We start from the raw sequence: 72089 nt of genomic DNA, 5'->3' as shown, positions 1-72089 counted from the left end.
CCCCCATCAATAATTATGGGACAAAGTTCACAGCTGGGAATGAAATAAAAAATCATTAAAGCAAATGAAGTGAGGATGGGCAGGTGAGAATAACTCTAAGGAAGGGAAGCTTCACCAAAGATCAGCTTCTTCAAACACCCCTCCCTCCCTCAATTACACATGAATTGTACAAGAGAATTCACTCTCTTTTGATTATGTCCATCTTTTATGTATTTGAACATGAAAAGTCCTTAATGTTGAAATACTCTAATGTCCTTTCCTCAAGTCTGGATAATTTATTCTCATGCAAAAATTGTATATTAATAAAGTATTATTCCTCATTCTACCTTATTAGAACAATAATATGTTTGAAATCGCAAGAATGGCAGATAATGAAACTCCCTCCACTAATACAGAGTAGGAACTGATCTATAATTCATAGCCATAGAAAGTTGCTTGGGAACTCTGTGAGGCTAAATGATCTGCTCTTTCTCCCAAAGTTGAGATGGATCTGAAATAGAACTAGAACACAAATCTTCTTGACTCCAATATTGGTTTGCTGTCCATTACACCACATTGCCTCCTCCTTCTCATTTTTATCATCATCTTCAATCATCAAAAATAAATAAAAATAGCTTACATTGACAAAGTTGTACATAAAGTATAGAATGTAAAGTACTTGAGGGAATAGTGATTTTTGTTTTGTCTTTATATGCTAAGTATGTAGCACAGTACCTTGCACACAGTAGAGGCTTAATAAATGCATCTAATTTGGGTTAGATAAGACTGAAAGAATTCCTTGTGATTCAGTTCATGGTCAGATAGTGTTTCTAGCACTATTTCTAGAAAATCATGATTATCTTTCTTTAAAAAAAAATTGTGGCTCACATTTCTAGTCAATATGAAAAAAATGCTCTAAATCATTATTAATTAAAGAAATGCAAATTAAAACAACTCTGTGGTACTACCTCACATCTCTCAGATTGGCTTAGATGACAAGAAAAGATAATGATAAGTGTTGGAGAGTTCGTGGGAAAACTGGGATACTAATGCATTGTTGGTGGAGTTGTGAACTGATACAACCATTTTGGATAGCAATTAAGAACCATGCCCAAAGGACTATAAAACTGTGCAAACCCTTTGCCCCAGCAGTGTCTTTACTGAGTCTCTATCCCAAAGGAATCAGAAAAGAGGGGAAATGACCCACATGTGCAAAAATATTTGTAACAGCTCTTTTTGTGGTGGCAAAGAATTGGAAAATGAGTGGATATCCATCAATTGAGGAATTGCTGAATAAATTATATGAAAAATGGAATATTATTGTTCTATAAAAAATGATGAACTGGCTGATTTTAGAAAAAGCCCAGACAGATTTACATGAACCGATGCTGAATGAAGCAAGCAGAACCAGGAAAACATCGTACACAGGAACAAGATTCCTGATGACCAATGATCATATACTTGGTTCTTCTCAGCAATTCATATGATTCAAGGAATTCCAACACACTTTGAATGAAAAACACCAACCACATACAGAAAGAGAACGATGGAGATTGAATGTCCATCAATGCATGGTATTTTCACCTTTTTCTTTTCTTTTTTTTCTCTTGTTTTTCCTTTTTGTTCTGATTTTAATATGTAAGAAATGAATGTACAGACATAACCTAAATAAATAAACTTTAATTTTAAAAAAATGACTCTTTCTTGAGGGTCAGTAAAAATTATTAACATATCTTCATGCCCCTGAAAGACAAGACACATAAAGAAGTCAAGAAGACCTAGAAACAGGTCCTGCCTATAGCAGAAGCTATTGCATCATCTCTCTTTACTTCTAGAAATTCCCTGCTGGACTAAGAGTCAGAAAAATTCAGGCTTAATAGTCAAGGCTCACTTCTCTCCTAGCTCCATCCTCAAGCTGAAGGAAATTCTAAGAAGCCTGTGTATTTGGCTTCCATATTCCAAGTACCAAATGAAAACTCTTGGTTTTCTTTGTAAAATTGGCGGAATAAGGCTAGAAAATCTCTACAATCCCTCTTAGTTTTTTATCTATGATTCTGAATTTCCTATATGTATCTGTGGAAGAACTTTTCCACACTGGGAGTTGCCTACACCAATGAAATTACAAATCCAAACTTAGATAGATAAGTGGATAAATAAATGAACCAAGTACAGCCTACTGGCATACTGAGAGAATCATCATGATGCCATTATCTAAAAATGTCCAAGAATCACACTGCATAAAACAATTAATTCATAGAATCTCAAAGTTGGAAGGAACCATCACACCCCGAATAAGAGTTCTTTTCCCCATATAAGCAACAAGTAAGACTAAACTAGCTTTTCATTGTTATAAATCATCTCCAAAAGTTAAAATTAAGATAAAAGTAAATATAGCTCATTAAAAAATAAAAGAAAATTTCAAGATACAGTAGTGCCAAAAATAAATTTGCATTGCAGTATACTTTAAAACCCATTAAAGTCCCTTCCCTTTTCCCCTAGGTACAAATGTCTACTGTAATGTGTTATTAGCACAAATTGTATTTAAATTTGCTCTCTTAAAAAACCCCATGCTTTATGTTAGAAGGGGACAGTCTTTAAATGATTAACTATACATTAGTCCCATACCGATTTCAGACACTATTAAGCAATGCAAACAACATCTTGGTGGTTGAGAAATCACCCCAACCACAAGTTACCCCACAGAATCCACTCTTTACAATCACTAGAATTGAAAATCACAACTGCTTTGTGGCATGTATAAAATAAAATGAGGAAAATCAGTTGAGTTGCTAAGATAGTAAGTATGCCTTTGAAATCAATGAAAAACAAAATGGGCTTCCTCCATGAAATTTATTTCTCTTTCTCCTTCAACTTAAAAAGGTATAAATGTGACCTCAGGGATTGATTTGGGAGAAGACAGATTTTTATTATCTGTAATAAATAAGTTCTTAGAAGCAACTGGACATCCTGTTTCCTTGTATCCATAAGCTATAGAGTCTAAGGAAGGTTATATGGTGGAGTAGACAAAAAAGCTGGCCCAAGCAGATCTTGAGTTCAAATCCTCTCTCTAGCCCATTCTAGCTGTGTGACTCTAGGCAAGTCTCTTAAATTTTCAGGAAAATTTATAAGTTTCAAAATTTCATATCTACATTTCCTCACTCAAGCCCAGTTCCAAGAGAGTTCCTTGAGCTGCTTGAGTTTCAGTAGTTAGTACTTAAAAGCTTAATAGTCAGAACTCACTTCTCTCCTCAAGCTGAAGGGAATTCTAGGAAGCTTATGTATTTGACTTCCATATTCCAAGTACCAACTGAAAACTCTTGGTTGTAAACAGCACAGTTGTAAAGAGATTTCCCCTAATTCAAGTCACTAATGCTTTATGTAGCTTCTCTATTCAAGGAACAATAATAAGTAAACATGGTCATCTAATTCTAGGGGAAGAAAATCAGTAAAAGATATTTTGTTTTTCTTAGCATTGTTGAAAAATATTGAAGTCAGGACTGAAACTGAATTTGGGAGCCTTTGTTAAATCATTTTATAATAAAATGCCATATAGTCTTTCCTTTCATCTTCCATGCTCAAGACAGACATCCACACACATCTTAAGAAATATGTGAGAAATGTGTGACTACAAAATCAAATCAAATCAATACTCAAAACAAATCAAAATATTATCGTAATTTTAGAGCTGGAGAGAAGCCAATGTTCATTTTGTAGATGAAATAGGTGAAGGTTCAGTCCAAAGTCACAAAGGTAATAAATAACAGAAAAAGGATTTGAAACTTACATTCAAAATATAGAAAAGTAGCAAAGTACAGTGAGACCATAACCTCCTCATCCTTCCTCTTCTCAATGTGGCCTAAAACAGCAGCCTTTCTGGCTCAATACATTATATGTTGACTCAAATGGAGTTTAGAGTCCACTAAAATCTCCAGGTGATTGCTTTTACAGGGTCATTTTACTGTTGTTGTTTTCAGATAAAGTACAAACTAGCCATAGCCTATCCATTAATCTTTTATGTGATTTTATGTCTACCATATTTAATTTCTTCCCAATAGGTTTAGCCCAACACTCTAGCCTATCAAGATGTTTTGGGATCCTATTTCTGTCATTCATTGAGTTAGCTTTGGGCCATTTGCCATTGACATTACGCTACATAAACAGAAAAAATAAAAGTTATAATTTATAAGGTAGCTCAATTACAACCAAAAATCTAGGATCTAATTTCATTTCTGTAATTAACTGGTCAAGCTTAGATGAAACACTTCTCTCTTCTTCATCTGGAAAGTAAAAATGTAAAAGAGTTAAGCTAAATTATGTCAAGATCTAATTCTGATATTTTGTGGAACTCTTCAGGATGGGGTAGTAGAAATAACATGATATTTGGAATTAAAGGAAAGGGGAATAAAGTCTGGCTAAGCTATTTAAAACCTTTGTCATCTTGGATCAAGTATTTAAGTTGTGTGCCTTGGTTTCCTTTTGTGTTAAATGGATAGGATAATCTCTAAAATCTTTCCAGCTCTCCAGTCTCTGATAATGACCAAGTTCTAAACTTTAAAAAAAAGGCAAGTAGTTAATTACATTCTACTTTTGTCAAGTAATTTTCTTTTCTAAATCCCCTATCATTTTTATGTACAAAAAAATCTCATTTGGTCAATCATAACATCTGGCTTCAGTTAATTGAGGAACATTAATTAAATGCAGTGATACCTTGATTAGTTAATTCTCTGGGGATGGAGCACCTTATATTCCAAAATTGGCCACATTAAGTTAACAAACAAACAAACAAAAATCTTCATAAATCACAGGACAGAGTGTGGGCATACTGCAGTGAAATTAAAAGTAATGCTTCTGCTTTGATGGTACTATGCGACAGGTGACAAAAATACCTTGGTCCATAGCTTTCCTTTGCCAGGGCGCAGTTGAAGATAAACAGAGGCTGATCCCAGGGGAGAGTGGGAAGTCAACAAAGTCGGGCTTCAACCCTGCTAGCTGTCCCTTTCTTCATCCTTCCTCTCATTTCTCCCTCCAATCTCTCCTCCACCTTCAGGACCCTCCTGTTTGCTAATCCTCTCTTCAATGTCAAGATACAAAAGAAAAATACCTTGAAATGGGAGGTAGGATGAACTAAGCTGGGTGACCTTAGAAAAAGACTCTTTCCTCTTATTTTCAGTTTCCAAAAACAAGAGGATTGGTCCCTAATGTCCCTTCTGGCTCTGACCTTGCAGTAAATATGGTGACATTGAGACATAAGGAAGATAAAAATTGGAGACATGAAAATCCATGATCTTTGATTTTGATGTGGAATGGACATCATACACCATCTAATCTAATTCCCTCTGTTTGCAGATTAAGAAACTGAGGCTCAAGAATTAGGTGGTTTGCCCTGGATCACATGGTAGATTTTAGAGGCAGGTTTGGAATCAAGGTGGAGTTAAGTGACTTGAACAAAGCAACACAGCAAGTAAATATCTGGGTGTGTATATATATATATTGCTGAAGCAATTGGGGTTAAGTGACTTGCCTAGGATCACATAGCTAGGAAGTGTTAAGTATCTGAGGTCCTCCTGATTTCAGGGCCGGTCTAACCACTGTACCACCTAACTTCCCTTCTAGGGGCATATTTGAACTCAGATCTTCATGACTCTAGGCTAAGTGCTCTATCCACTACCACCTAGCTGCCCTGGCTATCTTTAGGTCAATTAACAATTTATTTGAGAGAATGCAAACAAAGAGAGCTGTTTAGTAAGACTGTGCATAATGCTCCTAGAAAACCAAGCAAAGGAAACTGTACTTTTCCATTGTGCTTCATTAATGAACCTATTTTAATAATTTCCCCACTTTTTTATTCATAGGAATACTAATGAGTATGAAAAAGCTTGTATAGTTGTTAATGCTTTACTTTTTACTAGCTACCTCTGATTTAGCATATTTAGTCCATTTAAAGTAATTTTAAATGAAAAGTTAATTTCCCTTTTCTTGGAATCATTTATGAATATTATCCTCACCATAAGATGTTTACTTTTATGAATAATATGTTTACAAGAGATTCTATTTAAGTCAGAAGCACTGAAGAAAATAGAGAATGATGAATGGACTTCAAAGAGAGTCAAGGAAATAATTATTATAATAATCATTCCAATCTCCTAGATGTGCCAAAGGGGAGATCCAGGAAATTATCAGTCAGTTAGCTTAACATCAATACTGGAAAAACAGGGGAAGAAATAATGATGGAATTGATCTGAACAAGAACAATTTAATGAGCAACAGGCAACAAGGTTTCAGTGAGACAAATCTGGGAGTTTGCAAAAATAAGTCCAAACAGAATGAAAAAATGGTTCTTAGCAATTGTATTCTAACTTAAAATATTGGAATAATAGTCACACAAGAGGCTATATAAATATATAGTTCATCAATCTTAGAATCAGGCAGACTAAGGCTTACATTCTACCTTTGACAGAATATTTCTGAGAAGATGGACAAGGTTTTTAATGTTAACAGCCAGTGCCCCGGGCAACTCTATGTAATGAGAAGTTTCATTGGAGTTGCCAATCTGCATTTATAAAGGGAGTTTCCTCCCTGAAAGTTCCCTTTATTAATGAAATCAGAGGCATATTATAATTTCATCTTGTTTTGGTCTCCTGACCAAAACACACACACACACACACACACACACACACACACACACACACACACACTTTCTTATCAAATAGTAACTTTATAAGTAGCCAGTATAAAGAGGCAATATCAGGAAATAAGATTGTAAAGAAGAAGCTGGAAGTCACATACAAATTATCTCAAAGATCAAAGGAGCATAATTTACAGATTGTTATCATACATTGTCAAAATTTACATACCAGTAATATGTACTGAAACAAGTGAAGTCATCTCAGCCACTGCCATCAAGGTTTCTGGTCCTGTGATATGTAAATTCCAGACAAATTCTAGATTTTCACCTTAAAAACCAACAGAACATCAAAAGGTGCAGATAACTTTGAGATATAACTTTGAAGTTTTACCAACAGCTTTAGGTGATTTCATTCGATAATGAACTAACACCAAAGTGCCATTGCTAGGAATTGGTCTGTTTCCCCCCAAAAAAAAAAAAACTGTAGAAAAAAGGATACCTCAAACTCTTGTCTCTTGCCACCACCACCAGAGTATTTTTCCATCTCCATAGGGTCCATGTCGCTGGTGCTCCCAACTTTAACTCATGCTTACATGAATGATATTCCCTCACATTGTCTTCCTTCACTGTCTCATTCTCCCATACCTAAACCACTTCATCTGTACATCTGTATTTCTTTTACTGCTCATCTCTGCCTTTATGGCCTCTCCCTGCCCCAATATTTCTATATTTAATTAAAGTGCGATTGTCATCCCATTTCCTACTGCCAATTGTCTTTCCCTGTGAGTATCTCAATAGCCAGGTATGCTTGCCCCCATTTTATAATTTCATAAGTGAATTATCAATTGAGAGATTTTAACCAAAAAAATAAAACTAAGATGATCCCATACATGAGCATTTTGGATCATTAATTATGGTCTTATTTAGGAAAGTGTATTGTTGAGAGACAGGATAGAAGGGACATACTTAAAAGGAAAAATATGCTGATTATATTTGGACACCAAGCAAATTCCATTTTATGAAAAACTGAATTTGCAACAGAAATCCCCTCCACCTTCTCCTCTCCCCCAAATATCCATATGGGCATCTGAGTGAGTTTTTCATGGAACTATATTCCCCAACAAAATATTTTATGAAACCATACTATAAAATATATTATGTTCTGTAATAAAGATAAACATTTTACTTGACTCAACTAATTAATATTAAGCTAGTCATTTATCAATACCTCTCGATGGTGAAAAATTATACAGATTTATGCCCTCATGGCAGCTACTGATAATACAGTAAAATGCATTCTGAAGTATTCTAGCTTTAGCAAACCAGGGTATAGCCACTGAAAATGCTATCGTTTTTGGAGCCATGAGTGGGAGTAAATAGCAGAAAAACTAAATCAAGTTGAGGGTAAGTGAACTGGAGCGTGTCTACCCCAAACATGTGAAGACTTCCCCTGGCATAATGGGTGGATGAAAACAATTTGTTCCAACAGCTGAAGCAGATGGTATGAGAGTTCTTAGAGCTTAGTTATAAACATTAAAGATGCCAAGATCATCCACTACATCCCAGGCCATCATCAGCCATCTTGATTTTGCTGACTCTGAAAGAGATACTGAAGCTGATGACTTTATGCAACTATGTGTCACTTAAATCTGATTTATGCGAGAGTCAGGATCACCCCAAGATGTTATTGGTCCTCTTCAGAAACAAGGGATAAACTAACTAAATATCGGAGCCTTTGAAAATACATGGAACAAATCAGATTCCCTCCAACTACATTCATAGACCTCTGGGTTTCAATTACTGAGAATTATCTCTACTTCTAGAATCATAGAACTTGGCATTGGATATCATATGCTATCTTAAAGACCTTCCTCCTCAATAAATATTCATCCATACTTTTCTTGAAGATGCTGAACAAGGGAGAAGCTATCACATTCTGAAACATCCCCATTGTGCTTTTTTTCTTATCTGATTCTTAAGATTATCTATCTGGGAAGCCTACTTCTTCTCCTTTTTACCTTACAATCATTTTTCCTAGTTCAGGGGCTAAAACAAGCCAGTCTAATAATGCCTCCTGCATATGACATCCCCATGATTTTATTTTCACATTATAAAATACAGTGGATTATATCTATGCCATAGCTTCATAAAATATTAATCCTCATATTCAATGACAGAATTATAATGATGTCTAGGATAATCATTGCCTTCTAATATCTCCCATCAGTTGGGGATACTTCTATACTGATTGGGGGACTTCTTCTCTTTTGGGGGGATGATGATAGGAGACAAGTAATAAATGGAGACAATTAGGGAGGCCAGAAGTATAGCATATATATATATATACTCCCTTTTGAGTGGAGATACAGAGTCCAGAATGTTGTCTGAATAAACCATTTTGAAAATAGAGAAGCGGTTACCTCCTCCCCTTCCTCCCAAGCACAGCTACATTGCCATATTTTTTTCCTGGTGCATACTTTTCATATTTATCCTCAAAACTAATTCTTCCTATTCTCCCCATGCACGTTTAACCTTTTTTTGTGAAGTTTCCCTTTTGAAAATCCAAAATGTAAGAAATTAAGCTTGTCTTACACAGTAACAGTAAGTAAATCCCAAAATATGGTGCATTAAGACATTACTATCACTGCTCATGCAGATATTCATTACCCTATGAAAAATTATCAATTAAGGATTCTATTTGTCTTTAAATAAATTTTCAGCACTTTCTCAAAAATTATCTAGAGCTTTAGCTTTTGTTGGAAGGGTGAATAATTCCATTATTGTATATGTCATTTTTAAAGCTAACTATGAGGGATTTTATTTTCTCTTAAAAAAAATCCCTTCCTTTCCCAAGTCTTTCCTATATCTTTATTTTAAATCTAATTCCTTAGTTTTTGTTAGAAAAGGAAGTTATATCTTTATCATATAGAATAGTTAACTTCAACTATTTTATTTAGGGTAATGGATAAAGTGCTACATTTCAAATCAGGAAGACCTAGGCTCAAAACTTGCCTCAGAAACTTGCTTACTATTGGACACTGGACTAGCAATATAATCATTTTCACATCAGTTTCTTCACCTGTAAAATGGGAAAATAACAATACCTATATCAAAATATTGTTATAAAGATCAAATGAGATAATATATTTGTAAAGGAATTTGCAAACCTTAAAGCAAAATATAAATACTAGTCGATACTAAATTTAAGACTAAGTCTATTAACTCTGAACCTCTTTCTTCAGGTGTTCTCCTATTTAAGATTTTCAGCATTTACCCATTAGGAATTGCTTTCTTTAATATTTTTTCATTACTTTCTCAAGATTTCTTTCAAATCAAATTATCTTTAGCTTTTGGTAGTAAGGGAAATCAGTTCATTATTTTATTTATTTATTGTGCCTTCAGTTCCTCAATCTAATTGCCTTTTTAGATTTAATAGAGAAAATAAAGAAAATATCTAAAGAAGGTAATAATGGATATAGTCATATAACTATCCATTATTACCTTCTTTAGATATTTTCTCTGTTTTCCTATGAGATCTCTCTTTCTTGTAATCCTGCCTTATGAAAATCTTGACTTGTGCCTCTCCTTTTCATTTGCCATGGCAATGGCAATTTCCCTTGAAAGAGAGAGATCTTAGAGGGCAGGAGCTACCCAATCATCTTTATACCTCTTTCACTGAATTTAGTAAATACTAAATCAAAGCATATTGAAATTTAATTGCTTTTAACATTTGATTTCTGTTTAATTAAATTGAATTACTTTTTTATAATTTTATCTTCTTTTCACTTCTACAATTAATATTTAAACAATCCTCAATTTAATTTCTTCTTTAATGAGAAACTAGTGTCTATCTCACTATTTCAACTTTTTGGAAAATACTTTATGGTTCTTTTCATCTTCAGCACTTTTCAGAATATCTTCAAGGATTCCAGGGTTCTGCTAGTCTATATGTACTGATATGATCACCCTGCATCTCTGGGAATTAAGATGATGGGAAGTAGTACAAACTGTCCAATTTGCAGTTAAACAATGATTGTAAATTTTACAAAAATGTTATCATTAACAAATGGGAAAATATGGGGTTGGGAGGAAGCAGGAAGACAGCTGCTTATTTTACTGGATTACCTTCTAATAATATTCTGTGAGTTCAAAAAAGTATGATATACTCATTAAATATTATTTTAAATGCCACTCTGATGCTGCAGTCCATGTAATTAATCATGCTCAGCTCTTCACTTTCACTCATCCCCACATGATCAGTTGTCAGATCTTGCTATTTCTATCTCCACAGATCTCTCACATACATCTCTCTTCTCACATAAACACCATCCTAGTTCGTGCTGCTATTGTCTCTGTCTTCCCTGGTATTGCAATATCTTCCTAGCTTCCACACACCCACCAAAGTGATCTTCCTAAAGAATGGATCTCCTCCCCTATTCAAATAATTTCTAATGCTGTTCTATTATCTTTGGGGGTTTTTTAAGACATGTAATTTCATTGGTAGGGGAATTCTTTCCTCAATCAGTATAAATCAATTTCCACTGCCCTGCATGGCTAAATGGATTTGCCCAAAGTCACATAGCTGCTGAGTGTTTGTTAGGATTTCAACTCAAATCTTGCTGACTTGCTCTCCATTTATTATTTCATACCATTTTTTATATGGATCAAATACAAACTCCTCTGTTCAACACTGGTGAAATTGGTAAAATTCCCCTACATCATTGAATGATAATGCTCATTTTAGCTGCATAGTTTATTCTTGACTGTCATCCCAGTTCCTTTGCTTTTCGGAATATCAGATTCCAGGACTTTCAATCCTTAAAGTGGAAGCTGCTAGGTCCTGGGTAATCCTAATTGTGGCTCCTGGGTATTTAAATTGTTTCTTTCTGGCTGTCCAATATCTTTTCAGAAGCTGATCCCTCCGTACTTCTCTAGTCTTTGGATGGATTGATTCCTTCCAAGTACATTGTTGTCTGAACTTCCTGGTCCAGTTATTCTTCTTCACACATGACATGACATTCATCTCCTATCCCTGTGCCTCTGCACTGGCTAAATCCCAGTCCTAGAACATTTTCCTCTTCTCATCTTCACCTTTAATTACTGGCTTCTTTCAACTCAATTCAAACATTATTTTCTGGTCCCCTCAGTCACTTATACTTTCCCATCCATGGCTGTGTCCCCTTTGTATAGCACTTGTATGTACTTAGGAATGTTCTTGTTGGCTCTCCCAAGAGATGTCTAGAAAGAAATCTTGCATAAGGTCCTTTTTCACCTATATGTCAATCAAGGTTTTAAAGTTATTGTCTAGCAAAATGTAAATTCCCAGAGGGCAAAAAAACCATCTGACCTTTAGGTTGGATATCTCTAGAATCTTGGACAGTACCTAGGGACATAGTAAGCCCTTCCTAAATAAATGTTTATTGATTGATTATCCCTTGGATAATATATAATATACCTAATTTTAAAAAAGCATTTTCTTAAAATAATTGGTGCATTTGAATACTTGTAAAATGCTAGATACAATTTGACATTCAAATTTTATAGCAAGTGAACTGTCCAAGGTGGAACTGCCCCAGGTCAGACTATTGGAAATTAGCCCAGGGTCAAACTACATACTAGATGCCTAGAGCCTAGCCTGAGAGATGTTTTTAATTGGATTCATATTCAATTCTGATCATAGGATTGCAAACAAAGTTAGGCACTGGGATCAGGCTAAATGAAGATCCAGGGGTGAAGTAAGAGAGTAATACCAGAAATAAATAAAGCAAAACTAAAGGACTGAGTTTGCTAAGTTGAGCCTATGATGCTTCACTCCAGACTGCAAAAGTCAGTGTTTTGAGCTGCCAAGCAGGGTGCCAGCCTCCCCCCACCCTGTCTACCACTCAGGCTTATGAACGGCAGCTGCTCTTGCAGGCAGTAACAAGCAGTGGAATAAGGGATAATGGAGGAGGCAGCTGCCTGGAACAAACTCTATTGCAGAACATCTCTAGGGACCCTCAATAATATTCTTTATAAAATAGGCAATTAGGTACCATAATGGACAGAGCACTTGCCTTGGAGTTGGAAAGACCTAAATTCAAATCTAGCCTGAGACACTAACCATATGAACCTGGTCAAGTCACTTAACCTATGTTTCCTTTAGTTTTCTCATCTGTAAGATAGGGATAATAATATCTATAAACAAACAATTAGGTCATTTTGACTTTTAGCCATTAGATTGTGAGCTCCTTAAGAGCAGGGACTGTCCTTTGCTTTTCTCTGTATCCCAATGTTTAGCACAGTGCCTGACATGTTATAGGTGCTTAATAAATATTTATTGACTAACTTGAATGGAGATTACATGGAGGAAGAAATATAAAATAAAACCAGAAATTTCTGTGGAAGCGAGATAGCAATAAACTTTAAAAATCAGGGGAAGGATTTTATCCTAGAGGTAAAGAGGAGAAGGAAGGAGAAAAGAGAGGTACTAAAATTTTTAAAGGATAGGGGAACACCGGTCAGCGCTATGTGGTAGGAATCAATCAAGAAGCACATACTAAGGACCTTCAGTGGACCAATGGTAGAAGAAAGAAGACCAATTAGGAGGCTTAAACAACAACAACAACAAAAACTGTTATAGAGGTTGTATGCATAATACATAACACATAATAAAAGATATGACAGAAATAAGAGTTAACAAGATTTAGCAACTAATAGAATTTGGTGGAGATACTGAAAAAGATAGAAGAGTCAAGGAGATCTTTAGGTGACTGGAAAAACGGTAGTATATTTGACAGAGCTATTTTTAAGAGGTTTAAGAGGAAACAGAATAATTTCTGTTTGTATGTGTTGATTTTGAGTCTTATAGTCACTCCAGAAATTGGTAATGCAGAACTGAGGCTCTACAGAAAGACTCAGCCTCAACATAGAGATTTGGAAGTTATCTGAATAGAAATGATAATTGAACTTATGAGAGCTAATGAGATTATCAGGGAAGAGATTATAACAAGAGACAAGAGATTGACTGTACCATTTCTCAGAGTAAAGAGATCCATAAACCAATGTAGAATAAATGTCACAAACTAGAATATTTTCTCCCTTTTATGATGCACTATTACTGAATTTACCTTTTAAAATAAGAAAGCATTATCCTTGTAAAATGATCCAACCATTCTAGAGAGCGACTGGGAATTAAATCCAAAGAATAAATCAAACTTTGATCTAGAAATACCAACACCAGGTCTATATTCTAAAGAGACCATACAAGGGGAAAGGGGAAAAGGACTTACACATATAAACAAATTTAGAGCAGCCCTTTTTGTGGTTCCAAAGAAGTGGAAATTGAGGAGATGTCTACCAACTGGGAAATGGCTAAACAAGTTGTGATATATGAATGTAATGGAATACTATTGTGCTAAAAGCAGGATGCTCTCAGAAAAACTTAGAAGGATTACAGGAACTGTCTCAAAGTAAAGTGAGATGAACCAGAAGAACATTATACACAATAACTACAATATTGTATGATGAACAAATGTGAATGACTTAGCTATTCTCAGCCGTACAGTGATCCAAGATAATTCCAAAGAACTCATGATGGAAAATACTATCCAAATCCAGAGAAAGAACTGATGGAATCTTAATGCAGTTTGAAGCATAATATTTTCTTTATTTATATGTGTGTGTATGTGTTTCCTTTTGGCCTGTTGCTTCTTATACAACATGACTAATATGGATATATGTTTCATATGATTGCACATATATAACCTATATTATATTGCTTACCATTGTAGGGAGGGATAAGGAAAGAGATAGGGAAAGAAAATTTAGAAGTCAAAAAAAAAATTAATGAATGCTAAAAAATTTTTACATCCAATTAGGAAAAAAATTAAATATATAATATATGTATATGTATATGGACATAAAATTAATGGATAAAAATAAGGAACATTAAATATAAATATTTCAGAGGAAAAAAAAGTTCATTATCATCCAGTTGTACAGAATAATGACTACTCTTATTCTTCTCACATTCTAATTTCCATTATAGCTATGTGTTTATTATTTTGAATTACCTTGACAACAAGACTATAAATACTTAAAGTAGGAACCATATGTTATTATTCTTTGTATTTCTTTGCACCAAAGTAGAAATTCAATATATAAGGGAAGGAAAGAAGTTAACTTGAAAAGAACTCTTTTGCACATGTATGAATTTCAAATAAGAATTGCTGAGATACAATTAGATGATCCTAAAGTTTTGTGTTGTTGTTTTTTTTTAATGGGACTTATTTGGAAAACTCACAGAAGTTGTTGGCCAGCCCTGAAAAACAGGAAGAAATCACTATATTTCATCTTACTAATATGTTGTAATGCATTGATGCAATAGAAAAAAATCAACTATTTAAAAAGTCCTATTTAGTTGGCTAATGTTTCTATCAATTTCTTGGAATTTCCCTCTCATCTGCATATTTTTGACAGCATAATATCATTTACTATGAGACCCCACCCTTTTGGGAGAGTACGCCCATCATAACTCAGCTTTCTGCAATAATAGTATCATTGGAACAGAGATGGACTGGAGGTCCAGGGTTGCCTATAAAGAAAAGCTGATAGCACCAGTGTCAGATTAGTAAACGAGTTTGACTGTTTATTTTGGTAGTCACATTGCTGCTATATGGCTTTTCCCCAGTCACACTGCTGCTAAATGGCTTTACCCCATTAAGAATATACTCTTAACTAAACTGTTTTCAGGAAGATGTTGGGTGATACTGGACCAAACCCTATGACCCCTTGAAACAATCTGATGAGTTTAACTGGGAAAAAAAAAAACTGAAAAATAATTAAATAAAATGTCGGCATCCAATGTTGCATTCCTGATGGAGAAAACCAAATATTTAGCTAGGAAATTATTTTATGGGGAGGAGGAAAAATCCTTTCAAATTACTTACTTTCCCATCATGCTTCAATTTTCTTGGTTGCTGGGAAGAGTGGGAAGGCAAGACCTGGAGAATAAGATTATTTGTTTAAAATTTACAATAATATTTAGAGATGGCATATTTAGTACCAGGAAAGTAGCATGATTTTCTAGAAAAAGTCTTGTAGGAAGAAAATCAAAGATCTAGCATTATATAATTTTAGATCTGGAACTTGGAAATAATCCATTCCAAATTCCCTCTTTTTCCAGATTAGGAAAACAAAGACACAGAGAAAAGAAAGATATGCCCAGTCACAAATTTATGACTTTATATTTACTTATGTTCATTTTGTCTCCTTCAATAAATCCTAAGTTGCTGGAGAACAGAAACCTTTTTTTTTAATGCCTGGCATACAGCAACCATTTATTAAGTGCTGATCGGTTGAATGAAAAGTAGAATCTTGTCTTTTAGACTTCTATCCACACCACTCCTTCTTAGGATCTAATACTTGGAGAGACAGAGAAATCTCTTAACAGGACCCCTCAAAAAGAGAAATGTTTCCTTGCCTTGAAGCCCAACACACCATATCTCTCAGTCCTTCATAGCTATGGAGACATATCATACAGAAGACAGTGGGGTGGGAAATATTGTGAAGTATCTTATAACCATGTTTAAAGTAAGTTGAATTTCCTTATTGAAAAGGGCTCTTGAATGCTACATATAAATAATGCTAAAACGCCAATCCAAGAATCTGCCATTTTCAATTTTTCTAAGAATACAGGAAAATATAAGCCTTCATACCACAGTCTTTTACCTCAGTTTCTTGCAGTTACTGATTTTTTAAACTTCCTACTCAAGGATCATTTGATAGCTTAGCCTCGTTTCTAAATGTTTCAAGTCTCTAGGGATGCCCAATTTCTATTCTTGGGGAATTAGAAAATTAATTTGGTCTTACTTTATAATAACTTAGGAGGAGGTAATGTCTCTTCTTTCCCCTCCCCCCCCCACATCAATTAGCACTTTGCCTGGGTTTAGCTTTTATTAATTTCTATTATCAAGGAGAATGAATGGACTTTTTTGTCAAAGAAACTCGCTCAATTCAAGTGGGCATCTTATCTACAACTTAGTGTCATAATTGATCTCTCCTAGAGCACTAAAAGTTGAGGGACATCCCTATGGACACTCGGCCAGTGTGAAATAGATGCTAGATTTGGAACTAGGCGTTGCTGGGTTCTAATTATTAATAATTACTTCGGTGTCCACGCTGATGATGTCCAAAGGGAATAAAGGTAACTGCCTACTCCAGTCTCGAACTTTGAAAAGAAATTTATCAATGTGACTTCAGGCTTAAGAAGAGGAAGGGAACAGAAGGTCCCCGCTCTAGCCCGGAAAGTTTCTGCTAGTCCTTAGGCGGGAACAGAGACACGGTGTACCATAGACATCCCCATCAGTCCCCGTTAAATGACCCCCGCTAGGTTAGCGGATGTGATTAGATGAAGTGGCTGATTAACGAGGCGTCTCGGGGCTGAAATCGCCTTCTGGGACAGTCCTGGAGGGGCTCTCGGAGGAGGGGAAGAGGGGGAGGGGGAGGAGGCAATAATCCTAAAGCAAAGCCGAGCCGCGCCCCTCGGAAGCCGGCAGCGCTCTGCAGCTACGCCCCTCTATAAAGCAATGCAACCGTGGCCGCTTGGACAGCCCCTGCCCAGAAGTCCTTCTGGATCAGGCTAGGCAGGGCTGGACTGGACTGGGCAGCGCGGAGCAGAAGGGAGCGGAGCCATCCATCACTACCCGGGCTCGGTCTATGGAGGGGAGCAACCTCCTCTGTCCGGCGCCCGCGTGAGGGGGTGAGTCCCTGCTGCTCATTGCACAACCCCTGCTGCCAGCTCGGCAGCCGGAGCCGCCGCTGTCACCGCCGCGCGGGACGCTTGGAGCTCTGGAGTTTGTCCCTTCGCTCCCCAAGAGTTACTTTGCGAGGCTCGATCTGCTCCGGCGCGGGTACCCGGCAAGCCGCGGGCGCCCCGCGCAACGAGCGCAGCCCAGCCCCCCGGCCGGGGCATTGCCAAGGCTCCGACTTGGTCTCCTGCCTCAGAGCCAGGTAAGGAAGGTGTGGGGTGAGACCGTTTGTCTCTTTTGACCATTTGCCCTCAAGGAGAGGAAAACCCAAATGTATTCTAGATTGTAGAAACAAAGTTGCTTAAAAAAAAAAAAAAGTATATCTTATAAGACTTTGAAAGGAAAAAAACAAAAAGTGTGGCAGAAATTGAGCATGGGGGAGTTGAAGCTATTTATCCCACCACCCCCACCACACCTCTCTGCTAATACCTGTTGCCTAACTTTACCTCTGAGCCCTTCATTTTGGGCTTTAGAATAACGGTTTGGGTGTGTTTTGGTACTTCAGAGAAGGGGTTCTTAACCTGGACAGATCTGTGGATTTCAGGGGGAACCATGAACTTGGATAAGGGGAAAAATAATATATTTTCACTAACCCTCAATCTGAAATCTAGCATTTCCTTTATTAAAACAAGCAAAAAACTAACTCTATTCTGAGAAGTCCATACATAGCCTTCACTGGAAGACCAAAGAGATCTGAGACAAAAATGGTTAAGAATCTCTGCTCTGAGGGAAGCTGTAGTTCAAAGTCCCACTTCACCCCCACAAGATTCTAGTTTTTAACATTTCACAAAGTTGGATATGAAAGCGATGTATTCTATTTCTCCCTGAGAGCTAGGGTACCATCAGTCAACATGTAGTTACTCAAAATCTTCCATATACCAATTTACACTATGCAATAAAACTTAATTTGTATAATTCTTACCTGGACTATACTTTGCCATCCTTGGATTGGTTTTTTATTCTCTCAATTTACAGCCAGGCCATTAGCATAATTAAGCATTTATTTATTTGATGGGGGAGGGGGAATTCTGTTCTGTTTTGTTTTTTTTAAGATTGGGTCATCCCCGTCTCTCTTAGGCTATTCTTGTAGGTCATATCTCAGCACTGATAAGCCTGGAAGCTTTAACATGCTCTGTTTCTGACCTAAACAAGACTGGTGGAGCTCAGGGGTCTTATGTATTGATGTGAAATTTATCCCTAAGGAATTATTACCTGATTGACAATTGCCCAATTCAGCTCAACTTCCAAGCTCAAGAGATGTGCTTGCCTCAGTTGCTCCAATAGCTTAGATCGCTTCCACCATGGCTAGCCCAAGGCTGATAATTATCAAATAAGTAGTCAATTTTCCAGTTTTAATATGGTGGCCCTTGTCTCTGCTCAACCTAACTCTCCTGACAGTTATTCGACTTATACTTATTGGACAGATTTTAATGCCCACCAGAGCTGTAGTCTATTCCTTAATTTCCTCCACTTGTTTAATGAAAGAATATGATGCAGCATAAAAACAATGGATGCGGAGACAGAAAACCCAGCTCTTCCTGTGTGATCTTGGACAAGTCTTGTCACCTCATTTGGCTGTATTTTCCAAAAACAAAATGGAGCAGGATTAGAGGGTCTCCAAATGGTCCTCATAAGAAAAGGGGGCTCAAATTTATTTCCTTTCCCCCACATTTGTGGGGCTTATCCAATTTACTTGACCTACATTACTCACCTATCTAGATTTGTTCATCAGTGGAGTCACCCACATATTCTTCCATTGTTTTCCTTCAGAAACATTTTCTGCAGGGTGGTATGGTACAGCTCTGGGTCTACAGTTGGGACCATCGGAGTTTAAATCCGGGCTCAGACACTTCATAACTTGGTGACCTCTATCTACCTCAGTTTCTTCATCTGTAAAGTGGAAATAGTAATGTATTTACCTGCCAATGTTGTCATGAGTCTTAAGTGAGATATGCTTAAAAATATATATATATTACTTAGCCTAGGAACTGGCCACATTAGGTGATATATAAATGTTTATTGCCTTCTTTTGTCCTTTCTCCAACTTCCTGGCAACAACAAGCTTTATCTCTTCCTGAAAGAGATCAACAGCCTCTGTGAGTTTGCCCTCGAAATTACTCTCAGCCACAGCGCTAACAAAGTTTCAAGGTCTACAAAGTCAGTTGGCTCTTCCTGGGAATCTTTAGACCCACATTTCTCTGAACCTATCAGGATAAATCAGTTCTTTAGATGCCCTTGCTACACAGAGATCATATGTACCTTGATGGTATTTCCCAGTTTCATTTAAATCCATTCTTGTCATATCTGACAAGTAGATTTTTCCCACTTACAACTTGCAAATTTACCTTAAATGTAATGATTATAAATTGTCACGGTTTCAGTGTTAAATAGATCTGTTTTTCCTATATAGGAAGGGCTGGTTATGGATTTTATGGAGTTTCTTTGTGATGAAATTTTATCTTCTAGATGACCTCTTTGGTTGTTTATATCCCTAGGTCTTAAATCAGAACTTCCTCCTACGTCATTTATAAGATAGAAGAAATTCATTTCTTATGTGCATATATATATATATATATATATATATATATACATATATATATATAAACACACACACACACACACACACACATATATATATATTATATATATATATATATATATATAAATGTATTGGTTTTATGTGTAATATACACATATGTAATATATATACATATTACATATAAAAACAGTACATTTCCTTTCATATTGACTCTCCTAAAATGTATTTTATTCCATGCCAAATGGAGGTTTGCCAAAAGCCAAAGGGCCCAGGAATCCTTGGCCTTCACTACTCTACTTTTCAGGCCATCTATATCTGTCTATCCCATGTAAGTGCAGTCTATATTGTTCCATAAATTCAATGGTAGGTGGTTTTCCTTGAGTTCTCCATGCCCATTGAGATATCTCTTGATTTGACTATCTAGCTAAGGTGTTCTTAACTTGGAGTCCTACGGATATTTCAGAAGGCCAGTAACTTGGATAACAGAACTTACTTTTCATAACATCTAACTAAAATCTAGCATTTCTTCAAGTTATTTTAAAAAGTATTATTCTGCTTTAGGCTTTACCATGTTCCAAGGATTTATGACACAAAAAAGGAGGAAGAAGTACTGATCTAAATACTTACCCATACCTGTCCCTTTAATCAATTTCAATCCAATTGCGTTTAACTTTTCATTTGCTTAAAAGGATGGAGACTGTTTGATGCAGTCATTGCCTCAAGTTAGCCAATAAACTTGTTAAAATTTCATGATTCTAAACTTTGGTTTAGATAGCTCTTTAAATTTTTTTTTCTGGGATTCTATTCCATCTTTATTTTCACTATGCAAAACCTTAGTGAACATTATTTCTGGTTTGGTCCCATCTGGTCTTACACTGAGTGAGACATCCCTTCTAACTTGACAAATGCTACTGCTTTATATTGAAAGCATTCTTCTCTGGAAAACTGAAAACTTTTTCTATCATTGCCTACCCTCATAGGTCTGCGATAATTGGAAGAGGAAGAGTCTAATCTAAATGTCCACATAATTTTCTTTTTGAACCCTACCAATGTGGAAAACTGAGATGGCTACATTGTGCTTTCTATTTCTCAAGGATATAGATATGAGGCATAAGACATGTTTTGATAGTTCTTAGCTAATTTCTGTATTGAAATTCTGATTTTCTGATTGTCAGAAACTAGAAACAGAGACAAAAACAGAGACAGAAAGGACAGAAATAGAGAGACAGAGACAGAGATTCAGAATCTCTGGCCAAGAATACCCAAGAATACCATGGAGACCCTGTGAAGGTTCCAAGGCCAGTTCATGTCTATTTCAATCAGAGCTTGTCTGATAAATCTGCCTGTAAACTCATGGCCATGTGAAAAAGCTGCCCTGCCAGCACATCAGAACAAGACCTGGGAAAACTTAACTTCAAGGAAAGTTAGCAAAAGTCAGTGATTTAGGATTGTCAGCTTTTTCAAGGAGCTCAAGGTGAATCTTTAGAAAACCTTTAATATTGACCAAATTCTTCTTTGTGTATAAATGTATTTTTAGGGTTCTGTTTTGCTTTAATCATTTTGTCTCTGTTCCAGTATGGGGCCACAAACAATATATTCTTGCAAATTTATGTCCAGCCTGACATTTTTAAAATTTTTGTTGGTGCTTTCTGTTCTCTCCTTTTCTATATAACCTGAATTTTCTTTCACTTCTGTGAATTAGTTTCTAAAATTTAGACTTTCACAACATAAAAATCACTTGTCAGAATTTAAGATGGATTCCCAAGGGTCCTGCTCAAGGACCACTGCTAATTATTGACTGATCTTTAAAACTATTTTTCTTTCAAATCATCATGAAAAGTGCAAGGAATTTCATAAGCTAATAGATCATTCAGTATCAAATCCAATTTTACAGTTGGGAATAGCCATTTTTTAAAAATTACATCTATATGTGTGTATACAAATATGTACATATATATGTATTTTTCTTTTCTAAAGGAATGACTCATAACCATTAGTTGTTATAATTGCAATTACATCCCAAAGTATATATATTTTGTCCATTTCATTCAATAGTAGATTTTTATGCAAAATAATCCCTATTTAAAGTCAAATTGAGTCACCTGGAGAGGGAGGGCAGGAAATGAAGGTCTCAGAGAACAGGCAATGGCATATCTTCTCGTTAATAACAGAAAGTCAAGAGACTACTAGGACAGAATGTCATCAATATTATCAATGTCATCAGATGTGGTAACTGTATCAGATGATTTTACTTATTGTTTTTTTCTTTGGCACAAGGAAGAGTTCTGTTTGGAGAGAAGATGAAGTAACTGATAGAAAGACAAAAGACAACAATGAAATGTATTTTATTAAATAAATAATATTTATTTGCATATCAAAGCTTTATGCTTTATGTTTGCCAATTTCTTAGTAGAATGTAACCATGCCCCTTTGAGATTTTTATTTTACTTTAATGTATCAACTACATTCTAAAATGTTTTGCTCCATAAGCAGGGAAGAGAGAGAAACCTTTTCTAAAAGAGAAAATGCACATTATTATATATGTTATATATTTACATACATAATATATATTGGTCTTTTGCTAGTAACATTTTCCAATAAAGAAAACAGGTTGTTATAAGTTGTTTTTTTGGTTTCTTCTAACTTGATAGTTTGGAAGCTGCGTGAGACAGGCATTCTGTTCTTTTCCTCAATGGCTATAGATCTCAACTTTTAATTCAAAGTCTTGATTACAATCTTAAAAGTAATCTAATATTAAAGTTGGAGTTCAGATCATAGTGTTTTAAAATTAGGACTTTGAAAATTCACTTCAGTTTGCGTCTGTATAACAAGCTAAGCTAGTAAAAGGCTACACGTTACCTGTGGAATTAATGCTTTATTATTTGTTTCCCCATTACATTTAAACTTTTTTGTAGGGTTTGTGTATGTAATGTTCCCTCCACCCAAATTCAGTAATTAAAGGAGAGGCTTAGCTACTTGGGTGATGAATAGGAAAGCAAGTCATAGGCAATATCCAGATGAGTTCTCTCAAATTAGACAAATAATTGTTTAAAAAAAAAAAAGGTTTTTAGAACTTTTCTTTAGATACTTAATCCTTTGTTTTAAATCCTTTTTAAATAACCTCATTTTCTCTATTGTATCAGTTAACAAAAAATTCTACAAATGAAGCATATGCCCATCAGGGTCATTTAACTTCCTTCTAAATTCTGGGTATGGTGCTAAGCAATGTGGATGCAAAAATTCAAAAGCTCTTCAAGGAATTTAAATGAAAGTTTGTAAAACAGGACATAAGCTTTTATATACATCAATTTCGTACTTGTTACTATTTTCCATAACTTTTATTCAGTAAGAATTTTAACTCCCTGCACCCTCATGTACATAATTATATATGTATAGCCATATGTACATATTGATATGTATCAATTTGTATATGTATACACACATATGAATGTATGTATATATACATATACCTCTCAAGTTTCTTTACTGGACTTTTCTCTGTACACAATCAATTTTTTAAAATTAGAAACAGTTTCTTACTAGTCCTCTGAGTAAATAGTGGCCCCCCATTTAAGGAATGGTCAGGCACTTAGCTATTTATATCTCCTCATAAAGACATGTCCCTATACATACGATTTCCTGTGATTTTTATAGGATGCATTGGTACAGGGTGGAGGGCAGACTGTATATTTGATGTCCCAACACTAGCCTAGCTAAATGCAAAAAAGGCTCTTCCCCAGGTTGGTCACGGGAAGAGAAATTTTCAGACCTGGGAACTTCTGAGCCTCCTATGCTATGATTCTGAAGGGCTTTCATCTAAACCAAGGTTAACATAATCATATCCAAGGAGACTTGGATGCACACCTTGGTGTAGAGTCAAACTTTTAGGAGTGAAGTTAAGTTCTTTATGAAATAATAGTCTTGAGTCTCAAAGGGTCATCATCAGGATAGACTCAGAAAGAAAATGAAACACTCAGGGGAAGTCAAATGTTAGCTCTCATCTTGACCATTCATGTTTTCTACTGCTTGCTTCCAAGTCCTTAGATGGACACGCTGGAGCCATTTTGCAGGATCAGATTTTGTTCTGTAGCTTAGCTCCTGCAAATCAGCCTTAAGGAATGGAGATTATTGAAGAATATTATCTGTATGCCAGATAGTAAGCACTAAAGAAACATAAGCATTTAGCAATCAATGAGCATGTATTAGGCCCTGTCTGTGTACTGTGCCCTAGAGATACATGAGGTAATTCTTATCCACATGAAGTTTACATTCTAATTGTTGGAGATGGGAGGTGGAGAACAAGTACAGAGTAAATATACACATCATAAATGTAAAGTGAATAAATACAAATATATGTTTATATGTGGTATATATACACATGCATATGTGTATATATGTATATACATATATATATATTATAAAATAGTTAAATATAAGGTAGGTTTACAAAGAAGGGCACTAGTAATAGGAATCAGGAAACTTTTTATTCAGAAAATGGCTCTTAGACTTCATCTTAGAAAGATGAGAGGGATTCTATGAGGTCGAGGTGAGGAGGAAGTCCATACCGTAAGACAAAGACAGAGACAGAGTGGGGCTTGTCTTGTGTTTGAGGAAAAGAAGGCTAGTTTGGGTCCACTTACATTTCCCTTCTGATCCTGTGTCCTGCCAATTACAGGAGAACCTTGAGGATGGGTACAGACTATGACTAATAAGGACCAAAGCAGATAATCTCTCCAGGATTCTGGATCTCTAATCTGCTCTCTCTGAAGGCAGCAGAGCATAGCGATAGCTAACTCTTATATAGTGCTCACTATGTGTCAGGCACTAAGCTAAACCTTTTATAATTGTGAACCTCACAACAATCCTGGGATAGAGGTAGGCAGGTCAACTAATCTCTCTGAGCCTTGGTTGCCTCATTTGTAAAAGTGGAGGCAATTCTAGCACCTACCTCACAAGGTTACATTGAAACTCAAAATAAGATGATGTATATGTCACTCTTTGGAAACCTTTATGTACTGCAGATAAAATTACCCATTTTATCATCACACTTTTTTAACTTTAAGGACTTGTCATTTGTTGCTGATGCATTAAATATAGTTTCAGATTGATGAGAAACTAAAATTAGAATGTTCTGTTAAGTTACCTTTCACTAATGTCCAACCTCTTTGGATTCAGATTATATCTTTGTCCACCAAATATTTAATCTGGTGATGTTGCTCCAGCCCTTAAAGTAGTGGCAGTAAACGGTGTGACAATTATCTGAGGATAGGAAAGCATGTTAAGTAATAACAACTTGGTCACCCAGTGCCCTTTAGTCTACTTAAGCATTGAAATAGATAGGAAAGAGAGATAGACACTCATCCTACTCTGAAATCCCTACCAAGAGCCTCAGGTCCCTGCTGAATACCATTTGTGATGCCCTAAGTAAGCCTTGTTCTTCCTAGAGCTTTAGAAAGGTCATTCCAGAAAGGGCTTCTTGCAACTACCTGCAGGAGTGAGTGGTAGAACTATCTCCTAAGTGAACTTGAAAAATGATGACGTTCTTTGGGTCGGGAATAAATAATAATGCAATCAATAACAAATTAACAAATAATTTCATAGAATGATATAAGCAAGTAATAAATGAGTTTTAGCATCTCCTGGAGTCAGAGGATCTAAACCTGAATTATTGATCCTCTACTTACTTTCTGCGAGACCTTCAGCAAATTATTTAATTATTTGTGGGTCTTATTATCCCATTCATAAAATATAAAGGTTGAATTTGATGGCCTCTATGGTATCCTCCAGGTCTCTGTCTTAGATCCTAAATTTCTTGGTGGAAAATAATATTTTGGTAACAAAAATTTAAAAGATGCTCCCTATCTTATAGTCAAATGGCCTCTGACATTCTACTTAGGATGTGTGATGTCTAGGTGTTGGAGTTCAAATGTGGGGTTCTTGTTCTTCTATAAAATATTATAAAAGTTCTCTCTGGGTGCCTTCCCTGGAATCAGGATTTTGTCGGTCCGTGTTCGGCCTATCTCTCTGCTTGGTTCCCAGTGCTCCCTCCGAATGTCTTTAAATCCAAAGGTCTGGTCCTTCAGCCTCTGCCTCTGCTTTCTTCAGCCTCCAGCCAGCTCCAGTCTTCATGTCATTCCGGTGAAATCTCAACTTGTAGCGTCTTCCTCTCCAGAACTCTCCGACTGGCCATTGGCCTATTTATGCTCCTTCCAGAGAGAGGGATTATGGGTAGTTCTACTTAGTACCTTGTTTCAGGTTCTGCCCAAAACATCTTTTTGTAAGATTAGATCAACTCTAACTACTTAGCAGTTAGTAAGGATTCCAACATCTCCCCCTTTCTTTTGTTTTAAAACATAGGGGGTTTCTGAGGGTACACATAAATCCATCAATATGGGCCAGAACTTTGTAACAGATATACATGGTATACATAAATCCATCAATATGGGAGGCATTATACATAATTTACAAAAGCACACAGCAATATAACACAGGCTAGTGGTAATGTAACAAATAACATGAATCAACATGAAAATTTAACTACTGCAAAAAGTCTCATCAACAATCTTTCATCTCAAGAAATCCAATGATTCTTGCAATTGCTTAAAATACATAAGCACATAGTAATATAACACAGGCTAGTAGTAATGTAACAACATAAATCGACCTGAAAATTTACAAATGTCCATAAGTCCTAGAAATAGTCCATAAGGAATCCATTGTTCATTAGTTCATGCGCCAGGAATCTAATAATTCCTGTAAGCTCTGAAGTACTGCAAAAAGTCTCATCAACAATTTTGTTATGAGTTCAAATGTGGGGTTCTTGTTCTTCTATAAAATATTATAAAAGTTCTCTCTGGGTGCCTTCCCTGGAATCAGGATTTTGTCGGTCCGTGTTCGGCCTATCTCTCTGCTTGGTTCCCAGCGCTCCCTTTTTGTAAGATTAGATCAACTCTAACTACTTAGCAGTTAGTAAGGATTCCAACATCTAGGAGTTGGAAGACAGAGTTGATTATAAGAGGAGACAAAGGTATTTTAAGCTTTAGTAAATTTAGTAAATATTTAAAGATGCACAATTAAGCCTGTGCCTTATTCAGAAATTGATTCAGTCTCCTAAGTGGACAAAAGGACATAGATCATTAAGTGGCAAATATACAGTAATCCCTTTACATGCTTTTCTTTTTCTCTCCTGAATTTATAACATCACCACCTTCTAACCTGGGAGGAATCATTGGACAACAATGATGTAGGGAGAGTTGAATATCAGAAATTGAGTTGAGTATCAGAAACTAACTTAAACAATCTTTATTCTTCCAGGATTTTGCCATAACAAATCAAGGAATCTGGTAGATAAAGGTTCAAATCCTACCTCTATCACAATTATCACAGCTTTCCATTGACCACAGACAAGAAATCTAAATTTCCATTCCCTTCCCAGGCAATCTAAAACCCTAAATTCTGGGTGAGTGGTCAATTTGTATCACTTAAGAGAGTTCCCACATCAAAAGTCCACATGCTACTAAAATGACGAGCTCAAACTAAAGAAATTCATACTTTATAGACTTGAAGGCACATGAAATGTTCTCTGTGAAATTTGTCCAGAACTCTTTCAAAGAAAGAGGCTGAGGAAACATTGTATTAGAAAATAAAATGTCAATCTGCTATTCTTTGACTTATAGTCATTGTGGCTGAACAAGATTCATGTTTTAAAATTATACCATATTATTTGTGGCAGATATAGTATGCTTCTCATAGCATTTTTCCCATCTAAGTTGAAGATTTTATCCATAAAAGATAATGAAAGCCAATCTTTAGTCAATCAATGAAATTTTACTTATTCTAAGGAAGTGTTTTCCAATTTTTTAAAGTCTTTCAAAAACTTGAAACAATTTTCAATTGTTTTCTCAGTTTTAAAAATATTTCTCAACTATTCAAAATAAAAATTCATTTTAATTATTTTATAGACAATTTTATTTTCTAAATATATGCTTTTTCCCTTCCATATTCAGCAAGCCACAGAGAAAGGGAGAGGGACTGGATCAGACCAGTGATTTCATTGGAATATAAAATTCTAAAATGAAAGGGCTCCTTCCACTTCTATATCAGTACAACTCAAAAGAAAATAAGAAGGAAAAAAAGGAAGAAATTGTTCGTCAAAATTAACCAAAAACATACCAGCTGAGTCTGATAGTACAGGAAATGTTTCATACTCATCATGCTTTATCTCAGTAAAGAAGGGAGACACATGGGGCAGCTAGCACCAACCCTGAAATCAGGAGGATCTGAGTTCAAATCTGGTTTACTTCTTCCTAGTTGTGTGGCCCTGGGCAAGTCACTTAACCCCATTGCCTGAGCAAATTAAAAAAAAGGAGACACATTTTTTTGTGTCATTTTCCTATCAATGATGAGCTTGGTCACTTTAATTGTACATCATTCACTTTAGGGCTTCTGTTCTTTCCATGTGAACACTACAGTTTTGTGTATATTATTTTCTTAATGTGAGCTCTTTTTTTTTTACCATAAGCAAATCGCCAAACTCTGAACATGAGAGCAGTTATACCATTAGTGTCTAATTGGTTGAGAAATATATAATGACAAAAAATAACTGTGAATTCTGTGATGCTTTTCAAGGTTTTTATTTTGCTCATAATAGAACAAAGATAACATTTGATAAATAGAAATGCTTCAGTGTGACATTATTAAATCCATATCAGATATGTTTACAAACTTTTGTATTTTCAAAGCCTTTTTTTAAAAATCCATGGCCCCTAAGGAATGTGAAGCATAAAGATGTACTCTGACAGATTACCACAGGAATAAATTATGTAAAAATTGGAAAATATTGTCTCTGTATTTAATTTTAATGTTACTTTTCTGTGTTCATACTGTGTCCCCGACTGAATGTAAGTTCTTTGACAGAAGCTTATGTTTAATTTTGTCTTTTGTATTCCCAAGGTATATCCCAGTTTCTGGAATAGGAGGGACTTCACTAATGCTTATTGAATGACTCGAGGCAATGAATTTTGTTTCCAAATTGCTAATAGATAAAAGAAGTTAATATTTTAAAAAAAAAGTAACTATCTGGACAGTAGAGGGAGAATTACATGGTCAACAAAGAGTTTCCTCTTTGGAAATTGAATATATTCATCATCAATCCTTTCATCATATTTTTAAGACATTTCCAATCTAACTCAACAAGCATTAATCACTATAGACAAGAAATGGAAAGAGGTTGAGGCAAAAGGGATTTATCACTACAAATAACAAATAGCATAAGATGTGACAACAAACATTTGTTATTATTTACAAAAACTGAGTACAAAAAGATAACATGAAACCAAATTCTTGCCTTCAAGGAATTTGTACTAGGAAAATGGAAAAAACCTTGGAACTTTTGACTTTACTGTCCAGAGCAAAATTCAAAACATCGAAGCAAACATCAGGGTTAGTTAGGATGCTTTTGTCTTCAGAATGATAAAAAAAATTAATAAGTTTGGAGAATTTTTTTTCACTTTTTCACTTTCAATATACCTGGGTTTTTAATAGATAAGGTAAGCTCTGAATAGTTTTTTTTTTTTCCCCAAAAAAGATTGCACACTAGCTGTTTCTAAAGAATCCTGGGGCATTTTTAGAACTGACCTTACTAAACATCCTGGAAGTTGATTTGGAAGGCCATCCAAAATGTTGACTTTGGTTGTTGACCCCCTGGAGGACTCTGAACCCCAGCTGATTACCACAGTGCTGTTGATTTAATCCAGTGATGCAACTGAGAGTTTAGCTCATAAAGCTAAAGAACCTCTGTTGAAATTCATTTCCGGCAAACAAGGAAGATCCAAATAGCACAATTAACAGAAGATGAAATGTTCTCCCTGATAGTACAGATTTTGTATACCCATATATATGTATATATACCCTTAGTTTTTAGGAGATAAGGAAAAGACCTGAAAATTTGCTTTTAGTTTAAGGAACATTTTCCTCAAAAAGGTACCAGGATTGCACATGGTTTAACCAGAAACCTAACCTGTTTGATGAATTTTGTTTCCTTCACAACTTGATCTTTCCCCACAAAATCTACTCCCTTTATGGTGGGAAGTGGGAGAACATTGGGACAGGAGGAAAAGGAAGGATTAAGATCTCTGATTTCCTTGATTTGAGGAACTCTTGACACATGGAAATTCCCTCCACTGATGCTGCTCAAGTTATTGAAAAATTAAACAAGTTGATGATATGTGTCAGAGCTAATTAATGTGAGTCAGAGGCAGAATTCCTTACTCTTGAGGCTTTTTCCCCAGCTACTATATAGCAATGCCAGTTACATTCTCTCTAGGGATTGGTACTGCCAGATGGCTCCATAGCTCATAGAGCACTGGGTCTAAAGTTAGGAAGAATAATCATCAAGAGTTCAAATCTCACTTCAGACTACTTTTAATGGCAGTGTGAGACTGGGCAAATTATTTTAATCTGTCTCAATTTCCTTATCTATAAAATGAAGTAGAGAAAGAAATGGCAAACTACTTCAGTATCTTTACCAAGAAAATCCCAGTTGGGTAATGGAGACTTAGACACAACTGATCAACAGCAAACCTTTGGTTTATATCTTTCCCCCCACATACAATGGTATGTATATTATTAAATTAGCTAATGTTTGGATTTGGATTTTTTTTTGTTTTTGCTTTTCAAATTAAAGCTTCTTGGTTTTTTAAAATAATCACGAAAAGTATTATATGTAGCCCTGATGAAATTTCTTTATCCATCAAGGTCTTAGTTTCTTTATATAGAGTAGGGCTTCTTAAATGCTTTTCTACTCATGAACCCTTTTCACCTGAGAAATTTTTAGATGACCATGAGTTCATAAGTTCATAAGTATATAGAACAGATCTACTAAATAAAATGTTTACTGCTGATAGATCATAATTTTGTGACCCCCTATATTAGTTACATAATCCTATATATGGTTGCAATCAGTAACTTAAGAAGTTTGATCTAGAGACAAGAGTTAGAGCAGATGACTTTTGGGTTCTAGCTCTTTCTTAATTAAAATAATTTTACAAATAATTCAGGTTTGTAAAATAATGAAGGAAAAACGATACAGATTTGCATCTGTTGATCTGTCTTTTGTGACAAATTTTCAAATATTGCTAATAAGTAAAGCAAGGAAGAATTTAGCATAAATTTAGAGAAAGTGTTCATTTGTTTCATTGGTTCTCACTTTTTTCAAACTAGTATGAATATACAAATATTATTATAGCTGAATAATAGTTTGAATGTATATAATCCTTGAAAGTTTGCAAAATGGCTTCTGCTTTTATCCTTTAATTAGATATGTGGATAGCTTCCTGCCAACTAATATTGATTTGATTGATGTATTGCTTAGCATCCTGAAAGGAATAGTGGATTTAGAATCAAGGGACCTGGGTTTGAAGTCCATTCTTGCCATTTATTAGTTGTGAGATTGCAAGCAAGTCATTGCAGCTTTCCAGACTTTGGTTTCCTCCTTTGTAAAATGAGCTTTGACTAGGTGATCTCTCGGGGCTTTTCCACTTCTGAATCTTGTGATCTTAGATTTCTAAAAATTTGTTTTCAAAATTTAAAATGCATTTTTATTATTTTCTTCAGGACTCTCTTTTCTCTCTATGATGCAATGAAAAAACAGTCCTTGCTATCATCTTTACTACCATAGATAATAATAGTTTAATTTAATCATCAGCTATTTTTAACCAACAAAATTCCTTTTTTTTTCCTGATGTGCCATTGTTGACGTTCCTGGTCACCATATTTACACCACTATGATCCCATTAATAGAATGTCAACTTCAATTACTTTTCAGTCACTCATACCTACTTGTTCAATTACATCTGGCTCCTGGACTAATGGCTGTGTGTTATTCAAGACAAGAAATTAAAAATAAATTTATCTCTGAGTCACTGAAGCATTAAGTGTTTGAAATATCTAAATAATTAGCAGAGGAGGGGGGAGTGATGTGTGTGAATTCTTTTTTTCCAGGCTCTAGAACAGTGGTCCTCAAAGTGTAGTACAAAGAATTGTTGAGGTCTCTGAAACCCTTTCAGAGGGTCTACAAATTCAAAATCATTTTTTTATTTCTAATATAGTACATAGCTATAAATATAACTCATGTGAACAAAAACTCTTTGAACAGATCCTCGATAGTTTTTTAATAACATGAAGATACTGAGAACAAAAGTTTGAGAACACTGCTCTAGAACAATTCTTTATTGGTTCACTCTGCAACTTTTTCAGTATCAAAGTATGACTAGATATGGAAAAAAAAAGATTGAAGAATGATGGGCATTTTTGTATTGACTTGCAGCATCCTATAGATGGGAATGCAGAACAAATTGTGGCAAATCCACCTAATGAGAAAACTTATTTTTGTTGTTGTTCTATAAACAGGTCATTCTAAATAACCTATAACCATAATTAAAGTACTTAACCAAGCTTAATAGATCCATACCCTAATGGGCAGATAGAGTGGAGGTAAGAATACCTCCATTTGAATCCTACCTCAGACATTTACTTGCAGTGTCACCTTTCGTAATAACTCTTGTCAACCTCATAATTTACTCATTAAGGATACGGCTTGTACCTTCTTCACAAAGCTATTGTGAGTATTTCATAAGGCAGCTAGGTAGCACCATAATGCATAAAGCTCTAGACCCTAAATCAGGGAAACTAGTTCAATTCTGACCTCAAATACTTACAAATTGTGTGACCCTGAACAAGTCACTTACAAAGTCTGCTTCAGTTTCTTCATTTATAAAAGAGAGATAGTAAGAGCATCTATCTTACCAGTTTATCATAAGGATAAAATGAAATATTTGTATAGGGTTTTGTAAACCTAAAAGCATTTATCATATTTTAGACACTAGAAATTCAAAGACAAACATGAGCTAGTCCTCCCAGCTTTTAAGGAAGTGGACATTCTACTGGGGAATACATCATACCCAAAGATGAGGAACTTACAAATTACGTGACTTGCCTAGGATCACACATCTAGTAAGGCTCTTTGGTTGAATTTAAGTTCACATTTCCTTACTCTAGGCCCAGAGTTCTCTTCATTGTTATATCTAACCATTATAATTATCAAAATGAGATAATGCTTGTAAAATATTTTGCAGACATTAAAACACTAGACAAATAACAACTACCATTATTCCTATTGTCATTATAAATCTAGTTTTGCAAAGAGCTGGTCATAAATGTTTATTTTGCATAGTTAAGCAATTAGAAATCTTCAAAGAGCTCCCAGCTTCCAAGTTCGGAAGTTCTCTGTTGGGAATTTTAAATTGTCAAATAATAAGTATTGCTACTTCTCAAAAGCCACGTCGTTCCTCTAAATTTGTTTTAAGGTTTGACTGCAAGAACATCCTGGCCTTCTGGATCCACTAATTGCTAGATGGTCTGGCACATGTCACAACAGAAGATAATGTTAATCTTTGGGGTATGTAAAAAGTTAATCCATGTTCCTGGTCCTTTGGCTCATACCAGAAATTGAAAAAAATTCTGAAGGGTTTCACTGGATTCTGAATGGGATTTCTATCACAAATATCCCACAAGTTCACACACGAAGCAAGACCTATGTTGCTAAGCATTAGGAGAGGATAGGTCACAAAGAACTTTGTGGGTGTTCAGTCTTGTCCAACTCTTCATGATCCCATTTTGGGTTTTCTCTGCAAAGATTCTAAAGTGTTTTGCTATTTCCTTCTCCAGCTAATTTTACAGATGAGGAAACTGAACCAATCAGGGTGAAGTGACTTGTCCAGGATCTACAACTAGTGTCGGAGGGCAGATTTGAACTGAGGAAGATGTCTAGATATTCTTTCCACTGCATCACCTAACTTCTCCCCCATAAAGAATTAAAATAAATGTTTTTGTACTTGACTGGGCCCATTAAAAGATAAATAAGGCAGCCCCAGGTAGAATTTGGAGAAAAACTAAACATTTTTTTCTAAGGCTATTATTTAAGTTTGACAAAGGGGTTCTTAATGTCTACCCTATGCTAAGTACTGGCTATTCCAATTCAAAATTGAGACAGTCCCTCTCTACCTTTAAGAAATTGAGCATTCTACTAAGGACGGCATAGGGTCATACATCTAGTAAGGGTCTGAGACTGGATTTGAACTCAAGTCCTCCTTCCTTACTCCATTTCCAGAGTTCTGTTCATTTCACCATTTAACGAGAAAGAAATCTCAGAAAGAAAGGTATTATTAGTTAGAGGGGAAGGAGAATGCTGAGAAATACCCTCTGTAAAGGCTGGGATCTGAATCATTTCCTTAAGAAATATAAGGAAGCTTATGGTAAGGGTGAGGAAGGAGAGTATTCTAATAATGGGGCACAGCTGGTGACAAAACATGGTTCCGGGAAGTGTGTGTCTGTCCATGTGTATGTCCTAGGGACCCTTTCTTAACAAAAATTCCTAACACTCTCAAAGGTTACCAAAAAGATTATTCTCCCTAAAGCTCTTATTCTACAGTTAAGGAAATGAAGTCAGGGGTGAGAAGGGTCACCCAGTAAGGGCAAAGCCAGGCTCCCTTCATTAATACAGTCAGCAAGCTGTGGGTTCATCTTTGGCATACATGGGGGTGTTGTACAGAGTACTTTAGTTCCATTTCTTCCCTTCCTTCAGCCTAAAGATTCTGGTAGAGCTCATTCTTATTACAGTCACCCTATCATGGTCTGATATCATTCTACCAAAGACAGAATGATGAGAGGGCCATCAGCCAGCTTCCTGTCTCAAAAATCTTGCCATCCCCGTGCTTCTGTCTTCCGAGCTGGCCCCCAGATGTAGGATGGGGAAGCAGGGGATCAATCAAACTGTTATTTAAGGAAGATCTTCTAGAGACTGAGGCAGGGCATCCAGGAATGAAGAAGAGAAGAAAGGATGAAGGAATCTCAAGCTTAAGGCATGGAATGTAAAAGTAGAAAACCAGAACTTTTTCTCCAAATTAAGTAGAATGTGGCCAGGACATAGGCCACTCTAGGGATTTGAAGGAAAAGGAAAGGAAGTCATAGTTGGGCTCAGGAGCCCTGGGTTCCTTTACATGGGAATAAGAAGATTAACCCTTCATGTGCTTGGAATAAATGGCTTCTATTATGGGCATCGTATTGATGGGCGTATCCATTTAAGTATATAATAAAATTCATGTCAATTTCTCTCTTTTTTTATTTTTTCTTTTCATTTTTTCTTTCCTCTCATCCTCCATCTCAGAGATGGCCAACATTAAAAACAAATGTGTGTGTACATATGTATGCATATGTAAACTAATTCTAAATATACTTTTATTTATCAGTTCTTTCTCTGTATTTATTAAGTGTTTACTTTATGCCAGGCTATCATTATGTTAAATGCTAGAACAAGAATATTCTTTCTCCAATCCATTAGCCACTCATCTGGAAAAATAGCCTTCCTAAGACATAGGTCTGACTGGATCCAGCTCTTGCTTTGACATTATCATTGACTTCTCATTGTCTTTAGGACAAGATACAAGCTTCCTTGTGATGCTCCAAAAGTTGATGCTCCCCAACCTTTACAGCCTTAATGTCATCTGGCTTCCTTCATCTTGTAGCCATATCAGTTTATAAAACTCTGGCCCAAAATTCACATGATCCATTTGTACATTTCAGAGATTTCCTCTTTATTTGCCCCTCTCAGAATCCCTGTTTTTCTTCAAGCTTCAGCTCTGGTGGTCTCCCTTATAAAATTTTCTTTATAACTTCTATTATCTCATCCATTGTAGGGATAGAAGAAAAATGAAACAACTTTAGTATATTGTAAAAATTAGAAAGTTTCATATCATCACCAAGCAACTTGTCATAGGATTTTTTTTCTTTTAAATCTCAAATATTCTATTGTTGCAAATCTCTAGGGAAGATAATTCCACAGCCTTCCTTGACAGCCTTACTCTAATATTAAAGAACCCTTAAGCTAAATAGAAAGATTCATCACAGAGGAAATTTTTTATTTGATGTATGTAATTAGTTTTAGTTAACTTTATTAATAAAATGTCGCAAATCAATTAGGTTTGCAATAATCAGAAGATGAGGGCCCAAGAGGTGTTATAGCTCTCACAACAGGGAAAGACAGAATTCCGTTTAGTTGGGAGGCAAATGTAATTAGATTTGATCTGAGGGATACCACTGGTCTGAACTCATCACTCTCTGTCCTTGGGCACATTACCCTGCCAAAGTGAGTCCTCAGAAGGGTTGAATGACATTAAATAGGGAGATTTAAATTTTGGACTTCTTTCTTACAATGTTTTGCAAAGGATGTTCTTCAGACTAAAATAATTGTTTCATCCCATAAATTTTTCACTTCTCTCTCCAATGTATAACAAATGCTCCCCTCAGTTGGATCCTTCATTTCATTAAGAGGATTGAGGAAAGGGAAATTATTTGTTCTATTCAAGACCTAGACCATGAGTATACTCTAATGTTAACTTCTCCATACATACATCTGATCCAGTGTTCTGCAGGCTGAATCATTGGCAGTTTACTTGGATTAAGATCTCAATTGTATCACTAATGTCTATAAGACATGGGGCAAGTGAATTAATTTCTGAATCCTCAGTTTCCTTGTCTATTAGGCTAGGGGATTAGACCTTCTGAAGCCTTTTCTAACATTAAACATTTTATCCTGAATCAGATAGAAGTACCTCCTAAGCAGAAGTGTGCTATTTAATACTTAACAATCATATCTCAAGGGAAAAAATGTATGCATTTAAATTAAAATATAACTTCACTGTTAACATTTGCTGCATCATTTTCTTGAGGCAAATAATAATAATAAATTATTAATTATGTTAATAATAATTATAATTAATCAGTCCCTGAGTTGTGGCATTTTTCCATTTCTTTTCCAAAGGGCAAATGTTCATACTAAGCATTTAACAATTGGCTCTCACAAGACAGTTTGAACTAGCTTCCATCACACTTCTGCATAAGTATTCATCCAAACAAGACCTCCATACCTACATAAATCCAGAGCTTTTCTTCTCTGGAGCCTAAGCTTTGGTAAGTTTTTGGCATATTTCTCACTGAATGAACAACTCTACCTGGCTTTGCAGACCCAGTCACAGGTGTTTCCAAGGTTTGGGGAAAATTGTCATCATTAATGCACCATAATTGTTATTGTTCAGCTATTTCAGTCCTGTCTAACTCTTCATGACCCCATTTTCTTGGAAAAATACTGGAGTAGTTTTTTTCCATTTCTTTCTCCAACTTATTTTACAGATGAGAAAACTGAGAAAACATGGTAAACGACTTGACCAAGTCAGCTTGTAAATGTCTGAGGCTGGGTTTCAATTCAGGTCTTCTTGATTTCAGACCTGGCCTTCTATCCACTGTGCCATCTAACTGCCCCTAACGTATCATTCAGATCACCCTAAATTTTTCTCAAGTCTAAATTAAACCATAGGAGAGAAATTGTAAGTACAGAAACCCCCTGAGTGTTCCTCTAAGTGTAGTACAACTCTTCCCAAGAAAAATAAGAATCATAGACATTTCTGTAACACTTTGAAATTTAAAGTACTTTGCGTAAATGACTTCATGTTAGGATCACAGACACCTGCTGAAGTAGGTGCTATTATTCCTGTTTTACAGGTGAGTAAACTGAGCATCAAGTGGCTTACTCAAGTTACTTAGCTAATAAGTAGCAACAAAAGGATTTGAATGCAGATTATTCTACCTTGATCAATTGGCTGGTCCAGCTTACATCCAATATTGAAAATAACTTAGCTTTATTTCTAGAGAGCTATAAGCTTGCAAAGTGCTTTAATAAGCATTATCTCATTTGATCCTCCCATTAACCTATGGGAGATAGTTGCTTTTTAAAATGAATATGTTTCCTGTTATTTCACTGATATAGGGAGTTCTAGATGAGGAAGATCTTTCTATGCAGGTGAGGGAATCACTTTCAGAGTTGTCTAGGGTGCTGAAAAGTGCATATTAAGTTATTTGGCCAGAGTCACAGACACATATGTTAGAGATGGAACGTTAATTCAGATTGACAAAACTGGTTCCTTATTCATTGCGCCACTCAGACACCTAGTTGATCTCTAAAATGTAGAAATTACTTGACATTAATGGATTTGGGGAATGATCAAATGAATGAAAACTCTACCTCCGTAAAATGCAGTGTAAATATATTTTGTTATTATTATTATTATTATAACTTGGTACATCTAAACAGCCCATTTCATTTAGGAAATGAAAGAAGAGAAAATTTATCCCAAAAAAACTGAAAAAGATTTGACACTTAGCTGACTCTAAAACATGATGATCCTAGATGAGATGTGGATCTCAAATTTAATAGCTATAGATCTGAACTGGATATATGAAAATGAGCACTTGGTTTTTTATGATAGCAATACAAAATGCCAATTTTCGAACCCTCAGCTTCCCCTACAAATATTTTATACCTCACAAACCTGTCTCCATGGGCTTAATAGCAGAATTCCTTATCCATAAAAGATCCACCAAGGAAATGGTTACCAGAGACCTTTCAATTATTCCCCCCCACCCAGGTTTTAGTGTTATTGTTGCTGTTGTTGTTTTCTTAGACAAATATTTTGAAAATTGGAACTAGCAGGGAACTTAGTGACTCATCCAGTATCCTCATTATATACAATTGTATACATTGTATATACATTATATACAAAGGATACTGAGTCTTATAGAAATGGCATGATGGGCTCTATATTCTATAATGGTCCATAGCTGAAAACTTCTCCAATAAATTACTAAGGAAGAAATACCTCTTGGAAGATCATTGAAGGTGAAATAGGTTCTCGGATATACCCATCATCCAAGTGAAATCTGTATGCTGTTTGATGTTAATTTTCTGTTGTAATGGGAAAGAAGCTCTGAGTTTGGATTCAGAAGACCCAGGTAGAAATTAAGACTTTGTTATTTAACTATCTTTCTAATCTTAAGGAAATTGCTTTTCTTCCCTGAATATGAGTTTCCTCATATTCTAAAATCTAATTTTTAATTTGGATGACTTTTAAGGTCCTTTCCAACTCTATTGATCCTGGATTGACTGAAATGTACAGGCAATCTAAGTTGTTCATTCATTGACATAAGGACATTGCATTGGTGGAAAATACTTCAAATGCAAATAAATTTTTATAAAATTATGTAGAGGAAGAGTAGAGAAGCTTTTGTTGAGTTGGGTGTCTTTACTACCCCCCCCAAACCCCCATGCTCTCTTCCTTTCTTACTAATCTTCAAGATTTTCTAATGAGGAAAAGGAAACCCAGGCATATTTAGCAATCTGTGTTTGCAGGTTGGAAACCAGAAAATGAAGACTAATAGTTTCTCTCCTGCTAATTTGATTTCTGCCTCTTTTCTCATGCCAGCCTAGGCAAGGGGCCCTTAGTTACTGTTTCCTGCAGATGGAGACATGAATAAGAGGAACTGCTGGCTGGTAGGTCTCCCTCCCAAAAGGAGGCCAGCTGGCTCATGGGGCTCAATTACAGACAGCCCCCACCACTGCAAGAAATAGAAAGTAATTGAGAACACAATGAAAACAACCGACTTTCCATGTACCAACAAGGCAGAGACTCAAGCCCTTGGAAGATGGTGGAGACAGCTCTCAGAAAACTCTTGATTCTTCTACATATTTGGGGCCACTGGAAGTTTGGAGAACCATGTTCCACATCAGGCTAAACTGAGGTCAATAAACTCTTAATGAAAATCTAAATCATATGTAATTTTCCATAGAAAGCACAGTTTATTATAGTGCAGAGGGTCTCAGCTTTTGGACAAAATGGAAATGGGGGTAGATGATGCCTTCAATCCCATCCCTTTCTGAATCTCTACTCTCTTACTTCTCTTCTCCCCCCCCCCCATTTCTTTTCTTTTCTCCCCCTATCCCATAGTCTAACTTGCCTGTTTCTTAACTAGCAATTACATTGGAGAGCCCTATAATTAACCAATTCATAATTAACCAATTCAGACTAACTCCTTAATGACTACTGAGGTTTAATGACCTGCCCCTCCCAGGATTATTTGCATTTTAAAACAAACATTGCTTCCTAAACCAAAGGAATGTATCTAATGGTGGAACCTCAGGCATTGAAACAGAACTAAATGGAAAATGTGGCTTTTTCAAAACAAGGAGGGAAAGGGGAGGATGTCTTTCTAAGCATTCCTCAAATCACTGCCATGAATAAGGTCATCTGAAAAACAAAAAAGCAACAGTTTGAGAGAAATGCACAGCAAGAAAATCTCAGAATTTTCTGCTACTATATTAAAAACAGACATTTTTCCTCTCTCTTGCTAAGACCAAAGGATGTTAGCCTCTGATAAACTGAGGTTTATCACCAGACAGGCCTTTTCTATCTTTCCCCCATGTTTCCTCCTCCTTTGTACATGACAGAGGAATAAGAAAAGAACTAAATATCCCAAGATCAATGGAAAAGGAAAGCAGTTAAACCATGGAGTTTTACCATTGTAAGATATCAATTAAAAAAAATTAACTGAAATAAGCTATGGTAAAATTCTTTAAGATCCCACATAGGATTTAGATCTAAAAGGAATTGCACATCTGGCCCAGTCTAAGCTCTTCATTTTATATTACCCTCCAAATCTACTTTTAATCATCTGACTCCCAGATCAATTATGTTCTACTACTGGCCTTCATATACATAAAGACACCTGAACAACAAGCAAAGGGGCTCAGTGAAATGGGATTGAGCACATTGAATGACGTAAGGGTCAGTACTATTTATATCAAAGGTATCAAATTCTCGGCCCTTGTAGACCAGCCAAACTTCTGAACTAGTCCAAAAAAGATTAAAATCAATTGAGAGATGCTTAGCAAAATAAATAAAAATGGAATGCAAAACAGGTGAGTTTATTTTGTGGTATTTCTGAATTAATATGCAGTAGCAGGGATCCTTTACTTGAATTTGATGTCACTGTTATATATAATAATAAATGAAATCTGCAGGTTAGGGAAATTATAAACTGAGATATTCCATGTGTGATATTTCAGAGTTAGTCAGCAAACACTTATTAATCCCCTATAGTGTGCCAGATATCGTGCTATGCACCATACCTACTCTTCCATCTTGGAAAAAGAAATAATTGCATTATTGAAATACAACTAGTTAGAAATAAAGAGGGAAGAGAAAAAGCAGAAAGCTGATCTCATATAAATCAGGACATCCTGGATCTCCCTCCCTTGTAAATTTGTCAAATTGTACCAAACAGAAAAGCAGTTTCGAACATCTCTAAAATTGGATAAGATTCTCGTCTCTGAGTGCTGTGTAAAAAGATTGAATTTCCTTTGGATTACATGGCAAGGGAGCTGGGACGGGCTAGGTTTCTATCCCAGTGAAATATTATCCTTGGAAATGAACCCAGCTCATTTGCTAAAGAGCACTTGTAAATTGTCCTGTTTTACTAAAAGCGACAGACTTTGCAAACTGCCCTGGATCTGCTTGTCCTCCTAGAGGTATTAATGGCAGAAACCTCAGGTAATGCCTTTTAACCAGAAAGAAACCTTTTAGTTTTATACCTTGCCTGGCAACGAATGTAGCTAGAGCCGCTTAACAGGGAGTATGGTAGTAATTGGGAATTCATGAAATCATATGACAGGCTCTGAAATAAGACTCGGGCTCTGACAGCCTTAATGTCTCATATTTTTAGCATTACATTTACTTGTGAAAAAAACAGACATTTATAATAAAGTCTAGTCTATAGGAAGTTCCTTGATTATAAGAACATATTGAAAGTCAGAAGTGGACTTAGAAATCATGTGATCAATCCCATAGGAATTTGAAGCACAGAGAGTGTAAGTGACTTGCCCAGCTGGGTAAGATGGTTGCCCAGCTAACCATCACTAGTTAGCGTTGGAAAAAGAATTTAACTTAAAAGCTTCCTGACTTCAAGTCCATCTAGCTGCCTCAAGTAATAGAGCTGGGCTTTGGACAAAAGCTACATCTGACTACATCATTACCTGGGAAAAGTGGATACACACTGGACCTAAAGCTAAGTAGACCTCAGACAGTTACTACTTGTACCACCCTGGGCTGGTCAGATCAATCCTTTGTTCCTCAGTTTCTTCATCTGTAAAACTGGTAAGTTGAATTTAATGGCCTGTGAGACTATTTCTAGTTCTAAATCTATGAACTTGCTCAATAAAGTCCAGTATTTGCCTGTGACCTCTGAGAACAAATACAAGCTCTTTTCTTTGATTTCTAAGTGCTCTCACAGCCTGACTCCAATCTGCCTTTCCCCTCATTATATTTTCTTCTCCTTTACCCTCAACAATCCAGTCAAACTGACCTCAGTCTCCCATTTCCATGGGAGCTTGTCACCCATACTGAGAATGCACTTTCGCCTCACTTCCATCTCTTAGGAGCCCTCATTCCTTGAGAAGTCAATTCAAGCTCTATGTTACCTACAAGCTTCCCTGTGTCCCTCAGCAGTCAGTCCCCCTCCCCATTTAACTTGTGTTCATTTCATATATAGCATGTATTTACTTATACACATGATCTTCTCCCAATATATAGTCCCCCTTCTCATTTAACATGTTTTATTTCACATCAATCATGTATTTACTTATACATGTGATAGTCCCCCAATATATTTCTAGACACTATTCCATTTATGGGGGTTTCTGTATCCCTAGTACCTAATGAACACTTGATTGAACCTTAGATCTTCAGACCCCAAGTACAGAGCTCTTTCCACTGCCTCAACTGTCATTTCCATTGATGAACTCCCCTATATCCTATGACTTTCTGCTGGTCTCGGATCTTGGAAACTGGATCCTCCATATTCTAATTTGAGCCCGATTGGGCCAAACCATGTGACCTTAAAGGGACCAACAGGGGATGAAATCATTCAGGCTCTTCTAGCTCCATTGCTCTAGCAGAAGCTAGCTATTGCAGGATACTCATTAAAATCAGAATATAAGCCTTGATAAGATTGCCATTGAGGGCTAAATAGATGGACTCTTAACTGGTAAAGTGGCTGTTATGTAAAAGGTCAACTGCGACCTCTAGTGGTCCCTAAATTAAGCTGCCTTGATCAAATCCCTAAGGTCCCACTCTAACAAGATGGGATCATAAAATTTCAAAGCTAGAAAGGAAGAAGCTATCCTTGGAAAACTAGTATCTGCACCTGAATGCCCTCTACATTCAAGGCAATTCATCAAGAATATACTAAGAGCCATTCATTTTGATTTTTCCTCAAACATCCTGACCAGTCAATTCATCAAACTCCTCCTCCTCCTCCACTTTACCTCTGTCAAAAAGATGGCCATACCTTTGAGCTTGCCATCCCTGGCCAAATGGACCACTTCCACATTCAAGAATTCTTAAATCGCCTTATCTAAAATAGGGTGGAGAAAGAACATTCTCAGCATGGGGGACAGGGTCCCATGGAAATGATACTATATTGACTTCTTATCTCCCTCTCTCTCTTATAAAACCTTATTTTGCACAATGACTCCCCTCCCAATTCTTTGACCCTTCAATTCTTTCCCAGGCCATCTCCGTTGCACTAACCATTCTCTTTTCTTTTTCCCCCATCTTGATCTCTTTGTGAACTGATCCATCTTGGTACTGGCTTCCTTTCTTAAATCCCTTATCATTTTGTCCATTATACTTAAGCTTGAGTCATTCCCACAATTTAACTTCTTCCCTCCATCATTCCTATCCACATGCAGCTGACAGAAAGTCCTGTGCTTACTAAATCCACCACAAATTTATGCTATGAATCCTCAACTAATTCCTAATTTGTTGGCCAGTGGTTTTGCAGTCCTGTCTGATTTTTTGTGACCCATTTGGGGTTTTCTTGGGAAAGATACTAGGGTGATTTGGCATTTCTTTCTCCAGGTCCTTTTGCAGATGAGGCAGACAGGGCTGAGTAACTTGCCCAGACAGTGTCTGAGGCCAGATTTGAACCCACAAATATGAAACTTTCTGATTCTAGGCCTGATTTTTTTATCCATAGCACCATTTTGCTACCTTGATCTTCCTTTCTACAACTCCTACAACTCTACAACTCATTGTTCCACTCTCTACAATGATTCTTATAAACATTTCATCCCTTCCTAAACATCTCATGCTTCTTCCTTCCCCATCCCCTCGAGAAAACTGCCTCATATTTTACAGGAAAAAAATTGAGACCATTGACCATGAACTCCTTCTTCTTATTTTTCTTCCTCATCTTATGTTATTCATAAACCTTTTGTCATTCTCTCTTCCTTCACTCCTGAAGATCAAGAAAGGTTTTTTAAAAACTTCACTGATGGGGAATGGAAATCAGCATCACAGAATTTGAGAACTGAATGGGCCTCAAGGGCTGTCTAGTCTAATCCCTACATGAAAGGAATCCTCACTGTAATGGACTCAACAAGTGGTGGCCATATTTTGTAAATCCTTCAAATCTCTTAATAATTAGGGAAATGAAAATTAAAGCAATTGTGGAGTTCCTTTTACTTGTTTTCAAATCTTGACTATTGACCAGAAGACTAGAAAGAGACTGGCTAAAAAGCAAGAAGAAAAAGACAGAGTAGAGATTAACATAGTACTTAAAATCAAAGTAGATAATAGAGAGGGGGAGAATTAGGATTAGGAATAGCTAGAGTTGAATTCTCTCAGATCAACAAGACTCAATGGCACAAGCAATTCAGAGATCAACAAAGGTTTCAAATCCTGGCCTCCATTGAACTTGAGAGAGTATTCCAAATTAATAATTTACAGATCCAGATATATACATATTTGACTGGGTTAATTTTTTTATTAAATATTTATTTTAATCCCTCTTCCCCCCCCAAAAAAAATGATACATGTTTAGACATCTAAAAGAAGGTTCTGTTAAGTGAGTAGATAAATAAGACACTGATTTGACACTGATTCAAAGACTACCAGTCCTCTCTGTACCCAACTGTGTATCATGATTCACTCCTTTGGGCTAAGGCAATGTCCTGAGCAAGTTCATGTTAAAAAAAAAAAAAATACACGTATTTGTGTTTTCTCTGATCTGAGAGTTATCTCCAAGACAAGCATAAAGTATACCCAGCATAAAAACAAACTATGAGATTAACCAGGCCTACTGGAAGACCTACTAAAGAATAGGATTCTGGGGGGAAATAGAAAGAACATGGATATTTGCTATGATGTAAAGAAGCTGGAAAGAGCCAATATCTGGAATCAGAGATCTATTTTAAAAGTGTCTCCAATACAAAGAGCATTTCTTAATGGAGAGTTGTAGGGAAAATGAGAACACTAGGTACCAGAATTAGGGGTAGAAGAGATACATTAAAATGAGAAGTTGTACTGTTAAATTTAGCCTTCTTCATGGTTTTGTGATGTGTTTAGCCTCTAAAATTATATCAGGCTTTTGAAAAGCAAGTTTTTAAGGGGAATCATTTTTAATCCAATATAAAATAAATTGTAAGAGAAAAATTTATAGCACCTCAACAAAAGCAAAACAAACACACAAAAACCCTATTAAATAGTAAAATGAATGTCTGTATTATGTAAACCTAGAATTAACTAAAATTAACTTTCAGTTTTTTTTCTTTTGTTAGCATTAAGGAAAAAATCTCTATAATTAATAAATTACACAGAAGCTTTAAATCACACTAAAAAACTGCAATATGTAGGCGTCAGTATTTTTCACTTGCAATTTCAAAGAAAACATTTATCAATGCACAAATACATTTTTCTTCATTTGCTTGGGAAAGTTCAAAGAGAAAATAGTCTAGTCTAGCAAAAATAAAAAAAAAAAAACAAATAAATTTCTGGAATCTATTTCATCACTGACCATTGATTTATAGGTTATTAAAGTCTAAATGGAGAAATGCCCAGCAATAAAAGAAACTTGAAGTGAAAAGAGATGTAACTAAGTCTCTCTCTTAAAGGAAGCTTTTCTATATCATTCTCATCAAGTTCCTAAAGAATGCCATACTTTTGTGCCCTAAAGAGATTTTTTAAAATTTAAAACATCAAATTATATTTTCAGTTTGAGGGTGACACAAATAAGGGTTTGGTTGGTTGGGAATGTTTTAAAAATAGGTAATACAGACCTCTAGTGGTTGAAATAGATAATTTGAAAGGAAAAAAAACTATATATTCCCAGTTCCTGATTTTAAAAAGAAATAACTTTTACATTTAAAGATGATTTTTTCTACATAAATGTATTGAGAAGAAAATTCCTTTCTTTACCTTTGACTCTTTTTCATCCTTTTAGAACAGTGTCTCTACTTATCCTGAAATGAGCAAGATTTTCCCAGTAACCTCATCAATCTCATTACTCAATTTGGAGGGCAGGCGGGGAAGAGGATAAGAATCAATTTTAGTTTGGGGGGTTTTGGTGGAATGCCGTATGTTTATAACTTTCTTATGGTCCAAGCTTAATGGCACCATAAAATGAAACAGACTATACATGTATGTGCACATACATATACAGATAAATAAAATAAGCTGAGAGCATAATAATAAATCAAGCAGAAAAATATTCAAACATTTTTCAAGAGAAAGCTATTATAACTCATTTAGCTAGAGAAATTCTCATCGTCGGTTTGAAATTTGAAAAACAGAGTTCAAATGCCTATCATAGAGTTGTCATAAAGACATCTCACAGACTTTGATGATTTGGTTTCATTTTTTTAAAAAAATCCCAGTTTGATAAACTGTGTCCAGAGAGAAGTATACAAATTATCATTATGGTCCATGATGGGTAGTAATTCACTAACTCTGTTCAGGCATGACTCAGATGAAATAATTAATTATATATGGTATTTAATGATATACAAGTAATTAGTCTAACTAGCTCATGCCTACATGGACTAAATAAACCTACAATCTCAAAGAAATATTTGCTCTTAAGATGTGATTCTCCCCCATACCCTCAAAATGCTACCTACAAAGTTGGGACCTTAATGAATATCAAGCTAAAAGTAGATTTTTACTAAACACACAATCTCAAAGAAATATATGTCCTTAAGATGTGATTCTTCCCTACACCCCCAAAATGTTACCTAGTTAGTTAGGACTTTAATAAATGTCAAACTAGAAGTAGATTTTTACCTGTTTCTCGTTTTTCTTTTTAAATGTTAATTTGATTATCTGTTAAACAGCTTCCATCTTGCTATTTCTTTGGGCAAACTTCCTCTATTAATGTTTGTAATGTGTTTTTTTCAATTTCACAGTCCCATCACTGACACAAAATGGCTGTGTCACCCTGAGCAAATCATTTAACCCTCCTAAGCTATAGGCAATTTTCTAAGACGAGAAGGAGAGAAGATAGAACTCTGTGCTGATAGATGGCATTTCCTCACCTGGAAATTCCCCTGCCAATGAAATCACAAGTCTGGTTCCTGTGCTTATCCTTTGAAGGATGTTATGAAAATTGGCTGATATAGTTGTGGGATGCTTTGACTCCTCCAAATACAAATGAGATTTTGTGGAAAGAGAATACAGCACATTGACAGTAATCACACTCTGGGTTTGGCTTCCATGACGGGAGCTGTCTGTGGCTGTAAGAGGGATATAGGTATTTCTTTGCCAAAGAGAAATCAAAGTATTTAGAGGTCCATGAGATTAGCTGGATCAAAAGAAGCAATTATAAATGTGCATCATTTGTTAGATGGGGACAGGGAATAAAGTCTCAGGAAAACTGGAGTTCAAAACTTGCTTCGGAAACTTTTTGGCTGTGGGACTCTGGGAAAGACTCTGTCTGCCCCCATTCTCTCATCTGCAAAGTGGGAGTAATAATAGCACGCAGCTCCCAGCGTGGTTGGGAAGATAAAATAGGATAATATTTATAAAGAGCTTTGCAAAATGTTAAATAAATGTGAGCTGTTATTATTATTTAGCCTGGAAAAGACCTTTAAAGATGATTGATTCTCTTAATCTTACAGATGAGGAAAATGAGATCCAAAGAGGTTTGCCCAATTCACCCAGCTAGCAAGCAGCATACCTGAGACTCAAACCTAAGTCTCTTCTCTAAACCAATGTTCTTTCTATTAAATGAGGCAAGAATCCACAGGCTCTCAGGGTAAAGGGGCTTCTAAGGGAAAGGAAAAGTCCTGCAAGTAAAGCAATGTGTTTAGAGATGGAGGATATGAGTGCACATTTAGGCTCAATCATAGGCTCATAGATTCGCTCATAGGTCATGTAATCCAGCCTCCTTTTACATAGGGACAAATGAAAGCCCCAAAACATTGACAGCAAAAACCACCCAGGTGGTAAATAGAAGGAAACATATTTGAACCCATGGCCTCGGACCCTAAATCCTGTGGCCCCCATTGGACCCCATTTACTTAATCTTGAGGCTTCTATCAAAGAAGGGGAATGGAGTGGTCAGAGGTGTCAGCCATACTGTGAGCCAAAACACTTTGAAATGGGCTTGATTCCGATGAAAATATAATGGGAGGATAATTAACAAAATAAATAAAAACACAATTAAATATAGTTAATATTATATTTTAAAACTAAGTCAATATGTGCCTGTAAGTTTCTAAATTAGTGACCTCCACTTCTTTTTGACTAAGTGATAAACAACTATTTGGCCATTGGACTAAGTTGTGAGAATCCATTTTCACTTTTTAAATCAGTGACCCTGTGATTGAGATTTCTTCCCTAAAATATCCTACCTCAAAAAGCAGGTATTTCACTTCTTCCTATGTAACAGGATCATCAAAGCATTCTATAAATGTATAAAATTCTGTCTCCATCTCTATCTCTATTTTTCTCTTCTGTCTCTATTTCTCTTTCTCTCTGTCTCTGTGTGTCTCTCTCTCTCTCTATATATATATATGTCTCTCTCTCTCTTTCCTTCCCTCCAACCCTCCTTCCCTCTCTTTATCTTTCTTTCTCTTCCTCTTTTTCTCCCTCTCTCCCTTTTTCTCTGTATCTTTCTCTGTCTCTTTCTCTCTCTTTCTGTCTTTCTCTCTGTTTCTGTTTCTATCTCTCTGTGTATGTACCTCTCTCCCTTTCCTTCCCACCATCCATCCTTCCCTCTCTTTGTCTCTCTCTTTTTTATCTCTCTGTCCCTGCCTCCTTCCTTCCCCTCCCTCTCTCTGTCTCTTTTTGTGCGAATCTCTTTCTTCCCCCTCACTTACTCTTCCACTACACAAGCCCAGATGCTCCTTCACTCACGCAAAACACTTTGAAATGGGCTTGATTCCGATGAAAATATAATGGGAGGATACTTAACAAAATAAATAAAAACACAATAAAATATAGTTAATATTATATTTTAAAACTAAGTCAATATGTGCCTGTAAGTTTCTAGATTAGTGACCTCCACTAATACCCACGCATTCCGTCAGTCTCATACAGCCAATCTGCTTTCTCTACCACAACAGGTTCTTGCCTATTGATTACGGGGTGGGGGGAGGAAGGGAGAGTAAATAAACAGTAATCAGAACTTCTACACAATCCCTAGAGCCTTCCTACCCATGTTGTCTCCTGTGTTCCAAAGTCAAGATTTAAGCCCCAGGTCCTATTATTTATTAGGTGTGTGATTTCAGGAAAAGCAATTTCCCACTGGGACTCAGTTTTCTCTTCTGAAAAATAAAGGGGTTTGACCGAGCCATCCAAAACAAAAGATATCATTGTGTTAGTGCATCTCTACTTACATTCACTGTATCCATTTTAGTTCCTAATCTTATTTAAAGAAACATTTCATTCTTTAATGAACCTTGGAGAATATTTTCTCAAAACAGGTATAAATAAGAGTGTCTCATGAGTCATCATCATAAACAAATTTAGATGTAGTGCTCATGAGAAAGAGGGCAGTGGGGAGTTTTGCAAAATAATTAGAGAAGAGACAACGGGATGTATTGGAAAAGGCCGGATCCTGAGACCTATTTATGGAATCTAGAACTAGAAGGAAGCTTTAGGATCACCTGGTCTAAGCCCTTTTTCAGTTTTTTTTTTTTTTTTTAAGTTCAAACCTTTAAGAGTACTCCCTCTTCTGATGGACAAATCATCTCTTCTTCTACCATTTATATTAGAGAAGAGGCACCTAGGAAATGACAGAGCTCTGGTCCTAGAATCAGAAAAGCTAGAATTCAAATCCTGCATTAGTTTTGCTTGCTATGTGACTTTGGGCTAGTCATTTAACCACTGTCTGCCTCGGTTTCCCCATCTGTAAAATGGAGAAAAAAATAATGCTTTCTAGGATTTTGTGAGGATCAGATGAGATATTTATAAAATGCTTTGCAACCTTAAAACATTCTATAACTGATTGTTCTTATTATCATTGTTATCATCTCATCACTACCATTCCTACTATTTCTATTCTTCTTCCTCCTCCTACTTTTACTACTACTGCTACTGCTGCTACTACTATTACTATTACTAATACTACTATTATTACTACTAATATCATTATTGCTACTACTACTATTACTATTACTACTATTGTTATTACTGCTACTACTACTACTAATGCTAATACTGTTACTGCTACTACTATTACTACTACTACTACTACTAGTAATAATAATAATAATAATACTATTAAAGAGTTGCCATGAAACTAAAAGGTTTAATGATTTAGCCAAGATTACACATTTAGCAAGTCAAAAAGACCTAAGTCCAAATCTAGCCTCAGACACTTACTAGTTGTGTGACTCTGGGCAAGTCACTTAACTCTGTCTGCCTCAGTTTCCTCATCTGTAAAATGAGTGGGAGAAGGAAATGGCAAAAAGCTCCTCCCAAAAAAAAAAACCCAAATTGTTGATTTTTGTCCTAGCACAGTACCTAATACTGTTAGTATTTTGACAATGCTGAATAATTGATTAAAATACTGACATAATCTAGGTGATTCCCTGACTGAAGACTACTAGTGGATTTCTGCCCACCAACAGGATATATGCAACATTGGAAAAGCATTTTCTTCAGTGAAAAATAGATATCAGGAAAAGCCAAAGAGACCTGGTTAAAGTTTTTCATATTTGGTCTCATTTAATTAAAATACATTCAGTGGTCTCCCACATTTCCCAATCAGCTTTTTTTTTTTTTAATTCTAGCACAGTACCTTGAGAGAATTCTAAAGTGACTTCATAAAACTCCCTGAACAAGCCATTTTTAAGCTGTGAAATAACAATCCATTACAATTCCTCTCTGAAGAATTGTTGAGTGACTTACCCACTCTGGGCTTTAGTTTCCTTATTTGTTAAATGACTGTTCAGTTTGATGAGTCCCAAGGTCTCTATCAACTCTAGAGCCTTGAATCCTCTAGAGTGTATCTATTTCTGTGATTCTACAGTAGAGTAGCTCCAGAAACACCAAATATACAGAATATGTTCTGGAGAAGCAATTTGGTCAAATAAGCAATCAGACAAAGAATATACCTGGGGAATTTAGAAGTCTTATAATCCCTTCCTAGATCTCTTATTTGCTCCTGCCATACTCCAGGTGGCTTAATTCAGTCTCAGTTTTCCATTCTTAGTTTTCCCCTAGATAGAACTTAAGCAGGATTTTTTATCTAGTGCATTGAGTAGCACAAGAATAAAATCTCATGTAAAAGCCAAAAGATAATCACGAATATTTCGGACTCTTCTGCTTTTCAATGGCTAGAGCTAGGATCCTAATCATCAGCAAAGCTTGAGTTACACAAGTGGTTCTTAAACTTTTGTTCTCAGTATCTTTATATTATTTTTAAAAATTACTGAGAATCTGTCCAAAGAGTATTTATTTATGTGGGTTGTATTTATAGATATTTACCAAACCAATTATTAAAAACTAATGTTGAATTTGTAGACCCTCTGAAAGCGTTTCAGAGACTCCTCCCCCTCAGGATTCTCTGGACCACATTCTTGAGGACAACTGATTAGACTGCAGGTCAAAGGACTGGAAGACACTTTAGAGATCATCTTGTCTTCTATTGCACAGGTGGGATAACTGGATCAGATTTACCAATGGTCACATGCATAGTAACTGACCAAATTAGAAATGAAATCCAAGATCTCTGACTCCAAATGAAATAGTATTTCCCTATATCACACTGATAATAAATAAATATATTAAATCAGAGAAGAGAGCGGATAAAGGAAGTGTAGAATCAGTGGCATGCTAGTAAATGTTTAACAATCAGCTCTCAAAAAATGAATCCACAACCCACTTTTAAATTTAATATGCCCATAAAACATTTTTTAAAAAATTTTACCTTAAATATAATACTTTCTCCATCACTTTCTTAAGTCTAAACAAAACAACAAAATGATAAGTCGAGCCTCATTTTGTAACATTTGTCAATTTTTCAGCTGTAAATGCTAACACTGAAAATTTAATTATAACCAGTAGGAATTGGCTCCTAGTCAGAGAGAGTTCGCATGGAGCAAGGATTTGAAAGGACATTTTGTATTTGGGATAGAGATGAGGAGTCTGAAACTTAGAGAGGTAACAAACAACAGAGTTAGGTCTGACATGTTGACAACTTAAATCTTGCAAATTAGAGATCATCTGGTTCAACCCTTTCACTTTATATAGATAAGTAAACTGCAGGGGAGAAAGGGGGTGACTTGCCTCAGGCCATTTAGAGTCAAAGAGCAATGTCAAGGGCTCTAATACAAAATATAGGGTTTTTTCCTTTCATATTTCCAATGCCTTTTCCCACTAAGCCCTCACAGTAACTTAACCTACCTGCCCAGTTTCACCTTCTACATCTACTAGGACAAGTGAGCTACACACTTTCTAAATCTCCTTATAGCTCTAAACTCTAGATAGTCCCATGATATATCCAGTTAACTAGTGAAAGATTCTGAGAGTTGGAATATTCTCAAGGATTACCTAGTCCAAACTAGAAGGAATTCCATGTGGCCATCCAGTCCATCTAAGGAACTCCACTGAAAAATCAAACATCTTCTGACACAATTCATTCAACTTTTATTGGACTAGTTCTAAGTGTAAGAAAATTGATTATACATTTGTCTCTCTTCAATTTCTCTCCACCCCTCTGGGCTCCTGATTATTTCTTCTTAGTTCAATGAGAATAAGTCTTTCATATAAAAGCCCTTCAAATATTTTCAATTCAAACCAATAATTCAATTCAATAAACACTTATCAAATACCTCATAAATGTCAGGCATTGTATTAAATCCCAGAGAAACAAAAAGAAGTAAAAGACAAACTTTGCTTTCAGTGAGCAGTCACTCCCACCCAACTTCCAACTTTCCAGGATAAAAATCTTTTTTTTTTCTTTTTTTTTAAAAGAAGACATTTCATTTCCTCAATAGTTTGGTAACTTCCCACTTGTCTTATCAGGCTTTCTCAAACCACAGTGCACAGTGGAGAGATGGAAAGAACAGGTTCATAAATAAGTAAGAGAGAAAAAAACAAACAAAACAAAACCCACTGTTCCTAGCAACACTCTGAGTTTCCCTTCTTGGCTGGAACAGAGCAACAATTGAGATTTTGAAACTGAAAAGAGTTGCAGAATGCTTTGTGCCAAAATACTTGTTTATAAAACTGAAGTGTGTTAGATAAACCAGTTCAGCAGACTTTATCATTTGACATTTCTGCTGGCTAAAAGAAAACTATTGAATATTCTGGAATATGATCCTCTCCTTATGTCTGCTTTAAGAAGGTGGACTTATTATTCTGAAGACAAGAAGATAGTCAACTCAGTAACTGGAATAACAAAAGAATAAAACTAATATTTTTATAGAAGGGAGGAAAATGATTATTAAATAGCTCAGGAGGAATCCAATGCTGAATTTTAACAGCTCTATTGGTAATAGTAAAAGATATAGATAGATAGATAGATAGATAGATAGATAGATAGATAGACAAACAGATGGATAAGTAAGAAAATAGATGCATAGCTGGACAGACAGACAGACAGACAGAGAAAGAAAGACATGGTGAGAGAGATACAGAGAGAGACAGAATCAGAGACAGATAAATAGATGGTGGGTAGATAAGTAGATAGATGATAGATGAATAGATGGATGGATGGATACATAGATGAATAAATAGTTGCATAAATAGACAGAGAAAGAGAGATGGCGAGAGACACAGAGAGAATCAGAGACAGAGAAATAAATGGGTGGATAGATAAATATATAGATGATGGGTAGATGGATGGGTGGATAGATAGATAGATGAATCAATAGCTAGATATATAGACAGAGAAAGAGAAAGAAAGATGGAGAGAGACACAGAGAGATAGAATCAGAGACAGAGAAATAGATGGGTGGATAGAAAAATACATAGATAATAGACAGATAGATGGATGAATGGATAGATGGGTGGATGGATAGACAGGTAGATAGATAGATGATAGACAGAGAGATAGAGATAGTTCAGTGAATGTGAGAGTATTAGAAAAAGAGAAAATAGCTATAAAGTGAGGGAAGGGAGATACCAGGAGAAAGTAGCACTTGGGAGAGAGAACAGAATGTTCAAAAACATGCCCTGCTTGTCCTGAAGGATTTGTTGCTTTATGAGAAATCCATTGCTTCACTGTACAAAAGTATTCATTGCCATTTTGAGGAAGAGAGGGATTCCTCTCCTTTTATATTCAGGAGGAAACTAGAGGATACTGCTACCAGAAAGGAAAGGAAAGGTCCCCATTCTGTTTGGTTTTCCTGCTCATCAGAAGACCAATATGAGGAATATATTTTAATTTCAAATCTGATGTGTGACATCTGGTAACTCATTTATCGCTAATGAAGTTTTCACAGGAAGCAGCAGCCCTCAATTCTTCATCTTGTTTTTCAGTTGGCAAAGTGTTGTTTACCTTTTTATGGGCCCAGCATCCGTGCCTCTTACTGCACGTAATTTAATTAGAAAGAGCACAAGTCCAACGTAGGAAATGAATGGAGTAGCAAATAACAATGCAAAGAAAGGGCTGAACCCCTCATTATAATCAATGGCTTATTATCATCATTGTCACTTGTAATTTATGTTTTAAGGACTTAGAGGGATGCTTCCAACCACTTTTTTCCCTGCTGAACCATCTTCTCCATTCCTCTGGGGTTCCCTTCTCTTTCCTTATCTCAACCAACATCATGATTCTCCCATCATCCCCTAAAAAGTCAAAACTTATTCTCAGAGATGAGTTGACATAGATCAGTTTTATACCTTGCTGTGAATTTAACTCAGGGTTAAATCAAAAGAGCAATAGAGAGAATATCATCAGAGAGATGTGTGACTAGAAAGAACAATGGGCTCATCTCAGGGTGAGAATAAGGAACTTGTCAAGTGTGATGCTGATATCCATGAATTGTCAAGAAAATTGAGGAGAGAGACCCTCTTGCTGAATGGTGAATTAATGGGAGCATATAGACCTAAATCACATAGGATGGGCAAGCACAGATGGATTGGGTCTGCACTCTGGAAGAGGACATCCAATTATAAAGCTGTAGCTAGAAATGTTTGCTCCCAAGGTTAAAAGTCTTAACCCTGTCAGAATTACAGCCCTACCCAAATGGTTGAGTTTGAAGATACATTAGAGTACTGGAGTGACCTTTCCCAGAGATCATTTGACTTGTGTGAAGGCTTCGCTTTATTCTTGGAATTAATTCCATTTAATGGAATTTAAGCATCATCAAGAATCTAGAGCAGGTACTTTTTTGGAGAATTGGGGAGACATTCCCCACTATTCTTGACATTATACTTTGTAGATAGCAGACTATAGACTGTTTCTGAATATGAATCAGGAATTAGGAAGGAGCATAAGCAGATCCTTTAAAAATAAATTTTCAATAACTATCTTTAGCGACTATGTCATCCTGACATAAAAGTTAGTCTTCTTGGACATACTCCAATTTATCCAACTTATGCCTTTTTGGCATCTTCAGAATTTCACTCAGATGTTCACTTTCTCAACAGAAGAGGTAAAAGTTGTAACATGAGATTTTAGTATTAAACCACCTTGTGATTCCTCAAATGATTTTGTGATATTTCTCAATGAGATTTAAGTTTATGTTATTTTCTTTCAGCTTAGCAAACAGATGATCTTTCCTTATGGAAATATCTTCTCAAGCCTTCAGAGAATTAGAATTATTTCAATATATACTTTGATTTTACTGCTTTAAGTTTTTGGTGACTATAGCTTTTACCAACTTCACTTAAACCTCAGAACAACCCTGTGAGACAGTGAGGGAATGAAGTGGTACGTACAGGTGTTAATGTTCCCATATTAGTTAATATTTTCTAGTTGGGAGGAAAATGTGAGGTATAGAATGATTTATCTTTGTCTATTTATTAAAGATAGAATAAAGCTTAAGACCCCTGTGTATTAAATCACAGCAAACCATTTTTTCTGGCTCTGAGACCCAATTTATACAGTAAATTTAGAGTAAAATACACAGGCATTTAGAAAAAATAAAAAAGCATTATCCTTACTGAACACGAGAGGCTCAATATTTGAGTTGATTGGGATTTTTTTCTTCTTTTAGGTGTGGTGTTAGAGACATAAATCAGATAATAAAATCCTATAATCGGTATCATAAGTTTTCAGTCCTATCATGAAGGTCATTACAGCACATTTCCCTAAAACAAAATTCCTTCTAGCCTTAAAAACCATTAATAAGGATGATATAGGAAGTAAAATCACATTATTATATTTTTTGCAATTGCCTGGCCTCTCATCTCAGATATCACAGTATAATTGAAGAGGTAGGCTTTGGATTTGGAATCTCAGAGGACCTACTTTAGAATCCAGGCTCTGCAACTTACCACCCAAAGACCTCCATTTTCTTCTCTGATATTTTCTGTGATCTTGAGATTTCATTTCTAAAAATAAACTACATCCTGGAACTTTACAAGTTTCTTTTTTTACTTTAAAAAGTTTGCTTTTCCATGTTTAAAGAGCACATCACTGTGTTGTTCTTTTTCTATGGAAAAAGATTTCAGGTAGGAAACTTGGCCAGTGTCATCCATCTGGTAGCAGAGGCTTCTTTTCTCCCCCAATGCCCATTCCTAAAATAAAACCATGCTAATGAGCCTTTCCTTGGTGTTAAATGCAAAAGGAATTAGAAAAAGCATGTGGATTAAACACTGAGTCCCTCCCTTTACAATAGTCTCTCTGAACCAGAGAGAAGATAAACATAAGCATAAATACAATCATATAAAAGATCTCATATGAAATCATAATAATATTATCACAATTGTTAAGGCTGTTTATTACATTATTAGCAAGTGCCTGCCTAATAAGCTTGCCCTGGACATCTCTTCATGGAAAATCCGGAATAAGAGAACCGGTATTTGTTCCAAATTGACCTTCTGAGAGGGTGGTATTTCTTAGTGATTTCCCCTAAATATTTTAGGATTTTGTGCTTCCTTAAGCAAAAGAGCTTCCTGAGACTACACATCTTCCATAGAGCTTTTAAGCCCAAGAATGTCACCAACTCGTAGAGGAAGCCCTGAGTGTCAGATTAATCATTGGAATGATGCTCTTGGGCTGCAGAAATGCTGAATGGCCCGAATGCTTTCATAACTCTAATTTGGGGACTTTGAGGAAAGACAGTGAAGTATTTAGGGATCTCACAGGTCAAGAATCACATTTCTATCCATTTCTTTTGGCTCCATTGATTTATTTCTTACAAGAGCATGTCCTAGATTTCCATTCTCAGCTTCACTCTTGCTGTTACACTTGTACACACATGTACACATACATACACCCCCCAAAATCTTCCCCTGCTTTCTCAATTTAGCATGACCTGAATGTTTCACATTCAATGCAAGACTTTAAAGATATTGTTGAGACATGTTAGACTCAATCTGCCTTCCTCACCCCCTGATACAGACATAGTTTATTTTTCCTTTTGAGGAAAAGAAAAATGGTGACAAAAATAACTGAGAGTTTGGAGGAGTAAGGAGAATGAGAGGAGGGAGGAAATCTCATGTGGGTGTAGGGGATGGGGGAGGAGAGGAGGCATCCATAACAATTGAGGTGCTTAAACTATAATTTACAATAAGTAGGAGTTACTGGAATTGAGAGGAATTTAATTGTAGTCATTGACAAAAGTTTTATACTACATTTAATTAGATATTCCAGTCTTGATATAATTCTTAAGAAGCTGAAATTTGGTGTTGACTTTTCACTGAAATTCATCAGCATAACTCTAAAGCTGAAGAAAAATAAGGCTTTAGTAAAATTGCTCATGGAAAAGATTTGCTCGCGAGTTCTTCTGTCTGTTTGATATCTCTTGGGTCACGGCCAAAGGTGGCTTGGAGAGAGAACAGAGAGCCTAGAAAAACAGTTCCTCTCTCTTCATCCTCCCAACCAATCATGCCAGTCAAAAGCTGGGCTAAGGGTATGAGCCCAGTGGAGAATACACTCACATGTTGAGCCCACAAGCCACTGGGTCTTCATCCATGGAACTAATAAGAGCTGACATGTGTGTGATGCTATTAAGATTTGTGCCATGGGATCACAGACTCAGGTCATTTATTCCAGCTCCATCGTTCAATAAATGAGACCCAGAAATGTCAAACTGCCTGCCCAAGGGTCACATAGACAGATAGTTAAGTACAGGATTTGAACCCATGAAAAAAAAAAAAAACAAACAGAATCTGTTCCTTTGGGCTGCATTGTTTCTCTTCCCTATATTTGAACCTCATGACAGCTCCATGATGGAAGTGCTACAGAGAGATTTGTTTCCATTTTACAGCTGGATAAAATAGATTAAAAAAATTTTACAGCTAGTATATCTTGGAGTTTTTTTTTTTTTATTCCAAGGCCAGCCCTATACCTGTTGGGCCACACTGCCTCAATCAAGATTACATGTTAACAATAGGGCATTAGTGATTGTAAGAAATCATGTAGACTGCATCCACGCTAGGGCTGGTATATGGCATTCACTTTCCACAATAAAATGACAGGATTACACTTAGTTCATCTCTCCAGCTCTTTTCCATATGGCTCTTTTCATAATTAGGAGATAGTAAGCCTTTATTATTTGCCAGGAACTGTGCTAAGTGCTAAATGTATCTTCCATAAGTCACTTCCCTCAAGAAGCTTACATCTCAATGAGAGAATCTAACATATAAAGGGGAACTGGCAAGAGGAAAAAACTTGGAAGGACCTAAACCCAAAGATAAACTGTCACTACCTTCAAGCTTATATTCTAATTAAGGAATTTTTTTTCTCCATCACATTTATTGCTCCATATGGGTTTTCAGTGGACCAAATAAAGAGTTCAACTCAAAAGTTAATACCTTACTACTGTAATATATTTGTTCTAGGACTATATAGGGGGAAAATTGACAGTCAATTATTTCAAAATATACTTACTTGGACTTTTAAAGTTTTCTATTTATTATTATAAAAATGTGGGATAGGGTTTTCCCCCTTTAGAAGGCAAACTCATTAAAAAGGAGCTTGTAATGAACAATTTAATTAGATTGGTTTTTAACTTGCCTATAAGCTAAAGAAGGTATTAATATTCTAATCAAAAGTCTTGGAGGAAAAAAATCTTTTTAATGAGAAATTTTTTATGTATTTTGTTTACTTTTTTAAATCCTGGGAAGCCTTAAAAGAATGCAAGATAACTCCTAAGGAAAAATTATGTCACTAAAAGTCACTCCCCAGTGTTTGCAGCAGGTTGATAATTCTCACCCGATATATTGTAAATTTATTCAGCTGCTTAGAGTCACTTTGCCCCCATGCTTTGAAGGGACAAAACTGTGATATTTTTAGTCTTTTAGTTGCAACAGAAAGAGCTAGATGGTGAGGCTACAATCACAGAAACATTATTTTATGTATCACTAATTTTGTCAGTGGTAACCATTCTGACAGATAAATAGTCGATTTAAAAATAATGATTTAAGAATCTGAATAGGGGAAAAAGGAGACTAAAATAAAGAGCCATGTTTTTCAGTCCCCTGATGATGGGGGCTGTTGTAAAGCTATAGAAGTACACAAAAACATAACTGTTTTTTGTCTGCCCATGTAGTCATGCTTAATAGTCTTAACCGGGGTCCATGAACTTGATGACTGTATTTCAATATTATTAGTTTCCTCTGTGATCCTTATATTTTATTTTATGCATTTAAAAAATTAATTCATTTATAATTTCAATCAAATTGTGAAAAGAATCCATAAAATAAAAAAGTATTAAGAAGTCCCAGAAGAAAGAAAAAAATAGGACGGTACTAATCTTAGGGGGCTAAAACAGACTTTTCTGGGCTCTCCAACCGGAATAGGGACTCAGAGTTGAAAGAAAACATTCCATTGATCAAGGAGTAATAATTGATGGGTAGGGTGAGGGAATCCTTCCTTGTTGCAATTCTAACTTTGAAACTTTACTCCCCAATTTTAGGTCATATTTCAGCTTCCACCCCATCTGAACTCCCTTGATGTTTCAGAGAACTGGGGCTCTGCCCTTTGGACTATTGAAACTGTCTGGGACACTGAGGAGTTGAATGGCTCACTCACAGTCATACAGTCAGAATGTTGCAGGGACAAGATTTGATCCCAGGTTATCTTGATTCTCAAACCAATTTTCCATCTGCCATCAGCTCAATCATTTCAGTTATGTGCAATTCTCAACCCCATCTAGGGTTTTCTTGGTAAAGATACTAGAGCATTTTGCCATTTTCCTCACCAGCTTATTTTAAGATGAGGAAACTGAGGCACATAGGGTGAAGTGACTTAGTCAGGGTCACACAACTAGTAAGTGTCTGAAGGCCATTTTTGAACCCAGCAATATGAGTCTTCCTACCTCCAGGCTCAACACTCTGCCACACCATACTACATCTCATAAGGGAATACTTCAAGCTTGGTGATATCTCCCTAGTTCTAGCAGAGTGCTATAAAAACAGTAAATACTCAACACTGATTTTTTTCAGAGTGGTGATCTTTTAAAGTACAAGTTAAAACAGCACCATGAAGCAATGGAATCAGTATAAACAGTGAGATGTGACTAGAAATGACAAGGCTAATCCCACACACAAATTAGTCTCCTTGATTCATGGCCTTGCTGTTGCATTTATAAAAACCAATATTCCATTAACAGATGGGCAATTTTTATTTCCCTATGCCTCTCCACCCTCCGCCTCCCTGCCTCTAAAAGAAAATTTTACCAAACCTGCGCACATTTGAGAGAAACAAATTTTGATTTGTATAAGGCTTTCAACTAATAATGATGGTGAAGGATAACCAAGGATAAAATGAGAACTCCTGCTACTCTAGAGTACTAGCTACCCTATCCAATGGTTCTCAAGCTACTAAGTTTTTTTTAATATAATAAAATATTATAAAAATGTCAAAAAACATATATATATATACACATATATATACATATATATATACATACATATATATATATGTATATATATATTTTATAAAAGATTTAGGATACTTAGGCTGTATCCCCAGAATTGGCCTGGAATGAATGAGGACCTAACCCACAGTGGGTATTAAATAAAATGCCAGTTGATTAATACCTAGTCCTTCCTCAGAATACCTTTTTCCTCAAGTTTGTCACTTCTCATCAATATCAACCATTTCCCATGATATTTATTTCCTGTTGAACTCTTTCATTAAAAAAACCTCATTGATTTCCTGGTGTATCACAGGTAGATTCACAGCATCACAAATTAAGAAGTAGAAAAATCCTAGAGATATGAGGATTATGGTTCTAGGTTGGAAGGAACCCAAAGGTCATCTAACCTATTCTCTTTGTATTTTGAGATAAAATTAAAAAAACTATGACCCAGAGAAAAGATGATTTGTGCAAGTTCCCAAAAGTAGTATATAGTAGAGTTGGGGACTCCAACCTAGGACTCCTGATTTCAGATTCAAAGTGTTTTCAATGATATCATGATTATTCTTTGGCATCTCTTTTTCCAAGATTATAAGAACTATCTCAATTTCTTATACTATGGTTTTAGTCCCTTGCTGTCACTACTAATGGTAGTAGTAGTAGTAGTAGTAGTAGTAGTAGTGTTAGTAGTAGTTAGAGCAGCAGCAGCAGTAATAGTAGTAGTAGTAGTAGTAATAGTGGTAATAGTAGTTGCAGCGGTAGTAGTAGTAGTAGTACTTGATAGTAGAGGTTGCAGCAACAGCAGCAGCAGCAGCAGCAGTAGTAGTAGTAGTAGTAATAGTAGTAGTAGAGTGGTAGTAGTAGTTGCAGCAGTAGTAGTACTAGTGCTGGTAATGATGGTAATAGCAGTAATAGTTGTAATAGTAGTAGTACTAGTATTAACAGTAATAACACTGATCATTTATATATCATTTTAAGGTTTGCCTTAAGAGATATAGTATCTCATTTCATCATGACAGAAATCCTGTGAATAAAGTGTCAACATGTACAATTTGGAATATATGAGACTTCATTCCTTAACTTCCTTAGGATATACAACCAACAGTGGGTTTAGACATTTTAGTTGCTATTACAAAAAAAATAAAAAAAACACAGTTGCAAATTTCTTTCCAGAATAATTGGACCAATCCTTATCTTTCTACAATAACTATAGTATCAATTAGTCCCATATTTTGATAAATTTACTAGGCATCAGTTGAAACCTTGAAGTTGTTTTGGTGTGTATTTCCCTTATTATTAGCTATCTGGAACCATCTTCTTAAGTTTTTTGTCAATTATTATCTATGCTTTTTAGAACTGTTTGTTCTTATCCTTTTGACCATTTGTGTCTCTTTGCAATGAACATACTTGACACTGTCAAGAGAAGAGACTGCATATCCAATTTGAACATTGCCTAGGAAGCCAATAATGTACCAGTTTAAAAAAAAACAAAGCAAAGAAATGGGACAGCTTGATTTGCTTTTATAGCATCTAACTTCTTCTAGACCTTTTTTCCTTTTAAAGCTGATTTGTTTTCTTCTAGAAAGAGATGACATTTCACTAAAAATTTTACATAAAAAACTTTATATCAATTCACAATTTCCATTAATACAATACATATTTATTTTCTTAGCAATGGGATTAAGAATGAGCTGCAAGGGAGCAGTTAAGTGGAACAGTGGATAGAGCACCAGCCCTGGAGTCAGGAAGACTTGAGTTCAAATCTGGTCTCACACACTTAACATGTCCTAGCAGTATGACCTTGGGCAAGTCACTTAACCCCAATTGCCTCAGCAAAAAAAAAATAGAGCGAGAGAGCTGCAAATGTTAGTTAGTAGATAAGTAACAGGGAATTGCCTCATGTAAATAAGGGTTCACATGATTTGCCTTGGGTCACCCAATTGGTGAGTGTCAGAGAAGAGATTTGAACTTCTGCTCCTAAAGTCAACATTATTCACAAGTTATATTGCCTCTCCACCTTGGTATGTGTGTGTATGTATGTATGTATGTATATACACACATACAGAGAGAGAGAGAGAGAGAGAGAGAAAGAATACTGATTTTGGAATCAGGGGAATTATTTTTGTTGGTAATCATAGGCATAACTCATCATTGCCTCAGTTTCCTCATCTGTAAAAGGGAGAAATAATATTGAAAACTAAGTAAAAATAAAATATTAGTCATTCACCTCTTTTCTCCTTTTTTTTTCTTTTTCTAAAGATGAAGCTGGAATAGCATCTGAAATCGATCTCCCACCTAGAAGATCAAAATGAATCTAAATTCTTCCACCCAAGACACTATTAAAAGAATCCAAGATGATTGCCCCAAATCAGGAAGGCACAGCTACATATTCATCATGGTTCCCACTTTGTACAGCATCATCTTTGTGGTGGGGATCTTTGGCAACAGTTTGGTGGTGATTGTCATTTACTTTTACATGAAACTGAAGACGGTAGCCAGCGTTTTCCTAATGAATTTGGCCCTGGCTGACTTGTGTTTCTTGTTGACTTTGCCCCTCTGGGCTGTCTACACCGCCATGGAGTACCGCTGGCCTTTTGGAAACTGCTTGTGTAAGATCGCGTCTGCCAGCATCAGTTTCAATCTCTACGCCAGCGTCTTTCTTCTCACCTCCCTGAGCATCGACCGCTACCTGGCTATTGTCCACCCGATGAAATCCCGCCTTCGGCGCACCATGCTCATGGCCAAAGTGACCTGCATCGTGATCTGGCTGCTCGCCGGACTGGCCAGCCTGCCCGTTGTGATTTATCGCAATGTCTTTTTCATCGAGAATACCAATGTCACGGTCTGTGCTTATTATTACAAAAGCCACAACTCTACCCTTCTGGTGGGACTGGGGCTAAGCAAAAATATTCTGGGCTTCTTGATCCCTTTTCTGGTGATTCTGACAAGCTATACTCTGATTTGGAAGACCCTGAAAAAAGCTTATGAGATTCAGAAAAACCGTCCCAGAAACGATGACATTTTCAAGATCATTATGGCAATAGTCCTCTTCTTTTTCTTTTCCTGGATTCCACACCAAATATTCACATTTCTGGACGTACTGATTCAGCTGGGGATCATAAAGGACTGCAAAATCATAGATATCGTGGATACGGCAATGCCCATAACCATCTGCATAGCGTATTTTAACAACTGCCTGAATCCTCTCTTCTATGGTTTTTTGGGAAAGAAGTTTAAAAAATATTTTCTCCAGCTCCTGAAATACATACCACCCAGTTTCAGATCTAATTCCACCCTGACAACAAAAATGAGCTCTCTTTCCTATCGGACATCAGATAACTTAAGTTTATCTGCTAAAAAGTCAGTTGCGTGTTTTGAGGTTGAGTGATAGGCTTAAAATATAGTGCTGGAGGGATCATATGAGCAAAAAAAAATGGGGTAATACTCTACATCTTTATTGAATATTACCAGTTTTTCCAACTCCAATAGAAACATGCAACATATTGATTGATGTGAACAACCTTTCTAAACTTCTGAACAAAATTGTTCATTATTTCTACAACAAAGAGAAAGAAATTTGAGAAATAGCATGTCCTGGAGGATAGAATATTGAACTTGATATTAAAAAAAGATCTTAGTCACTTCATGAACATGACAAAAATCACTTGCCTTTTATGAACCTGAGATTCCTCATCCACAAAAAAAAAAAAAATGAGATTACATAAGATGTAATCCCATCTCTAAATTTTTGATCCAACGAAATAAATCTTTTCAAACCAAAGTGAACATCATTCTCCAACAGGTAGAATACTGGGTATTGTAGAAAGATATCAAAATATGGGTCAACCATACATTGACTTTTCACAATTTTGTTGGCAAAGTAAAATTCTATTGTTTCTTCCTCTTATGTTCTTTTTGGTTTCCTCCCCCTCTGCTTTTATTATTATGAGGAACTTTTTGTATGGAAATTCCCTCTACCAATAGAGATGAGCAACTTGTCTGTAACTTCTCCTGTTTGAGAGCTCTCTGGAAATACTTAGAAGTGACTTTTGTTCCTGTGCCATAGGACTCTGTCATCTACACTACTACCCCCAAAATGTAAATGAGACTTGGAATAGGCTGTGATGCTTCAAAAGACCCAAGCAAGAAAGGAGAGCAGGGTTAAATAGTGCCACACTCGATTTTTAACATGTGATATTTGGGTTCCTGTTTGGATTAAATAGCATTTAGTGTTGATTTGTAAGTGGAACGCCAAATTTTCTTTTCAAGGGTAAGAAATCTTTTGTGAAGCTCAGCTAGTGTGTCTTGCAGATTTGTCACTACCAATGCAATTCTAGGTAAACTACATCTTTGTATAAAAACGTGGTACAGTGTTCATGTATAAAAGATAAACTACTCATGTGTATTAAAGTATTATTCTGATACTGGACAGAAAGTAGCTGTGTTCCCTGTAATATTTTTGTATTTGAAAATAAAAATGAGAAACTTGTCCATTCTAGTACAAATTCCAGGTCCCTTTCAAAACCTAGGTGTTTTGTCTGCATGTTATTGTTTATTGAATTTTACCAGTTTTTCCAACTGTTCTCTATTGTTCAGTTAAAATATGACACAGCTATAACTATTGTAAAATGGAACAATTTCATTTTCAAGTACTTTATCTTATTTTAACATATTAATCTTTAAAGTTAAACACAACTGTGAATAAAGTATGTATATAATTTACACTTAATTATATCTATATTAATATAGCTTAGCAGTAATATGGCAACTGCCATATATATGCTTTCATGTGAACATTATACACATATGCACATACCATCATTGGAAAGCATCAGACAGTAGCTGGTTATCTACACTGGAAAATATGAGCACCACCATATTATATACCTTCTCGGATATTCTAAATAGTTTTCATGTAACACTTAAAACTATCTTTTAGTGTTAAAATAATGTTTCTCTTCTATTCGAGTTGCTTCTTTAAAAAAAAGGCATTTTGTGACAAAATATTATAACATATCTTTTTATTTAATAAAAAACATCAACTAACTCAAGTCTGTTGCCATATTTTCTGTCAACCAAAATCAGTCATCACTGATAGAAAAAACCTAACACCATCATAGAATGCAAATATATCAATATTAAGTCATATGGCATCAGTTTGTGACAGTTCTCATTTTTGTTCACACTACTACTTTAATATATATCAGTCTAAGAAATTTCTAATCTTTAGTACCTTCTGGCATGTCATTTACCACAGAGTCATACAGATCATAGTTGACTGTTTAAAATGTCCTTCCTGTTGTTAGCACATCTCATTTTGAGTATTTCATCATTTTTTCTTAAGGCAGGTCAGACCAAAAATAACCTTATTGATTTTAGACAACAGAGTGAGTGACTTGGAGGCAGTGTAAAGTATGTGTATTTTATGTGGGAATAGATTTAGTCTTTATTCTTTAATATCTGAGACCTCTTAAAGACCATAAAATAACTTATTTAGCTTTTTTCTATTAAAATTACCAAGGGACTTTTATAGAGGAGTATATATGTATGTAAAGTCTCAGAATCTATATATTTATATGTAGTTTCATAAGCATGAGACAACAGCATTGTGATAATAAAGTTGGTTTTAGAATGGAAAAACAAGGGAGTGAACATTATGGTTAAAAAGCTGATCTTATAATGGAAGAACAGTGGAAGGGAATAAACATTAAGCACTTACTACTTGTAAAGCTCTGTACTAAGCATTTACAAGAATTATTTCACTTAATTTTCACATCAACCTCCTGAGGTAATGCTTTTATCATCCCCATTTTACAGTTAAAAACTGAAGCAAATGGTGACTAACTGATTTGCCAGGAAAGAGACGAGTATAGATTCAAGCTCTATCTCCAGGTCTATGATAGAGCAAACCACTTAACCTCTCCATTTTGTAGAAAACTCTATAAGATTATAAATTGCAGAAAAGATTCCAATCTAGGTTCATCGAGAGAGGTTTTTCTTGCCTAGAATTTTTCCTTTTATCAGTGACATCATAAAGCTTAGTACTGGTTTTATTCATCATTGTTTATAAAATGCTATTGCCGAGGAATTGAGTATTAGAGTTTGTGAAAAGGCATATTTGGTACTTTTTCCTCCTACCCCTCAGGAGGAAATTGTATTGATTAAAACTTAATTATTCCTTCTTCACAGTGAAATTCCAAGAATGGCTTAATATTCAAATTCTTCTGGATTTGCCAAAATGATTCATTAAGTCATTATGAGGAACTATAATCTATCCTTTTCTGGAAGCTTTGAAATGTAAATGAACTTTTTTTAAAAATCTTTTTTTCCCCCAATCAAATTAACTGAATAAATTGCCTTGTATTTCTTCTCTATTGGGTTTTGGTGGATAAGTGAGGGACAATGGGAATCAAGATCTATGATCCATGTGTGTGGGCAGTTCCCAGTGTGGAGACTCTTCACCAATGCAGAAGGGAAGATTCATCTGTATCTCAGTCATCATGAAGTTTTATAGGGAAACTGTGAAAGTTAAAGCCTGTGGTCAGAGAGCCAAGGTGTGTTACAGACTCAAATTTGGGTCTTCCTAGCTATTAATCATCCTTCTGGTTTGGTTTGGTTTTCCTGGAGTACTTGAAAGTTTCTGTGGCCATGAATGGGACTGAAAAAAAATTAGATTTTATGGTTTCAAATGAAATTCAAGATGAAGATTTTTGACAGTACCTGGGCATCAAAGAAGCTTCTTGGTTTATCCTGACAAAGACAAAATAAATGTCATTTAAAGCATTCTGGAGCAGTTAGGTGCATAGAGCAGAGCTTAGAGTCAGGAAAATTCATCTTCCTGAGGTCAAATATGACCTCAGATACTAGTTGTGTGACACTGAAGGAATCATTTTACCCAGTTTTCTCAGTTTCCTCATCTGTAAAATGAGTTGGAGAAGGAAATGACAAAACACTCCTTTGCCAAGAAAACCCTAAAATGGGGTCATAAAAAGTCACAAGTGAAAAATGAACAACAGGATAGGGATAATTGCCTTGTGAATACTACAAGTTATCAATGTCAAGGCAGAGGAGATGAAGGAAAGATGGTCCAATGGAGTTTTCAAGGAGAGTTTCACAGATAAAGTTGTACAGGATGGCACAGAAAGGATTTTGCTTCAAGTATATGGAGGGAGTCTCCTGAAGTTCCTCTTTGAAAATTAACATTTTCCATATTCATATAACTTTTAAAATGATTTTACAGCAAGACACACAGAAAACTTGTGAAACCAGTAAAAAAAAAAATACATTTTTAAACAGCCAGCTTAGTCACCAACTGTTTTTGGATATACCCTGTGTATTAATAATGGGAAAGTCCACACCAATATAAAGTGTATGAATTTGTAGTTTTCACTAAAAAAATATATATTTTTTCATGGCATAAGATATCTGATTAGTGAATATTGACAGAATGGATATTTAATATACAAAAGTCTTTTATAAACTTCCCCCATCCTATCTTTCCCTTGTTCTTAACCTTAAAACATTCTGCAATCCATTGACCCTGGCTTTTTAATGGTCTTCCCACTCCCTCCATCTCCCATCTGTGGAATAGTTTTATTGGCTATCCATCTTCCCTAAGTTCTTTCTCTCCTCATCTTAACCTCCTGGATTCTGTGGCTTTCTTCAGGTCCTAATTAAAAATATCTTCAGAAGGACATCATCTCTTCCGACTTTTACATGAATTGCTTTAATTGAGGAGTGTGGATACTTTTCTCATAGTGTTTTTCTCAACTTGGAAGGAATAGATTATTTATTATTTTATTGATTTTAATGATTTATTATTTATTGTCAAGGCCTCCTTTATAGTAATGGAACTTTTAAAAGAAATGATTAGATTAGTTATCAATATATTCTAAAATTTTCTAAAATCTAATCTTTGTCTAAAACCTCAGTTTTCAAGAAGTTATATTCTCAACATGTGATCTAAGGACTTTTCAGGGGGGGTTTCAAAATAATACTAATACATATTAAATTTTAATAAATATCAAGTAATATAACCCATATTAACAAAACTTTTCTTTGGGAGCCCTCGAGAACTTTTAAGAGTGTAAAATGATCCTGTGCCCCCAAAATTGGGGAATTATTTATTCCTCATGGTAAAAACTGGGAATTCTGGATTTCACTAAATGTTCCATAGTTAATATTCTGTGAATTTGTGTTCAGAGTCCATCACTTGAGACTCAAATTTTATTCCAGATCAGAGGTTTATTTTAAGTAGCTATGTAAAAATGAAATTATAAACAATCTAAATTTAGAGAGTATAAGATTTTCATCTATGTAACTTTGTTGGAATGTTGTCTACTTAAAGGCTAAGTACCAAAAGGAAGGGTCATGTCCTCCCATAGACCACAGTCCAGAGACTTAAGTTTTCAGAAGTAACAATTAGAAAAACAGAAAAATAAGAAATAATCTCATGAATTAAACCAAAAGAATGTTGACAGAGAAGTGATAAACAGCTGAAAATGGATTTGTTTATGGAAAAGGAAGGCTTTAGGATGCTAAATCAGGAGCAAGCTGTTATCAAATATTTCAAAGAGGTTATTCTTAAGAAATTTTAATCAATGCCATTTCCAAAGTTAGTATTGATAAGTTATACAAAGGATACAATATCATCACAAGCTACACATATTTAGCAAATGACTTAAATACCTGACAGAACCTAAAGTTATATATATATAGGTGAGAAATTTCCTATCTTTCATGGACTGATAAGTCTTCAAACTACAAATATGAACTTCAAAATAGCCTTGAAAACTTTTAGAACCAAAGGATTAACACAAATAGAACCATGGCCCACGATGCTCAGTTGTAGCTATTGTTGTTCAGTCATTTATTCATCTTTTTTTGTGACTCCATTGTCATAACAGCAAATTTAAGGACAACAATCATTTTTACTCATAATCTTTACTCATAATCTCCATACTAGATGAGGTGGAAAATTTTCAGAATAGAATGTCCTGGCTGAGGTTCCCAAAATCCTGTGGGAATATAACCAGATGCACATCACCCCTGTTGGCCTGTCTGTTATCAGAGCTGTACTAAAATTTTCAGAGAGGCTACAAATGTTGTATTTACATTTTTATGCAATAAATAAAGACAATCATTTTACCTACCTGTGCACTAAACCACAAAACATAAAAGAGGGGAAAAAAGCAATATAGTTATTGTTTTAGACCCTTTCCCCTCCCACTCAATAGTATTTTAATTTTTCCCAATCACATATATAGTTATCAGCATTCATTTTTATAAGATTTTGAGTTCCAATTTTTTTCTTCTTTCTTCACCATCACTCTCCCCAAGATGGAAAGAAATCTGATGTAGGTTACAACTGCGCAATTAAACATTTTTAAATTAGACATGTTGTGAAAAAAAAAGAATTAGAACAAAAGAGAATACAAAAAATAGCAAAAATTAAAATAATATGCTTCAATCTTTATTCACACTCCAGAGTTAGTTTTTTGGATATTAATAACATTTTCCATTATCAGTCTTTTGCAATTGCCTTAGGTTATTGTGTTGCTGAGAAGAACTAAGTCTAGTTAATTGTTACACAACGTTGCTATTATTACTATATAGGTTCTCTTGTTTCTGCTCACTTCACTCCATATCAGTTAATGTAAATCTTTCCAGATTTTTTCTGGCACCCATCTGATCGTTTCTTAAAGCACAATAGTATTTCATTACATTCATATATCACAATTTGTTCAACTGTTCCCCAATTGATGAGCATCCTCTCCATTTTTAATTCCTTGTCATCACAAAGAGAGCTGTATTTTTTTTGTATATGTGGGTCCATTTTCATTTTTTATAATCTCTTTGGGATACAGATCTTGTAGTAATATTATTGGATCATTAAGAATGTATAGTTTTATAATCCTTTGAGCATAGTTCCAAATTGTTGTCCACAATGGTTGAATCAGTTCATAGTTCTACCAACAATGCCCAAGTATTCCACTTTTCCCACTTCCTCTACAACATTTATCATTTTCCTTTTTTGTCATATCAGTCAGTCTGACAGGTTATGAGGTAGTACCTCAAAATTGTTTTGATTTTGCATTTCTTTAATCAATAGAGATTTAGATCATTTTTTCATATAACTACATATCTCATTTCTTCATCTGAATACTGTATGTTAGTATCCTTTGACCACTTACCAATTGGGAAATGGCTAATTTTGTTATAAATTTGGCTCAGTTCTCTATATATTTTAGAAATGAGGCTTTTATCAGAAACACTAATAGTAAAAAAAAAAATGCTTTTTAGCTTTCCACTTCCTTTTTTATCTTGGTTGCAAAACTTTTTTAATTTAATGTAATCAAAATTACCCAGGACCCTTTCTATCTGAACTCCATTAAATGAAGACAATTCTATGAAATAACAATAATAGTTTATATAGTGCTCTAAAGTTTACAAACTGTTTTGCCATGTTTTCACTGGAACTTCACAACAACTCTGTGAATTAGGTACTACAGGAATTATGACCATTTGAGAGATAAGAAAACAGACTCAGAGAGTGTAAGTCACACAGCTAATACATGTCAAGGTGGCAGGAATAGCTTGCTCTGAGTCTCAGTTCACCAAAAACTCTTATCTAGAAAAGTCAACTTGTATAAATATCTCCATGCTTGAGGAACAGTGTTCAAGTGGGCGCAACAGCTATATAACTTTCAGACTATATGAGAGATGAGTTTTTTATTAATTCCCCAAAAAAAGGCTTTGTACTTAACCCAGAAGTATTTTGTTTTCAGACAAAATAAACAAAGAAAAAGTTTTTTTTAATAATAAATGAAAAACAAAGTTTTGATTCTTTAAAAATTCAGAAGATAACTATTTTGAAAGTACATTAAGGGTAAAATAAAACCTCTATCTTCTTGACTTAACCTTCCATTGTTTTCAATAATGCATACATTGTGCTTG

The 72089-nt window shown here is 35.6% G+C and overlaps 1 protein-coding gene and 1 long non-coding RNA gene across 3 annotated transcripts in view; one reads left to right on the top strand and one right to left on the bottom strand.

The window, feature by feature from the left end:
- LOC127557739 (uncharacterized) overlaps nt 1-6929 on the bottom strand; it is a 9664-nt gene extending 2735 nt beyond the window's left edge. Inside the window, exons 1-2 of the long non-coding RNA XR_007952611.1 lie at nt 6834-6929; nt 4866-5050 (exon numbers count right to left, since the gene is read on the bottom strand). This is a non-coding gene — a long non-coding RNA (uncharacterized LOC127557739). The remainder of the gene's footprint in view (nt 1-4865; nt 5051-6833) is intronic.
- Nucleotides 6930-17137: 10208 nt separating this feature from the next.
- Nucleotides 17138-66184, top strand: AGTR1 (angiotensin II receptor type 1). Of its 2 annotated transcripts, none has more exons than XM_051983312.1 (2): nt 17138-17593; nt 63393-66184. In XM_051983312.1, exon 2 carries the CDS (start codon nt 63442-63444, stop codon nt 64519-64521), a length of 1080 nt encoding a protein of 359 aa, XP_051839272.1. In that variant the 5' UTR covers nt 17138-17593; nt 63393-63441; the 3' UTR covers nt 64522-66184. The 2 variants fall into 2 exon arrangements, with proteins under 2 accessions (XP_051839272.1, XP_051839273.1); XM_051983313.1 differs by lacking the exon at nt 17138-17593 and adding an exon at nt 36862-36955.
- The last annotated feature ends 5905 nt before the right edge of the window (nt 66185-72089 follow it).

Source organism: Antechinus flavipes, chromosome 3, assembly GCF_016432865.1.
Source record: "Antechinus flavipes isolate AdamAnt ecotype Samford, QLD, Australia chromosome 3, AdamAnt_v2, whole genome shotgun sequence".
NCBI classification, from domain to species: domain Eukaryota; kingdom Metazoa; phylum Chordata; class Mammalia; order Dasyuromorphia; family Dasyuridae; genus Antechinus; species Antechinus flavipes.
The sequence above is the reverse complement of the archived record's forward strand: the minus strand, read 5'-3'. Positions and strand labels throughout refer to the sequence as shown.

What these genes read in the sequence shown, in the direction of transcription:
- AGTR1 (XM_051983312.1), top strand. Translation starts at nt 63,442, where the DNA reads ATGAATCTAAATTCTTCCACCCAAGACACTATTAAAAGAATCCAAGAT.